Source organism: Dipodomys spectabilis, unplaced genomic scaffold (genome assembly GCF_019054845.1).
Source record: "Dipodomys spectabilis isolate Male_0828 unplaced genomic scaffold, ASM1905484v1 ptg000318l, whole genome shotgun sequence".
Classification (NCBI taxonomy): domain Eukaryota; kingdom Metazoa; phylum Chordata; class Mammalia; order Rodentia; family Heteromyidae; genus Dipodomys; species Dipodomys spectabilis.
In genome coordinates, this window is record NW_024870995.1 from 1429105 (window position 1) to 1499636 (window position 70532).

General features: G+C 52.7%; 2 protein-coding genes across 10 annotated transcripts in view; one reads left to right on the forward strand and one right to left on the reverse strand.

The window, feature by feature from the left end:
- Positions 1 to 3841: 3841 nt before the first annotated feature.
- Positions 3842 to 59625, reverse strand: LOC122127938 (BTG3 associated nuclear protein). 9 transcript variants are annotated; one of them, XM_042702247.1, is made up of 14 exons: positions 59551 to 59625; positions 42548 to 42691; positions 38700 to 38791; positions 37206 to 37405; positions 30715 to 30831; positions 29042 to 29217; positions 23661 to 23900; positions 18272 to 18445; positions 14187 to 14317; positions 12725 to 12796; positions 11993 to 12031; positions 6008 to 6151; positions 4753 to 4820; positions 4295 to 4385 (listed from the first exon to the last, which is right to left on the reverse strand). In XM_042702247.1, the coding sequence occupies exons 2-13, from the start codon at positions 42633 to 42635 to the stop codon at positions 4782 to 4784; spliced, it is 1512 nt and encodes a 503-aa protein (XP_042558181.1). In that variant the 5' UTR covers positions 42636 to 42691; positions 59551 to 59625; the 3' UTR covers positions 4295 to 4385; positions 4753 to 4781. The 9 variants fall into 9 exon arrangements, with proteins under 9 accessions (XP_042558180.1, XP_042558179.1, XP_042558178.1 ...); XM_042702246.1 differs by lacking the exon at positions 4753 to 4820 and having other exon boundaries at positions 3842 to 4385; positions 12725 to 12787; positions 42566 to 42691; XM_042702245.1 differs by lacking the exon at positions 4753 to 4820 and having other exon boundaries at positions 3842 to 4385; positions 42566 to 42691.
- A 5787-nt stretch (positions 59626 to 65412) lies between these two features.
- The window catches only part of Ca5a (carbonic anhydrase 5A), a 13275-nt gene continuing 8155 nt past the window's right edge, over positions 65413 to 70532 (forward strand). Inside the window, exons 1-2 of the mRNA XM_042702266.1 lie at positions 65413 to 65421; positions 65699 to 66101. Coding sequence (XP_042558200.1) covers positions 65413 to 65421; positions 65699 to 66101 — 412 coding nt within the window. The remainder of the gene's footprint in view (positions 65422 to 65698; positions 66102 to 70532) is intronic.

The window sequence follows — 70532 nt, forward strand, 5'->3', positions numbered from 1 at the left end:
AGATGACTTCTGAGCGCCCAGACGGGTAAGCCAAGGCGGATGTGGTAATGACGAGAGTGCACAGGGTCTGGATGGCTGTCGTAGTAAGCTGTTACATGAGGGGCAGCTCAGCCAGGGTGTGGTGAGAGGGTGTGTGCTCTGCCAGATGCGGTCGCTAGTATGTGGTCTTGAATGGTTACCTCCATCTATCCGAGCTGGGCCACGCTGCCATTTTCCTTCTCTGCTGAACCTGCTCGGGGTCTGAAACGGCACAAGTGGCGTGCCCCCTCCTGCCTTCTGCAGGCCCTGCGCCGGCGGGGAGCTCCCTCTGGGGCGGGGTGGCGGGGTAGGGTGTGCGTTATTCTGGTATTTTCCGCTACCTTGCCTCCTGGCTCACCAGCTACATTTCCAGCTGTGCAGTTTTTGGTGATGCTATTTTCTAGCTGTGGACTCATGCTGAGGCTCTCCACACAGCCTCGTCTCTAAGTGGCGCCCACACAGCTGCCTCGGGGCCAGCTTGGGTGCTCTTTCCATGGCCCTCTGTGGCTGGAGGGCTTCACTTGGGCTTGATTGCTCTGTCTGCTGGATGCTGTCTTTACAGTGATTTTATCTCTCTTGCTGCAACACCAGGCATCTGAGCCTCCGTCAACCTAGTGTCAAGAATAGAAACACTAGGAAGCTAAAGGGCGATCTAGAAACTCAGGGTGCAGCCCTGCCAGGACCCCGCCCAAAGTGAAGGGGTCCCTGAGGCCTGGGCCTTCAGAGCCCCATCCCAGTCACCACTGCCGGCCATGTACGCCAGGCTGGAGAAGCGGGGCGTGGACAGCCATCTCCTGCTGGCTGAGCAGTGACCAGTTGTCCGCCCCAGTTCCCTGTTACCCAGTTCTCACCCGGCTCTGACCAAGAGCCTGCTCTCCTGAGCCTCTGCAGGCCCAAGTTCTTCTCGTGCCTTTCCCTCAGCATTCCACCAGCCGTCTGCCCCACAGAGCTGCCCGCGCGGTGCCCCTTGCCCTGTGCTCACCAGCAGCGGCTTTTCTAATTGTAATCTCCGCTAGCTTGGAAGTCACACCGTGTCTAGCATTCACTGGATGAGGCCAGAGCTGGGCCACAGTCCCGTGCCCTGCTCACTGCTCTCCTCGCAAGGCCCACACTAATGACTGCACCTTGTTTTGACTTGTGACAACTTTAGGAGACATCATTTCCTTGTGCGCGCGCGCGCGCGCGTGCGTGCGTGCGTGTGTGTGCTCCCGCCTCCCAGGCCTCTGCCTACATACAGCTGGCTGGTGCAGCCCACCCAGCGTGTGGCAGTCATTTTTAGGTTGAAGAATGACAGAACAGCATGCCAATCACAGTCCAGTCCCACAAAGCGGCTGCACCATGCCGCCCCACTTCCCACCCCCGCCACCTCCGGCTCTGTGGGGTTCTGACACGAGCCGGGGTCGGGCTTGGCGCCCCCAGGCAGCGATGCAGGCACGGAGGCCGTATCGGCCGCTGCTGCTCCTGCAGTGCACACGGCCCCCGCCCCTTCACCGTGCGTTCTACCCCTTGGCGACTGGCGGGCTCACAGTGGTCGCTCCCTGGCCACGCAGAGGTCTTGTTGGGCCTCAGGCATGCAAGGCAAGCGCTCTACCACTGAGCCACCTTCCCAGCCCTTCTCTAAGCCTCTTGTAAGCACCTTTATTGTTCCATGCAGGCCACAAGCTTTGACATGTCAGTTTGTGAGGCACCAGTGGCTCATACCTATAAGCCTGGCAGCTTGAGAGGCTGACATTGGAAGGATCGCATTTCCAGACCAGCCCAGGCAGAACAGTCCCTGGGACTCCATCTAAAGGAAGAAACTGGGTGTGGTTATGTGGGCCTGTCCGCCTGGCTTTAACCAGAGGTCCACGCAAGCAAATCACAATGCAGGCATGTGTGCAGGCAGAAAGTGAGAGTCTACTAGAAAGTAAACAACCTAACCCAGGCACCAGTGGCTCACACCTGTAGTCTAGCTGCTCAGAAGATTGGGACCTGAGGATATTGATTTGGAGACTCTTCTCTCCAATTTATCAGCAAAAAGCCGGAAGTGGCGCTGTGGCTCAAGTGGTCAAACATCAGCCATGTATGAAAAAGCTAAGAAAGCAACAGTGGGCTGGGCAGGTGGCTCAGTGGTAGCGCGCTTGCTAGCATGCACGAAGCCCTGGGCTGGACTCCTCAGCACCACATATACAGGAAAAGCCGGAAGTGGCACTGTGGTTCAAGTGGTAGAGTGCTAGCTTTGAGCAAAAGAAGCTCAGGGACAGTACCCAGGCCCAGAGTTTAAGCCCCAGGACTGAATGGCAAAAAAAAAAAAAAAAAGTGTGAGGCCAAGTTTAAGCAAAAGATGTATGTGTGTGGTGTGTGTGCATGTGTGTGTGCATGTGTATGTGTGTAGAAGGAAGCATGCACACACACATACACACATCCTACAAAAGGGCTAGAGACGGCTTAGCAGTGGTGTGCACACCTAGCAAGCATCAGGCTATATCACTAAACTTAAAAATAAACCTTAAAAACACGCATACACCCACTTTTTTTCCCTTGGTAGGTCGTGGGGCTTGAACTCAGCCTGGGCACTGTCCCTGAGCTTTTCCTTTTTTTTTTTTTTTGGGTCCGGTCGTGGGGCCTGAACTCTGGGCCTGGGCGCTGTTCCTCAGCTCTTCAGCTCAAGGCTAGCACTCTACCACTTGAGCCACAGCGCCACTTCCGGCTTTTTTCTTTTTGCTTATGTGGTGCTGAGGAATCGAACCCAGGGCCACAGGCATGCAAGGCAAGCGCTCTACCACTGAGCCACCTTCCCAGCCCTCCCTGAGCTTTTCTGTTCAAGGCTAGTCTCTACTTTGAGCACAGCTCTACTTCCGGCTTTCTGGTGGCTAACTGAAGATAGAAATCTCACAGGCTGGCTTTGAACTGTGATCCTCAGATCTCAACCTCCTGAGTAAGCAGGGTTACAGGTGTGAGCACCAGCACACAGCCACATCCACTCTTTATTTGTCCTATAGGTTGTTTAAGAATGCATCACTAGCTGGGCACCGGTGGCTCACACCTGTAATCCTAGCTATTCAGGAGGCTGAGATCTGAGGATCTTGGTTCAAAGCCAGCCCTGGCAGGAAAGTCCGTGAGACTATCTCCAAAAAAACCACGAGAAAACCAGAAGTGGCACTGTGGCTCAAGCAGTAGAGCACTTGCCTTGAGCTGAAGAGCTGAGGGACAGCGCCCAGGCCCAGAGTTCAGGCCCCATGACCGACCAAATAAAAATAAAAGTGCCTCACTCCTTTTCCCACCTCCCACAGCCCTCCCACCTCTGCCGCCGGCCCCTCCTCTCATACCCACCCTCAGAGGTGGCCAGGCTCCCACCAGGATGACAGTGAACTCATTATGCCGGGCACTTTGGAGAGCTGCCCAGTGCTGGCCTCTACCCCTCGCTGTGCCAGGAGGCTGGACAGGGTGGAAGGGAGCAGAGCGCTCTGGACAGCAGCTTTGAAAAAGCACCAGGCACCATGCACTCAGTTAGTGAGCTCCTCTACTGGAGTCTCCCCACCCACTAACGAGACTGCCAGAAGAGGAGGCGGCAGCAGGCCAGACGCTGCCCGTCACCGGGCATTCAAACCACCTCCCACGCTGCTATTTGCAACTGTTTTCCTTGCCTTTCAAAACACTGAAGCTGTGAAGGCGTGATCTTGGATAGGACTTCCCCCAGGACTCTGGCCATACCTCTGGCCCCAACTCACACCGGGCTGGAACCAGCCCTGCTGCAGGAGCCCCACCTGCGCAGAGGCCTGGGCACCCCATCTCAGAACAGCTGCTTGTGAGGGGCTGTCTTCAAGGTGCAATGGCACTGAAGGACGTGGTCATAAATACAACTTTATTTCATTAAAAATGCATAATTACAGTGTATGGGAGCATCTCCCCTAGAAAAGTAGGCAAGTTTCCTCTCCTGCACAATCGCCCCACCCCCGCAAACGCCTGCTTCCTGCCACTGAACAGAGCACAGCAAAGGCTTCCGCATTTCCACTCGTTTGTTTTTTTTTTCCCCATTTTCTTTTTTGTTATAAACACCATAGCAAATTAAAAAAAAGCCATTAAACAAAATATTGTGGTTCTCGTTTCTCTGAGTGTACTCTACTCCGTGCCTCTCCTCCGGACGTGGGCAGCACGACTCAGAGCCGGGGCCCTGGGGCGGCCAGGACCCTGCCCCCAGGAGGAGGCAGCTCCCAGACGTGTCGCAGACCTCGCACAGACGCCGGCTGGCTCAGAGCGCGAGCACAGGGCGCGTGGGCCCAGGCAGCATGGTGCTGGTGGCTCGGCCACCTGTCTCATTGGATCTGGATTGCTCCGTGTTCAAGCTGCATTTCGGGCTGTAGGGTGGGCTGCAGGCCGTCGGCTGTCTGCAACAGGGAGATAAAGGAACTTTTCTAGAAAAATACCCATCTGCACACATCCAGAACACTCACCTGCCATAAAGCCACCAGTGACCTCCACGCACACAGCAGACTGGGGTCACAAGGCTACCCCGCCTTGGTATGAGACACCGGGACCCTGCACTCGGCAGCCGTGCTGGACTTGATCAAAGCCCAGCCCATCTCCACCCATCCCCTAGGCAAACTGGGGCCACCTTGGCCACCTCTGCTGTCAACGTTCCATCCTCACCTTAAGGGTGTCCTGGAATAAATGGGGTCAGTTAATACCATGTTCCTAAGCTGACACATTCACCTAGCATCTCAGGTTTCATGTCACCCTCCACCCAAAACTCACAGTGTTCCAAAAAGCATTTCATTGGGCAGCTACCATTCTTCCTTGAAGACCCAGTTGGAATCAATGACCTACGGACATTAGAAAGACTGCACATATATTCTCAGCCTTATTGCCGCCTACGACTAGATCACTCTTCCTCCATCTTGGCCGTCACTGGTGTGGCCCCAGTGGAGAAATCATCCGGGGCTTTCGCGTGGCCCAGGAGCAGGGATGGCAAGCTAGAGGCAGGGATCTGCTGGGGGAGGCGGGAGGAGCCCCAGAGGCTCCGCGGCAGAGGCTACGGCAGCTCTCCCGTGGCCTCAGGCCCTCAGCACCCGCTTCTCTAGAAGACAGACCATTCTGGCTTTGGAGGAAGGATGTGGTACAGATATCATCTGCACCATGAGGCCCTGGGCACAGCCAGGCAGGAATGAAAGAGGATGAACTTGTGTCAGAGCTGGCGGCTCCACGGTGGGTTCCAGTGTGGCCTGTGAGCCATGCCAGGGGGATCAGCACCGGGTGCGACCGGGCTGGCAGCAAGGTACCCTTGCAAGCTGGGATCCTTCCCCAGAATACCAGAGGCATTTCAAGGAGGAAGTCCACAGCGCCTGCTCCGCAGTGCCTGCCTGGGAAGCTCCAGGAGCACCAAGCCCTCGCGGCCTCACAGGCCCCTGGGAGGCATTGACCACACCGGCTGGGAGCGAAGCCCAGTCCTCGACACAGAAGGCCAGAGGCTGCTGCAGGAAGCCAGAGTTGTGTGCTCTCAGCCCCAGTGCCAAGCAGGCCAAGAAGACCCTGGGGAGCGCCTGGAAACCAGGGCAGCGCCGAGGGCTACGCAGCTGGGCCTTCGCCGTTTCCCCACCGGACAGAGGCAAGGTGCCTCGACCCCCAGGCCTCACGGGCGTCGCAGCCCTGCTGCAGGAGGCTGGCCCAGTGCCCTCTCTGCACAGGAAGGGCTGCACTCTGGGAAACCAGGGCCCAGCGGCCAGGAGCAACTCCAAATTGGAGGCCTGGGCAGAGCGTTTTGTCTCCAGGTTTACAAATAAACATTTCTATGAGACAGAAAGCTCACAGACAGGCTGGAAATCTGGATCTGGCCCAAATAACTTCTGCCCTTCCTGTGCAGAGTCCACAGAATCCCTCCCCCGCCCCGTCCTGCCCGGCTGTGTCTGCCCCACAGGCCTCTCCATGGTGGCTTTCCTGCCTGGAGGTCGAGGCCCCAAGCTCGGTGTGCAGACGGGAGCGCAGGCGTCCTCCTGGAGGCCCGAGGACTCACCTGTGCGGCAGCTGTGTGGTCGCTCACGGGCGCCAGCTGGACGTACTGCACCTGGATGTCACTTCCCTGGAGAGAGGAGCCGTCCACGCCTGCTGCGGTCGGGTCGGAAGAGGCCACGGCTATCAGCTGAGCGCCCTGCAGCACCTGGGGACAGAGCAGGCTGGTCAGCACTGCCAGGGCCGCCTGGTGGCCAACATGCCCTGTCAGGACCCACAGCAGCAAGGCCTTGGGTTCTGGCTTTTATGGCACACTGCCAAGGGACAGGTGGTTTGGTGACAGCCAACAAGAGTGTACAAGTGCATTCTGCTATGTCCCCCAGGAACCCCTCACACTGCCAGCACACAGAGATGTTGGCTTTCCAGAGGCAGGAAGGACCCTGCGAGAGGACAGAGGCAAGTCCTGGCTCCAACACACAGGTGAATTCAAACAAGCAGAGACACAGGTGTGTGCAAAGCGCATGTGGGGGAGCGTTCTGTTGGTAAAGGCCCAGGAGGGCCCAGGGGAGCTGGAGAAACACTCAACACCATGATGGCCCCCAGATCCCATACCCCAGGGAAGACAGGTCAGTCTAAACCTTCTTCATACGCTTGCGTGACAAACACCAAAATAAAATGATCTCTAAGCCTTTCACACTTGCAAACAGGCTGCCTCGACTTCCATCTCAGTGAGTTCATGGACCAATCACCATTAGCAGACAAAAGCAGGCACTGTCGCAGGCAAGTGACAGCAGCCGAAAACATGCTACACTGCCTGGCGCTGGCACTCACCCCTGTAACTCTAGCTACTCAGGAGGATGAGATCTTTCAAAGCCAGCCTGGGCAGGTAAGTCCATGAGACTCTTACTTGCAATTTATAAAACTATCCCCCAAAAAACCAGAAATGAAGCTCTGGCTCATGTAGTAAGTAGAGCATTATTAGCCTTGAACAAAAGAAACTCAAGGACAATGCCCAAGCCCTGAGTTCAAGCCCTAGGACTGGCACCAAAAACAAAGCAAGAAGAAAAGATGCTACACCTATACTGGGGCAGCCTGGAGCCATGTGCCCGGCACTGTTGGCAAAGCTGCAGACTCTCTGCAGGGCAGGGAGCTGCGGCAGGGGTCAGCCAGGAAGACAGTGGCATGCACGCCCTCCCGCTGGCTAAGGCCAGTGGTGTGGGCACGGATGGAGTCGGGAGTGCACCATCACACACATGCAGAGAACACCGCCCCCAGGCAGCTCCCAGGGGTGCTAAGACCAAAGCCAAGGATAATGGCTGGCAGCTTCAGGATTAGACAAGGACCTTCATATCACAGGAGACACTACAGCTCTTCACTCAGGCTGAACCTGAGCAGGAAATGAGAACAGGACAGGCTTATGTGGGCTGGCCAGCTAGGGGCCTCAGGGCATCTGACCAATAGCACCAGGAACACAGGTGGTCAGGGCCAGCCACAGGGATAGGAACTTGACATGGTTGTCATTTTGTTTGTTATTGTTAGTTCTACGGCTGCTAGTGAGGCTAAGTTACTTGCCCAAGATCACAGAGCCAACAAAATAAATGACACAGAAGTGGCCTTAAAGGCACTTTGCCCCCGCCTGCCAGTAGCTGTCCCTGCCTCGGCCCGCTGCCCCCAGTGGCCAAAGCCCTGCTCGCCTGTGACAGACTTGCTAGAAAACAGCAAACCCATCACCAAGAAACCTCAAGAACCTCATCTGACGTCAGAACAAGGAAAGTTACTTACACTGACTTCCTTCTGCTTCAGCTTTTGTTATGGATAGAAAACAGCTTCCAGGCTAAGACTGGCTTTCTTTTTGCTGGCTTCTGCTGGCTGAATGCATACTGATTTGCATGCGTGTGCCCCAATGCTGGGGGCAGAGCAGGCGCCCACGGGGCACTCTCGGAAACTCTCCAGTGGGTAGCGTCACTGAGACGCAGGCCTCCCCAGGCCCAGCGCGGGCCCACACAGGGCACCCTACAGGTAAGGTGCCCCCTGCTTTGCCAGTGCAGGGCCCCTGGCCACATCACCGGAACCCCAAAGGTCTCCAGGTTAAATCACTGTGCCATCGGGGCAGGACTCAGGTATGACTTTTCGGCATGTTCAGTCACTCCATTTTCCCCTTTGGACTGCCCATGCAGGCGGTGTGAGAAACAACGTCCCCCTGGTTAAAGCAGCTCCACCTCGGGCTGACAGACCCAGCTCCGCGGCGACACCCAGGGGTCAGGTGGATGGAGTATGTTTCACTACAGCGCGGTCTGATGCCTCAGGAACTAAGTCTGACTCCCGGCAAGCGGGAGGGATGCTGGAGGGCCGGGGGACGGGGACACAGCGGTCACCACACTGTGCTGCTGCCCGCTGGGGCAAGGGACGCAGGAGTGAGCGTGCGTAGACACAGGCTCCATCCCCAAACAGCTTTGAAAGTGGAAGCATGTTCCCAAGTGTCTTCAATTACCTCAATGCTAACCTTGAATCGCCGCTATCCTGTCTACTCACACAAGTGCCCCCAGGGACTGCACTGCGCTGGGTACTGGTACAACAGTGTTTGCCTCTAACAGGGTCTTACTTCATCTTTGAAAGTTATATTTAAAGATGATTTTCAGTGGACCAAATAGGGACCCTCCAACCCCGGGGACCACTGTCCCTGCCTTGGGTATCTGCATCACAAGAGAGGGGGCCCGGGCCACGAGACGGGGACCAGCGGTCAGTGAGGCCGGACCTCCAGCGGTGTCTTGGGTTGTTCTAAAGCTGCTGCAGCCTCAGCTAACAGCAAACGCCTTCCAACTAACTAAAATGCTGAAAATGTAAATGTAAGCAATCATTTCATCCAAGTTCTTGCTTTAAAAAAATAATATCTTTTGTAGCCAAAACCCATGTGCAGCTTTTCCTAGGCCCCTGCCTGACTTGAAAATTTCTTCTGTGTTAGAACCTGTAGAAGATGGTACCAAGAAAGTCAACAGGGACAGAAATGAGAGTCCTGCAAATGTACATACCACCCTGACCAGACATCACCACTCAAGCCTGAAGTGAACTTCTTCCTGCTCAAACAGCCAAGGAGCAGCCAAATAGCACGCCCTGGCAAACGGCACCACCCCTGTGTCACACAGCCTCTGGCAGAGGAAGCCCCAGGCCTTCCTTTGCCTGTTAGGGGCTTCTAGGCCCCTCAGACAGGTGCAAGACCAGAGACAGCTGTCCAGGGCCATCACCCGATCTCATTCAGCGAGGGGATGGGTTATACAGCTGGGTTTGTGCTTTTTAAGGATAATTTCTGGAACTACCCTAGCCAGGGCTTGCCACACTTGGCTGTGCCAGAAGGAAGCACAAGCTGTCAAGAGTGTGCCCAGGCCGGTGAGGAATAGGCCCTAAGGGACGGGAAGCCCTAGTCCTCCCTCTTCACAGATGGGCCCAGATGCAAGGTGGGAGAGAACTCTGCTCCGTTCCCAGAGGCAAACAGCAAACCCACAACCATGCCGTGAGGCCCCTGAGCCAGGTAGGCCACACAGGGAACCTGCACAGAGAACCAAGGACCTGGCACGCCAGCCCAGCCCAGCCGAGCCTTGCACAGGGCAGCTACCCGGTCCCCACACACCCCCAGCTTAGAGCAGACATGGAGCAGAACCTCTCTGCCTGCAGCCTAATAAATCAGCGCCATCAACAGCACCTCCCAAGTTCTCTCCAAGAGACCCGCCCCACTAGATTGGCCTGTCCAGGTCTGAGCAGCAAAGTGGGCGTGGCGCTCTTCCTCCTACCTCTGGGGGACCCTGCTCGGGGACCAGGGTGCCCAGCTGGTCACAGCCCACAGCGAGGAAGCCCAGGGCTGAGAGCAGATGGCACCAACCTCACTCGACCCACAGCTCCGTGCCTGCTGTGCAGAGCCATGCTGACCTTGTCCTGCAGAGGCCTTGGTGAAGTCTGCTCCCCAGGCTCCACCTCCCACCCACATCTGCAATCAAAGAGCAATGCATCTACGGGCTCACAAAGGCAATGGCATAAACATCATCAAGTGCTGTTGTAATTCCAGGAAGCATTCTTTAACTCAACCTCTTCCTGTAAATCTGGAACAAGTGTGTGTCATCAGTCTTCAGTAAACCAAACATCAACACTCACACTAGGACCAAGAAAATGGGAGCAAAATCAGGCTGGAAAGAGCCTCAGAGTCAAGAGCACCATCCTCTTGAGGGCGGGGGGAGGGCGAGGTGATGGGGGACACCCCCCAGCACAGGTCTGGGCTGTAAACGCTGAGGGAAGAAGGGTTTTTTAAAACCATTCTGTTTTCCAATTATCTTCTCAGTTTGGAAAGCAAAGCTATGATTATGAGCAGGGTAGGTTTAAAAACAGGCCAAGTGATAAAACTAGAATGTCTACAAACAGAAAACAAGAGAGGACTAGCTAACAGATTTACCAGAAAAAGGCAGCTTCTTGCAAATGCATACTGTTCACTTCAATCAGAAGGCAGAGCTTCCTTGAAGCAGCAGGTGCCCAGCCTGAAGTCCTGAGAGACGGGGCTGGCTGGTGTGTGCTCTCTGGTGTGAGGTCACACAGCAAGGATGGGAATCGGTGGTGGAAGAAAGTGATATTTGCAGGTAAAAGTGATCAGGTGGTAGATTGATTTGACACTTTGCAACGAGGAGGATCATAAATTAGTGGTTAATCATGGCCACCAGCTCCAGAGGCGGTGACATCAGCAAAGGCCTGCTTTGCTCTTCTGCGAGTCTGCAGCCACAGCCGCGGCTCCCGGGTTGCCAGCCCTGCGGGTGGGTGCTGGGGTCTCCAACCTCAGGCCAACTTTATGGGAAAAGGATCAGACCCAGGGTGCATGAGCTTCACACTAACGCAGCGTACAAGCCCGACTGGATTTTTTAAAATTCTAAGCAGAAGTCTGTTCAGGATATACAGAAAGAAAGTGACTCTCAGCGGTAAGGAGTCTTGCTTTCCGTATGCACTGAAGTCTAGGCTCCTCCTAACGATGATGAAATTCTACCACCAGTATAAATAGGAACCATCAAACCATCAAAAACAGAGCCAATCCGCTGTAAATACTTCCCACTCACCTTGTCACCAACAGCACACACTTGGCAGAAACAACTGTGGATCCTCTTTAGTTCTGTCTCTCTGGCTCTTTCCAAAGCAACTATCTTGTATTTACACACTAACAGGGCTGCATCCCACCTGACCTCCACATGTGTCCTACAATCTGTGAAATTCCCCTTCAACAGACTCTGTAGAGTCCGCAGCCCTCTGCTCAGGGCGCCTCCTGAGAGGGTCTGTCTGTCCCTTCACCCTGAACCCTGTGATTTTCTTGTCCCTTGGTGTCCTGGGTGTTCTCAGAGGCAGCAGCTGAGGGCCTTGGCTGGCAGCACACATGGGGACACACACAGGACTTGCAAAGGAGAATGCAGCAGGAAAAAGCACCATTTCTTGGGTGGTAATGACCAGTGATGAGAGGGCTCTGGGTGTGTGATCCTTACGCCGATTTCCTAAAGTACTTCCTACAAAACTGGAAAACTTCCAGACTCTCTTCACAGACCCAGATGAAAACAATTTCTCCAAGAGAAACTGTCCTCAAAAGACCAACACGGTACGATGCTCACAGATACTAGCACGCTCCCTCCTCCCGGCAATCCCTCCTGGGTGCTCACAGGTTGGGGACCTCACTGGGCTCAGAATTCCAATCAGGCTCAATGAAGGGCTGCTCATCTCTTCTCAGGTTAGGAAAACTAAAGGGGTTTGTGTTTGACATCAAGAAGCAGAAACAAAGCCCACCTAATCCTACGCACAGCTACCTATGAACCCTACCAGCAACATCACGCAAGTGTACAGAAGGTAATGACAGGCATGGAGAGGTTTCTCTAGGAGGTTAAAAACTGCCATGAGATCCCACAGCTGTAAACGGGACTCCAGAGCCCAGCAGGCACCTGTGTGCCCACAGCAAAGCCAGTCCATCGCACCCTCCCACTGGCTGGAGGGAAGGGGGCCACTGGGCAGGGGTGCAGTGAGGGTAGCTAGCACTTACCTGCCCGTCCTGACCAACATGATGAATCTGGAGGTTGCCCTGCAAAATGAATAGAAAGATGATCAAGGGGAGCTCCATGACATGTGTAGGCAGGGTGAAAACTTCCCCATGCCTTTCAGGAATAGCTAAGAAACCACTAATTCTATAAAATCTAAGCTTTGTAGCTATAAACCCACAAACTAAAACATCTTACGCTGAGTTTGTAGACATTTTTTTCTTGTATTAAAAACACACACATACCTACAACGTGAATCCATTTCATCTACTCTGACCCCAATGAGAGTATTTAACTTTTTATGAAACAATTTTAGATTAGTGAGAAGACAACACACACACCAAATCCCTGGCATGGATGCCCAGAGGGACCCCTCTGCAGAGGCACCGCAGGAATGCACGGCAGGAGTGCACATGCACATGCGCACGCGCACGCGCACGCGCACGCGCACGCGCATACACACACATGTCGTGAAGAGCCGGCCCCGGCATACAGGGAGGCAACAAGGAGAGCTGCTCCCGCTGTTACACAAGACAGCTGTTCTTTCTGCGTGTGGTACATGCTGCTGAATGTTGTGCTGAAACACGAGGAAGGCATCCCCTAAAGCAGCAGGAAGCCAGAAGGAGGGATGCTGGAGAAAGCTCGGGGCCCACCCCTCAAGCCCACTCCAACTGTGGCTGCCTTGCCCTGGGTGTGTGGTCCTGGCCACGCTGCACCGCCTCCCATCCCCAGCTCACCTCGCTGTCCTGCGTAATCTGCACCTGCTCCCCTTGAGGCACCTGGGCAATGTGGAGGTGGCCCTGTGGGATCCGCGACAAGAGAAGACACCAGGAAGCATCAGAAGAAAACACACCAGAGGAGCCAGAGGCACTTCCCGCACACTCCCCAGGAAGGGCGCTGCGCTCTGTGCCCTCCTCACGTGGCTTCCCACGTGTTGCTAAGTGGCATGCTGGTGGGGCATGCTGGAGGGGCGTCAAGTGTGTACTACACCAAAGCTGTTTTTTTTAATCAAGGAAGCACATGACTACTTACACAATAAATCAAAGAATCCAGCTAAAACACACATTTGTTTATGGATGTAGGCAAATAACTCCTATAAATCTTAAGTTGGCTAAATGAAATAATACTCCTCTTATTTCGAGTTCTCTCTTGGTCACAATGGATCTGGGAACAAACTCTGCTTTTGTCGAACGTGGCTGCGTATGTGTGCTGACCACACACATTCAGCAACCTGGTAAATCCACTGCTGACACGTGCGTCACCCCAAGCTCTATCTTAGATGCGCCCACCCTGTGCTTCCAGAAGCCCGGGATCCCCCGTGAGAGCAGTATTTCTTTCTTGCAATATAGGACCTGGCCCCATGAAATAGCCCTGGGTGTGCGTGTGATAGTGACTAATGTCTTCAAAGACACCAGTGGACGGGTGTGATAAAAACTGCCACAAAATTTCAGGGTATCCTTAAAACTCCTCATTCCCCCCACAGCTTCTAGAAGTCTCCCTTCTCTGTCACCAAAGCCCAGAGTATGTAAGGGGACATGGCTCCTCCCAGCTGGACTGACTGCAATAACGGCCATAGGACAGACACTCCAGCATAAAGGAACTCTGAGGCAGGACTGGCCACTCAGGGCCTGGACATTACACAACCCCAGCAGAAAGGAACTCTGAGGCAGGACTGGCCACTCAGGGCCTGGACATTACACAACCCCAGCAGAAAGGAACTCTGAGGCAGGACTGGCCACTCAGGGCCTGGACATTACACAACCCCAGCAGAAAGGAACTCTGAGGCAGGACTGGCCACTCAGGGCCTGGACATTATACAACCCCAGCAGAAAGGAACTCTGAGGCAGGACTGGCCACTCAGGGCCTGGACATTACACAACCCCAGGGAAAGCTGACGGAGAAACTAAGGCTGCTCATGCTTTCCCACTCCTGGAAAGAAATGGCTTCTTCTTTCCTCAGTGAAAGGACACCTGTGTTATAAACTGTCTCAGGACAGACAGAAGGGCCCCTCATGCGGCCTGTGCACCTGTGGTGCACACAGAAGGATGGGGGACCAGGGACTGGTGAGGTCCTGTAAGGGGTTTTCAATACAGGGTCATGCGGCAACTGGTGTCTGTCTGTGAAACGTAAGGGACTCATGCCCAGCCCCCGATGCGACCCCCTCCCGCGTCCCTGGCGCATCAGCAAGAAGGTACATACTACTTGGACTTGTCCGTCCTCTCCGATCTGGTGGATCTGCACCTGCTGTGCATTGGCCAGGGCGTAGTGCAGGGCCTGAGGCTGAGGCTGCTGGAGCTCGGTGGCAGGTGGTGGGGTGCCCATCATGGTCTCTGTGGGAACATGGCAGGCAGAGGTTCTGACTCAGGCGCTGCCCGGCAGGCAGAGCAACGCCAGGCCACCTCATCCCTCTCATCCTTGCCCTGCACTCCCACGCTGGCTTGGGTCAGCTGACCTACACTTTCCTGTAGGGCTGGTTAGTGCAAGCTCTGGGCAAGTGAGATCTCAGAGCCTGCCAGCTACAGGACTCAGCAACACTGTTCCAACAAACCTCTCCCATGCACACTGACCTGAGCAAATGCACACGAGACCTCAGCTAGCATTTGTGCAAACAAACAATAGGTGATGTTAGGATTAAATCCTCTTTAACACCAGCAGGACATAATATTTCACCAAGGAAAATCTAACTAGGAAATAGCCCCATCCACTCAAAACATATATCCAACAAATTTTGCTTTCTATGTTTAATCAAAACGAGATACATTTGTTTTGATGTTAATTTTAACTATAATGATATTTAAAATTGTTCTTAAATACGTAGAACATTACAGGCTCAGAAGTACTTAAAAATTAATGCATATACATACTTTTGTACGGAATTATGATCACTAGTCAATAAAAAATTATTAGGAATAAATAGATTGCAGTAGGATAAAACTGAGAAAAGCAGGACGTTAATGTGAATGGAAGGAGAAATATGTAAGATGCAAAAATTAAAAAAGAATTACTAAAGAAGGCTTTTTACATATTTTAATCACTAACTGTGGTGTCAGGCTGCCGTGACATACAGGCTCCACTGAGTATGTTTGAGAGCAGTAGCATCCTGCAGGCAAGGGTCTCAAGAACCAGCCCTCTGTACTGTAAGCCCCAACCACAGCACACATGCTCTCCAGAAAGCTCACACACTGTGCACGGATGCGTGGTGTTCGTGTGAGTGAGCGTGAGCATGTACACGCAGGTATCCTGGTGCTTAAACTCAGATCCTAGAAGCTATCCTTGAGCTTCTCTGCTCAAGGTTAGCACTTAAGCACAGCTCTACTGGCTTTTTCGGTGGTTAACTGGAGATAAGAGTCTCACAGACTTTCCTGCCTGGCTGGCTTCAAACAGAGATCCTTAAACCTCAGCCTCCAGAGCATTACGGTCATGAGTCACTAGCGCCACCCAACTTACAGTGCTTGTTGTAAAACCCAGCTGCCTCCAACTGAAGGACAAGAAAAAGTTTACAGTGCTGGCAACTGCCGAATACAATACAGATGCTATAGTAAACTAACTTTCAAGAATCCTCTTGAAACTAGTGATTTTGTGGTTTGTGTTCAATTGGATGGTAACTAATTCATCTTTAAATAGACTAGCCTCACAGGGTAGAGTGGGACATCCTTGCAATCCCAGGCCTGAAAAGACAATGGAAGGAGGGTCAAAAGTTCAAGGTCAATCTGGGCTAAATAAACACTGTCAGTCAATAAGTAAATAAACTTGCCTTGATACTAAATCTTAAGAGTACCGAGGAAGTTCCCAGTCTGTTGATAATTCAAAAGTAAACATAAGAACCCAGCAGGAATCACAACTAATTCCAAATTAACATAATTCTGGCTTAATTACATGTTCCTGGGTTATTTCTGTCAGCAAACTAGCCTCAAATGCCAGAACAGCTTTAATGAGCCAAGAGCAGATGCACAAAGGACAATGACAAAAATCCCTGGAGTCCCTAACTAACCACCTGCTTTGCTCCAGCTGACTTTAGCCAAGAACACTGTGTATTAAGACAGAGTTTACAAAGCGGAGTCCTTGGAGAGAGTGCGTGGGGGCTGGAGAGAATATGGCAGGCTGGCAGCCCGTCACAGGCTGGACCCACTGCAGGGCAGGGGCAGGGTCATAGCCCAGACAAATAAACGCCTCCGAGTGCCTAACCATGCTCACCTTCAACTCCTGTCCAACATGTGGTGCACAGAAGCGGGCGGTGGCAGCCGCACCGTCCCCATGCTCAGACCCTGCCACCAAGGCACAGCAGGGCACACTTCTGAGAAATGTCCATCAGTCAAGCCACAGAGGTGATGCGGTGCCTGTCCTGCATCAAAGCCACCCTGTCAACCAGCCACGGGGGCTCCTCAGACAGCGCGCGCCCAGGGCCTGCCCGGGACTGGGCCACTGGAGGCGTGTCACACAGCCACAAGGGGCTGATTGAGACTCCCAAGCAGCTAGCAACACAGGAGCCACCGTATCTCAGAGAAAGCACTAACACATTTATAAAAACCGAGAAACAAAGTGTGCAACCTCTGTCAGAGTCACTCACTTAAAGAAGATGCTAGTAAGTGGAAGAGAAGCAAACACTAGTAAGTGTAAAACTGAACCAGACCGTGCGCTGTGTGAACAGGCACAGCAACCTGAGCTGGAGGAGTAGCGCGTGTAACTCCACAGACGTGCAGGTCACCTAGGCCATGACCCTGCATGTCTAGAGCTCTCTAGGAGAGCTGGGCCAGCAGTACAGGCGCCGCCCGGTGTACCAGGCCACTGGCTCCCCAGTACTAGAACTGGAATCTGAACCGAGCATGGTCTGCAGTGGCCCGGCCTCCCGCTGCACAGCTCCACGCTGACCACCCGCTGACCGCTGTCAGGGCTGATGCCCTGCCCCAGAGCAACCCGACCGTGGACCTGCGCTGGAGCCCCGTGCGGCTTGCCAGGTCACCTCACGTGGCGCTCAGCCTCACCTCACCTCCTTCACAGCCTGCAGTTCAGCAAGGGCCAAGCTGCCTCACCTCCTAAGACAGCTGTGCTCTGCGAGGAGCCCCTCACTCCGTGCCCTAATCTGTGCCTCCAGAGGAGTCCCAAGTAACTGCAGCCCCTGCTTCGTCTAACAGCTGCATAGCCAGTTCCTAAGGCAGCTGTGCTATGACAGAGAGCTCTCCTGAACTGGAAACAGAAATTGAAAACTATAAAACCGGAGTGGGGGTGGGGGTAGGGCAGTGTGAGGCCTTAAGTTCAAGTCCCAATACCAGGGGAAAAATAACTATAATACTAGTGCAGTGTTTTCAAATAATGTGAAAGCCACAGTAACGCTTGGGGATAAAGAAAAATTTCTACATATAACTCTACTACTTAGAGAGCCACCATTAAGATGTTCACATTTGAATTTTCAACCACCTTCCACACACAGCCATGTAACTGTCATGGAAACGGGGCTTGGCCTGGGTGTCAGCTGCCCAGCCGACAGCGCTCAGCACACGTCTCAAGTCCCAGGTCACGTCGCCACGACAAGGCTCGCTCCCCGCACTCCAGCCCCAAAGCACCACCCCAGGAGCACAACCTGTGTGGGCCTTGCCTCGGGGAACCTCGACTAGAGCTCGGCCGCGTATCCGATAACTACCAAAACACCGGGAGGAAAACTTGCTCCTCAAAAAGTTGGAGGGAGCTCCAGGTGATCTGATTTGTAGCTTCCAGAACAAAGTCCGTGGACAAAGACTGCACTGAGAAGAGAGCATGCCCAGCCCACGCTGCCCCGGGACCTGAGCCGACCCCACGCCAGGCTCAAGTTCCAGGAGCTGCTGCCAAGGAGCTCCTGTGGGAGCTTAAAGATGATTCTAATCCACATTTTTTGTCAATGCCTTCCACAGTGCTGCATCGGAGGCCGTGTGCAGTCACCTGTCAATCCCAGTGAGTTCTCCAGGAGAACAGCATCTCTAGGCCAGGCCTGCAGAGTCTGCCCCGCTAACTTCAGATTGCGAGTCCATGAACTCAGAACACAGAGCACAGCGACTGGTGCTCCCCCAGCCTTACCTGCAGTCACTGCCAAAAATATTGGTACCATTATTGTGGCTGTTAAGCCAGCGGGACTCTCAGGCGTGAAATAACTAGGCAGAGGAAGGAAGGTCCTGCACAAACTCGGCCCCCACTGGACTCAGAATGCAAGGCCCGGTCCACTGCCCCTATCTACTGAACCCCCAGGGAGTCACAGAGCACCAGCCAGGTGGGGACAAGTGCACACTCAGGCAGCCGCTCACCCCAGAGCCCACCTGTGGCGCTGTATGAGGATGAGGAAGAGGATGGCGTTCTGCGTGAGAAGCTCTTGACTGCCAGGCTCTGGCCTCGCTGTTTCCGACGCCATGCTGTCCGGCATTTGGAGTCGATGCTCTGTTTGATCCGATACCAGTCAGACTCTGTGATTCCAAATTTATAGAAAAGGTGACCTGGAGGAACATATTCCAGATAAATGCTGTGAGCACAGGGCGTCTTCCTAGGCCTGGGCCTGGGCCGGCCGGGGGTAACCTAGACACAAATAAGACGCGCTCTCGTTCTACCCATGGCCTGTCTAGCTGTCTCACACAACTTCATCAACAGCAAAATAAATGGAAGAAATTCAAAATGCAATAATCAGAAGACTAAGCTGAAAAACTTCCTGTTTTGACTAGCAAGAACACTGAGTTTGGACCAGCTACTGAGGGTTAAGTCACCGCTTAAGCCCTAAATATCTTTCCTACTGAGAGCCAAGTACTAGTAATAATCCAAAGAAGAGCTTATTTTTTTAAGTGCTATATTAAGTATCACGAGTTTCTTTTGTTTTAGAAAGCCACTTCTTGACTTTTTCTGCGCATATGCTCAGGACACGTTTGGCCGACCAGGGTGATAATGTGATCTAAGTGGACGGAGCGCAGTGGAGAGAGGCTGAGGGCAGCTCGGGAGAGAGAGCGCTCTGCAGTAGCAGCAGCAGCATCCATCCACCCTAGGACATAAAGGCAGCAGCAGCTCTGGACTCAGACTTTCAGGTCACTTCTAAACAATCACAGTCATCGCTCAGTACTGTACACGTGCTGCGGATGCCATTAGGTGTCACGAAGTTCCAGGGCCGTCAGCAGTGTTTGTGACAGAACGGTCAGATTGCCAGCCTTGGAGCACAGACAGCCAGCGTTGAGCTCCACCTTATATTTTGATGCAAGTTTTTTTTTTTGTTTTTTTTTTTTAAAAAAACCTCATGGAATAAGAACGTCACTACCTTCACATTCATTTTCAGGCAAAAGCCAGAGAAATGAGACATCATCTGTCTAAGTCAAATTATGGGTCAGGCATAAGAACCAGCTCAACAATTCCCACCTTCTATTGACCACCCAGGCCAGGAGACCAGGCAAGAAAAGACACATTGCTTCCTCTGCAGACCTCTGCTCACAGGGCTGCCCCAGCTTGACCCTACAATGGGTACCTGCAGTCCTCAAGGCACAAGACCAGACACCACCAGCTACTCTTCCTTGAACACCTAAGGAACTCAGCACTAGCTCAGGCCTGCTGCAGCCCCGACTCTTGGCCAAGCGCTCCCTGTGCCCTCTGGGCTGGGGGAAGCTGCCCTGCTTCCTCTCCGTCCGGGGCAGGCTGCAGGGCAGTGCCTGCTAGTGGAGGGTGTCCCACAGGACAGCTGCCTGCCTTCCCTCTTCCAGAACTCCACCACTGACCCTGAGGGCTCCAACCATGCAAGGGTTCCCAAGCTTGCTCAGAGCCCCGAGGGCCGCTGTGGGAAGGGGACAGATAAAAGGGAATAGATAGAATGTCTACTCTCACGCCTCGTGGGTGGCATATTTGATTTATCAGTCACAAAGGAATGGAGACACTATCACTCCCAATGTAATCTCAAGTTTAAGGAGAAAGTAAAGCGGGAAACTAAGTGCCAACAACTTCTTTCTTGAAATTACAGACTTAATGATAGTGGCTGGCTCAGAGGAACAACAGGAATCCAAACCCCTCTGATGGGAAAGTGAGCCAATGTGCTCTCTTGGCTGGTGCTCCAGAGGCCGACATCAAAGCCGTCCTGTTCCCTGTTCTGTTCTCCCCACTCCTGCAGCTGCTCTCTGCCACCTCCAAGGCTGCGTCTAGATCCCTGTCCAGGTCCCTGCTCAGGAGAACCAAACCCTCCCCCAGCTCTCTGGTCAAAGCCGGGACCATGACCGATAAATGCCAGTCGCTCAGCACGGCCATTTGACTGCAGAGGACTGAGCTGAGAGCTGACATCTGACTACGCAAGGTCAGAACAAGCCGCATCCTGTGCTCTGAACAGCCACCCTCAAAAACCATGTCCTTCCCAGGGCCTCAGAAGGTGACCTCACTGCAAAGCAAGGTCTTTGCAGATGTGATTAATTAAGCTTAGATGAGGTCATTCTAGCAGGCTCTCCCTCCAGTGACCGGTGTCCTTATAAGGAGGAGAAAGAGACAGTGATTTCCAAGGAGAAGATGGCCATGTGACGATGGGGACAGAAGGGGAACAGTGCTCTATGAGACAGGAAATGCCAAGAAGCACCCATCCTCACAGAGCCCGTCAGGGCCTTCGCACCCGGAACTCCTTTTAGTTGTACAAATTAATCAAATGTTCTCCCAAATGCCTAGAGACTCAGATAAAACCTCTGCTACCTCAAGGAAGCCAAGTACAGGGAGGCCAGAAGGACCCACAGCCCCAGATGAGCAGTCCTGAGAGCCTGTGCCTGCCCACAAGGTGATGCCTCCAGCAAGAGCAGCCACATGGCTGCAAAGTCTGGTGTGCACAGCCAGTGGAGGGCGGGTAGAACAGCGTGTGTGCACCAGAGCCCAGAGACATCTCCTAGCCGGCCCACCAGCCTGCTCCAGAGCTCGGCCTCTGTGTAACTGCAGGGCACACACGGTAGCCAGCCACTGAAGGCCCAAGGGCAATGCTTTCTAGATGGAGGTGCAGGATTTCTTCCTACTCTTAGTACTCCTACTTCCTACTGTAAAGTCCCATCCCCTGTGCAATGACAGAGAAGCTACAGGCGCAGCACCTGTCCCCACTGCCACCTTTCCACGGCCCCTGCCAGGACTGCAGCCCAGGAACCCACTTGCATGTTGCAAGCTCAGAGCCATGGTGTAGTCCCAGCAGGTGTCTCTCTCTAGCGCCTCACCCACTCCTCTCTACACCGGCACAGACGACAGCCATGTGGACAACACTTCTCCCAGCTCTCTGTAGCTGGGTTTTAGGTGTCCATGTGATCCGTCCTCCTTCCTGAGGGGCTCAGTATGTCGTAAACCTAAGTGTGCCGCGTCAGAGGTCCTTCCACTCCTGTGCACCGGCGCCCATCCGCCTGGAAAGCAAGGAGGAAGTTGGCCGCTGGCTGGGAGCAGCTGCAGCAAGGTGCTCAGCTCATACACCACATGCACAGCAAGGCTGCCTCTCACGGAGCAGCCACGAGAAGACCCAGGGGACGACCACAGGTTCCCAGTAAGATCTCAGGCCTCCCATTGGGCCTTCTGTGCGACTCATGAGTTTGTACAGTGAACTAGTCATTGCTACGTAGAAAACAAATGACCTGCCATAGGCAATGAACAGGAGAGCTATCAAGTTTCCGCTTTGCCAAGCCTTGCTCGTGCCTCAAGAATCCCCGTACTTCATCCTCTCCTGTGTCCACAGCAACAGCCCTGGTCTGCACTAACGGTGTCCAGTCCCTCCACCTGGCCCTGTTACCAGCCCACCATTTCTAGAAGGGCAATCCTGCTCTCACCTCACCCACGGGGTGCTGTGGGGAAGCCTCACTGGGCACTGGCCCGGGGTCTGAGTTCAGTGTGGGTGTAGATACAGCAGGACCGCACCACTGAAGAGCACACACTTCGAGGGACTTGCTCTAACAGACAATCTCTCTGGAAGACGGTGCTCTGGGACATCCCCGAGGCTCAGGGAGGCAGGTCCAGTTGGCACTGAGCTGCTGTGTCAGCAGCCTAGGGAGCTCAGCCTGTAGGCCAGAAGAAAGCACAGGAGCCAGGCGCATAGTGCATCCCACATCTTCTGACACCTTCTAAATGCACAGAGGAAGACAGGCAGGCAGGCTGTCTGATGGAGCCAGGGAAAACAGGGACTGCCCTATTGTGTCTGACCAGTGCCCTCTACCAACTGGCACAGACCCCCTGAGCACCAGAACCCAGGCTGCACCACTGACATAGACCCCTGAGCACCAGCACTCAGCCTGCACCACTGACGTAGACCCCTGAGCACCAGCACTCAGCCTGCACCACTGACACAGACCCCTGAGCACCAGCACTCAGCCTGCACTGACATAGACCCCTGAGCACCAGCACTCAGCCTGCACCACTGACACAGACCCCTGAGCACCAGCACCCAGCCTGCACCACTGACATAGACCCCTGAGCACCAGCACTCAGCCTGCACCACTGACACAGACCCCTGAGCACCAGAACCCAGCCTGCACCATTGACATAGACCCCTGAGCACCAGCACTCAGCCTGCACCATTGACATAGACCCCTGAGCACCAGCACTCAGCCTGCACCACTGACATAGACCGCCTGAGCACCAGCGCGCCCTGTCCCTATATGCTTCTACTCTGAAGGTCATTCTCCATGACCTCCAAAAGCCTTAAGTCCTACCTGTGCCCAGGAAGCCACAGTCCTAGCACTGATGTTCCAAGGTGCCTGCCTCTCCAAATCAGGGTCCACTACCACACTCCAGCTTCACATCAGGTCCTCATCATGTCCCTGGAAGGGCAGGACAGCTTCCCTGGACTTCAGCTCCCACACAGCACTGCATACTGGAGCTAGGCTAGCCACATACCGCTCTCCCTGGCACACTGCACAGGACAGTAGCGCTGGGCAGGTGGGCTGCATGCCTCTGAAGGCAGCACTTTACTGGAATACAGCTGTGTCTATTTGCTTACATTTGGACTATAGCTGTACAAGGGGGCCTCGTGTTGCTTACAGAGGTCACAGCCAGCCTCAGGAGCTACCGCCTCTCGGAGAGAGCTCGAGCTGTCACCGTATTTGTTTAAGGAGATTGCACGATCCTCAGAGGCCTCTAAAGGCCTTCCCTTGCCTGCTTTATGTCGTGTTTATCAGAAGCCACACTGCATGGCTTCTGAAGGTGGAAGGCTCTGGACACTAGGGGGCCGTCACCAGGCCGTAAGTGCTAACAAGGAGTTTGAGTAGTCTGCATCCTTTGCAAATGCCATCAGTGAAATGATGTAGCCACAGCCAGCTTGGGAAAGCGTGACTCTTCAGGGCCTCTGCGGATACTATGATCAGGTTCCACTGGCCTCCAGCTCAACCAGGTCAGACATGAGCATGGCGCGGGCAAGACAGATGCTGCTCTCAGAAGGGAGGAGGAGCAAGTAACACTCCAATCATGCCGCTGGACAGCTCACGCGTGCTGTGGCCAGCAGGAGGTACGAGACCCGGCACGTCTCTCTTCCTCAAGAGCAGCCCAAGGACAAGTGAGGCTGGAATTTTAAAGTCCGCGTGAAGCACCTTCCCAAGTGTCCTCATTGGGGGCAGCAGACAATGCCGCCCAGAGGAAACGCTCAGCCCAGGCCACCGCCCCACCCCATCCGTGCCCCGCACCGTGCTCAGTTCAGCTCTGAGCGCCCTGCAGCAGCCCAGCCCGGTGGCAAGCCACATGTGCACTTACACCGGATCCCGTAGATGGTGAGCGGGTCGAGCTGCTTCTTCCCGTGCTTGCCCTGGCCCGACAGGTTGGACACAGCCTGCACCTCGCGGTGGAAGAGGTAGTCCAGCAGTGTTAGCGCCATCTTCTCGGCCGTGCGGCAGTTGGTGCTGATGTGCAGCATGTCGGAGGGGATGATGGCGCAGCGCACGCGCATCTCGGGGTTGTTCTCGTCGCCCAGCCACGTGCCGTTGGGGTAGTCCTCTAAAACAGAGAAGGCTCCCTGGGTCAGAGGGGGCAGAGGCACGTTCCAAAAGACAGCGTGGGTGGCTCAAATACTTGCAGCAAAAGCGCAGGAGGGGCTTCAATATCAGCTCCCAGAGTCCACACGGAGGCCAGGAGCCCAGAGAAACCCTCTGCTGTGGGAAGTGGGAGCACTGAGCTCCGAAGAGCAGAAACAGTGAATCACTCCCAAAAGGCAGCCTACATTCCTGCGAACCCATCTTAGATACTGCAGGTGGCAGCTGACCTCACCCACACTGTTCTCCTACCTCTGGACCGCCTTCAACTCTGCCTCAGCAAACAACACCGCAGGCAAGCCTTGCACACATCTCAAAGCTCCCCAGCTCAGGAACGGTCACCAGCATCCAGCTGTGGCAAAAGCCTTGAGGGACCCTGAAGGGCTGCCCAGAACATACAGGCTCAAGCCAGCCCCGTCTGGAAGGAAGACATCAAGCAAGCTCTGGGCCGGACACCAGAGTCTCTCTGCAGTCCCAAGGTCAAGAGCTCAGAGCAAAATTCACAGCTTCTAGTCACTGTCAGCTCTGCCCCTCACTTAGACAGGAGTGAGCAAGGCCAAGACTTTCTGTGCAGCCTTCTCTCGGGTCTGATGGCCACACCAAGCACGCCTGTCTCTGGGACAGCTGAGTGTCCATCCACTGGCCCCCTCTGTGTAGAGAAGGCAGGCACAGGGAGCTCGACTCTGCCCGTGCGCTGCCGTCTACCGCGTCCCCGGGGATGCGCTAACTCTACAGCACTGCCTAGCCCTCAGCACAAGTGTGCCTTTCCCACGAGATCTCGCTCCCTCCAATCCACCTCAGACCACCCAGCAGTGAACTCAGAGCTGATCTGTGGGAAACAACTCTGCCCCCTGCTCACAGCATGGCGACTCCATTCCTCTTCATTGCCACACCATTTCTCTAACACTGCAAATCACACTACTTTGACTCACTGCCTCATAGGTTGCCAGTAACAGAATAAGAGCCCTAAGCCTGGTCATCAGGACAGGACAGGCCTGGAATGCCCCCAGGTCTCTGGGACCCGAGGGGCTTTCCCTGCAGGCCCTTGACCATATGTGTATGCTATGCCTCCGGCAGACAAGCCTCCCCTAGTTCCCGGAGCCGTAACACATCTGGGTGAGTCCACAAGCCCTGTCCACACAGACACGATCTCTGCAGGAGGTAGGAGCCAGAACCAAGCAGCCAGCTATAGCTAACAGCTCTGATTTCTAGAATTTAGAATGAGTGATGAGTTAGAATATCATTGCTAAGGAACATCAATGGTTCACAGTGAAGAAGGCTCTCTGGACACATGCTCAGACACTGCCTTGAAAGTCAGTCAGCCACCATTACAATTATGTATTACCCAGCCCTTGGAGGCTGACACAAAAAGATCTCAAGTGTGAGACCTGTGTGAGCCCACAGTCAGACCCTGCCTCAACATAATAACAACACAACAGACTCCAGCAAGTCTAAGACGGGCTCACCCCAGAAAAGTCCAAGGGCATCTACAAATATTTCTGAAGCCAGGTGCCAGTGGATTACGCCTACAATCCTAGCTACTCAGGAGGCTGAGATCTGAAGATCGCAGTTCAAAGTCAGACTCTTACCTCCATGCCAGAAATGGCATGGTGGCTCCAAGTGGTAGAGAACTAGCCTTGAGAGAAAAAGCTCAGGGAGGAGCTGGGAAGGTGGCTCAGTGGTAGAGTGCTTGCCTTGCATGCATGAGGCCCTGGGTTCGATTTCTCAGCACCACATAAGCAGAAAAAGCCGGAAGTGGCTCTATGGCTCAAATGGTAGAGCGATCACCTTGAGCTGAAGAGCTGAGGGACAGCACCCAGGCCCAGAGTTCAGTCCCCACAACCGGCAAAAAAAAAAAAGAAAGAAAAAAGAAAAAGCTCAGGGAGAGCACCCAGGCCTTGAGTTCAGGCCCCACGGCTGACAAATAAAAATACACTTATACCACACACACACACACACACACACACACACACACTTATTCTGGAAAGTATGCACCTGGTATGGATGTACACTCAGAATCCAAAGCTGGTCAGGTGTAGATCTTAATGACACAGCTGCCTGTGGTGTCCAGTAAAGAAGCTGAAGGCCAGGGCTGCCCCAGGCTGGAGCAGCATAGTCTAGTGGAACTCAACAGAACCTCTAGTCAAACAGAAGGTGGTATTTGGTGACACCAAGTATTGCTGAGCCTTTTATTAAACACTGGGGTACAAGGACCCAGTGTGGCCCACTGATCCCACAGACATTGGGTGCTGTGCCACCCCCCACCAGGACACTGGAAGGTGCAAAGAATAGTGGGCAGGACCTCTCAGCTTTGCTCTCAAAACAGCCAAAGGTCCCTGTAGCCTTTCCCAGGAAGAAGACTGCTAATTCAGCCCAGCCACGCTCTCCATGTTTACTCTAAAGTAAACTCAGGACAAGAGCTTAGTGCTGCTGAGCACTCAACTTTCCATGTGTTTAAAATTCCCTATTAAGAGAAAAGGAAAAAGAAGGAAGTAAAGAGAACTAAGATTCCTGGCCTGCAGTTGGCACTGCCAGACCAGAGAGGAGCCTTTTCAGCACCAACCACAAGTTCACATACAAGCTTTCAAGAGTTGCTTTCCTTTGGGCACTGTGAATGTGGCCAGTCCTCATGGTGAGTTCCTGCTTTAGGTAGCAGCCTATGAATACTGGGTGTGAGGTCCTCTGTCAATCAAGAAGGCTGAGGAGGGGGAGCACCAGCCACAGCAAGTCTAACCCACAGAGGTGAGAGTCACTGCCACCTGGAGAAGGAAATCCCTGCTGGACATAGAGAGGCTCAGGGCCTGCTGCCATCCTCGGAGTGGGGCAGGGAGGACCCCATGTGATTGGGGACACCCTGGGAACTCTCAGCGTGGTATCCTCCTCAATGCTCAGACACAATGCCTTCTGACCCTGGGGAGACAGACTCGTGTCACTTACTGGTGACACTGAATTGTGTCTCCCCACAGAAAACAAGACAGAAAATCTACTTACACAGATGTCTGAGAAATGCAATGTACCTCTTGATAATTCAGAAAGATCTATTTGTTTTACTAAAATGTCTTGGTCCAATTTTGCCATTTGAAACAATAGATTCTAGGAATTTATTTTTAGAGTACCAAAAAAAATAAACCTGCTTTCTATTCCAGTCATTTAAGTCTTCAAAAAAAAATTGTCTGGAAGACCTATTAAAATGAAAACTTATCCGAGTGCCAGAGCTCATGCCTGTAGTCCTAGCTACTCAGGAGGCTAAGATCTGATGATCGCGGTTCACAGCCAGTCCAAGCAAACAAACCCAAGAGACTCAGCTTCCTAGCTGGATACTGAGTCACGTCCTTAAGTATAAATCTCAATGAAGTGGAAATTTCTGCCTTGATTTTTATGGTGGTGTGGACTTGACATTCCAGCTCAGCTTGAGAGGGATGTTGTGTTATCAGGAATGGAATGGGACTGTCCAGAAATTTTCCAGCCCCACCACATGGATCAATCACAACTATAAATAACTCATGTCTTCCACCAAAGTGGACAAGATGAATTCCCTGTGCGACCCACTGAACCCTTTCTTGTGCTTATTCACAACTACTGCCCCATAAAAAATATCATGGTCAGGGTACTACTCCAGGACCAGGCCATGCTTGGCTCAACATGTGCACTGGACCCTGCAGCTAGACTATAGATGCTCTGAGGAGATTTCATCTCCATGGCAGGTACCAATCGGCTCTGGTCACAAGAATACAAACTGAGCAAAGGCATAATTCAGCTCCTGTCCCGGGGCAAGGGCCACGGGGGCCTCTGTCTTTTATTGGAGGCCATCAGTGAATCCAGGGACACGAGCTCAATTGCGATTAGGGCAAGTATTACAAACTAGCTGCCTCGTCCTGCAATGGAAAAGAGCATGAGCTGCTGAGCAGACACAGTGCCCAGGGTGCCCATCCTGGGTAGCAATGCCCACTTCAGGCACAGTAAGACCTGAGACCTGCTGACAGCCTCATGCTGCTTTGTGTCCAATTCTACTCTTAGCATCCAATTTACAAGCACCACAAAAGTGTGCTTACGTACAAGCATCTACGTGGAACAATTCAGCAAGACAAGTTACGTGAACAAATGTCCAGTGAATATTTTTGGAAACTTCCTTTACTTGTATATGGTTAACAGTGAACACAGCAACTGTCATTCATCGATTTCATGGCTTTCTGTTCCATCAACACCCTGCAGCTTCCACTGGTTTTCTAGAATGAGGTGGCTGATCTTTGCTCCAGCCCTCCTCTGCTCAGCACACGTGCGCCGCTGAGCTCAAGAGCATTCTAGATCAACCCTTGTCTGCAGTACAATCCTTCCCCATTACAAGTAAGTATGCAACATTTTATATGTAGTCAAGTTTTGTAGCAATTAGCAAATGCCCAAACAACTAGAATTTAAACTTTTAATTGTTACTCTAAATCCCTGTTAAGAGATACCACTCCTGCCACATTTTAGTTAATTTGTATCTTTAACTCAGTCAACTTAACTACTGACTGATTAGATCACCCACACTCTTGGTGCTCCACAAAGACAGGAACACATCAGGATCTAGTCACCAGCAAAGGACACCAGGACCACTACCACCAAATCTCCAGGACCTAGCCACCAAAAAAAAACCAAAAAACAAAAAACACCAGGACCCAGCTGCCAATTAAAGATACCAGAACTCACCACCTACAAAATACCAGGACCCAACAACAACAAGATGCCAGGACCCAGCCACTAACAAAAGGCAAGCACAAGAACCAGGCTTACAGTTCCCTGCCCAGCAACTGACTGTCATTTCTTTCTTACCCAAACTGAGTTTCATCACCAACAAATTTCCTAAGTAAAACACTTCGGTACCTTTGTAATGTCATCGCTGGCCCCTAACTTGACACAAAGGGGATTGGTAATGCTCATAGGACACGTGTGCTCCTCTATGGCATCAGGCACACAAATACTCACACAAGGAGACAGGAACAGCTCCTGGAATTCAAGCTATTCTAACTTCCTTCAGCATTTTTATATTGTACCACATTGCTTAAAAGTACAAAGTTGTCCCTGTTGCTGGGCTGGCCAAGCGGAGAAGGTGCCGTGGGAACACACCTTCTGAGTTCAAGGTGATGAGCGTGACGTTGCTCCCGATGTTCTGGCTCCCCGGCTGGCCACAGTTGGACACAGAGTCGCTGGCCTCTGACCCGCTCTCCCCGTCTTCGTTGTGGCTGTCATCTTGACCTGGCACCTTCACCACGATGGTGTTCTGCCGACGCCCAGGAACAGCACTGGTGGGAACAAGCACATCAACCCGTGTGAGAGTGAGCCAAGGCAGCCACCGTCAGTCCTGACTTCCTGGACAGCACTGGGCTGGTCTTCTCCCAACACCTAACTGAGCAGGGACCAGTGCACCCGGGGGTCTCCCCACACAGCTCTATGACAATGAAAGCAACTTAACATGGAAACACTCAGAGGCTGAGATGGGATAAAAAAATGTTTACAAAAAATTTACATCACCAAAGAAGTGAAAGCATAAGTCACGGGGACTCGGGCCTGCTTTCAGATCAACGTTATCCCTCAAAATGCTGACTTGCACCAAAGAGGTTTTAGAGCCATGCCAAAGAAAGACTACATGAAGAGGACGGGGGCACAGAGCCCCAGGAGCAACCCACCCCCGTCAGACCCCAGAGGGTGGCTCAGCCTCCAGAAAGCCCTCACACTCCCGTCACTCCCAGGGCAAGCCCAGGAACAGGCTGCTGCGGCCCTCGGGCAGAGCGTCCCAGGACCCCTCCAGCAGCTCTTCTCACCACAGCCCTGATGTGCAGCAATGAGAGCAAGGTGCAGCGGAAGAGCCCTACCCACTAGGCAGGGCGGCCAGCTGCACTGAAACGCTCCAAAAAGACCACTTAAGAGACTGTGCCTGCTTTCTGAATAATCCTGTCAACAGCCCAGACCATGACCGACTAAGCACTGGAGAGAGAAAGCACTAGTTCCCTGTTCACAAAGTCAAAAAGGGTGTTTTTGACTTGTTCCCACCCCAGAGGTGGAAGCTGTAAGCCGCACTTCCGAACTGGGTCCTGAAGAGATCTGTCTAAGCTGACCTGGTTCCCGGTAATCAACCTGAGCAGCCGACCTCTAAGAGCTAACCCGAGGGAGCCTGGCTCACCTCAGGGTACCCCCCCGACTTTCACCCCACGTGTCAGGCCCAAGATCACAGCTGCTTCTTAGAACACTAGGCTGAGAAAATGGGGCTAAGCCGAAGAAGCAACACCTGCAGAAGAGTGGAGTGCAAAAGCAAAAACAGGATGTGGTGGAGACACAGATGGGAAACGAGAGTGACAAAGCCCCTGGGGTGAGTGGAGCCCAGACACTGGGCTAAAGGCTCCCCACTGGACAGAGGCTGGGACAGGGCCTGTGTCCTTCCCACTTCTGGCCAAGACACTACAAAAGATACAGGGTACGAAAAAAGCCACAATGCAACATGCTCACATCCTTCAGCAGACTCTGAGGTGAGTCTGTGTATCTGACACAGCGGCATGACAGATGGTGATGATCAGCTGACCACTGTGAAACGCCGCCGTGCCCTCCACCACGCGCCAGCTCTGCCAGTCCCCGGGCCACTCGCCCTGTGTGTGTGGCCTTGCCCTGCCCACCCTGAGCACCTACACAACTGGGTGAAGCCTGCTGGAACCATCCCAGGGACAGGGATGGCCACGTGTTTTCTGTGCCCTGGCTTGGGGACATCACAGTGGCAGGGGGAGGGAGGATGGTGCATGGCTACTGACTTGCTAATGATATTTTCCAGGGAATCCGGTGCCCTGCTGCTCAAGGGGTCTTCCATCTTGGCTACAATGGCGTTCTGCCGATCATTGTTGAGTATTACTGTAGTCTGGGGGACGACGCTATGGAACAAAAGAATCACAAGAAAAAGAAGACCTTAAAACAACAACATTCATTGTCAGAGCACATCAGTCATTGAACATAGTCACTCCCAGTGGCCTGCACTGGGGAGGAGGGATCAGGCAGCAGTGGTTTTGTTTAGATGTGAGAACACACTGTCATGGGGACTCTAGAAGGGCTCAACTTCCTGCTGGCTGGGAGACTCTGCTGACACAAATCACAGGAAGAGGGAAAGCCAGCTGAGGTATCAAGAGCTGTGCTGCGCCTCACACGCACCCACAGCAGCAGGTGTGCGTGACCTGAAAGCCACCTGTCCTTCCCATCTTCCCATCTCAGTCCAGACAGAGGCCTCCAGCCCACTGAAGGCTCACGGCCGCCCGTCCACACGCAAGAGGGGCAACCAGCACACTGGATGGTCGAGGCACATGGCCCAACTGCGGACCTCCTGGAAAGTGCATGGACCAGGGGAAAAAGAACCAGCCATGACCCAGGAACAACCAGGCTCAGGTGAAGACTGAGAGGCAGCACTGGTCGGCGTGCACACGGTGAGTCCACCCAGCAGACTCTCAAGGCACATGCTCATTCCACTTTTCAATTTACAGTCACAAAAAAATCTCTAAAGTATGCTTTGTAGTGAAAGGTTGGGGAAAATAAAGAACTAGCCCTTGAAATGTAGTCCTTATTATTTTAGAATAAAGTATCACCCTTTCCTGGGGGCAGGGGCTGTTTTTCAGTGATGTGAACACATGAAAATCAAGCCTCCCATCACATGACTGTAACTGCTCCCGCACAGGTGTAAGAGATGGCTCCACGCTACCCATTGTCAGACCCACAGCTGATTGCTGCCCCAATGTCTCGTCACTTCTCTGCCATTCTACTTGTCCTTTGCTGACACCTATGATGCCCACCAAACCATGAGAAGCTATTTACTACAATCGGTGGAAACCCAGCAGCTACACAGCTATACAGCTTCCTATATGCAAAACAGGAGTCAAAAACAGCTTAGGTAGGTTTGGCATATACATGATCATATATATCAACCTCAAATGAAATCAAGCATAGTTTTTCAAAAAGTATGAAGCTTCAACATCACAATCAAGAATGAAGTTAGTTGTGCAGGGGCTCAGCTTGGTGGTAGAGCACTTGTCTGGCATGTGCCAGCCAATGGGCTCCAGTGTGCAAGCAAATGTTTCTGGAAGCATCTTAAGAAGTGAGATGGGAAATGACAAAGATGCTTTCACTTCCTGTAGGATTTGGACTTTCTGAACACGCTATTTCTTTCTTTCCATGTCACAAGTGTGCACATACAGGCTGAGTGCTACAGCATTTCGCTTGTGACTTTCCAGGGTGCCTGGGCTGAGCTACAGTACCAGTGACTCGGCCACACACACAAAACCAAGTACTACAGGAAGATGTTTTACAGATGCTCTTACAAATCGTCACCTAAGTCTATCAAGAGGTAGTGATCCTGGGTGGGCCTGACCTCTGTGGGGCCCTTCAGAGGTGGTTAAGACTCCCTCCAGATCTCCTGCCTGTGGTCCAGTCTACTAGAGCTCCCTCCCGCCCCTGCCAACAAATGTGACACTTGCTCATCAGCCCCACACTGTTAGCCAGTCCCTGGAAGTAAATCTCTTGAAGACTGCCTGTTTCTCTGTTTCTGTTTCTGTTCTCTCTCTCTCTCTCTCTCTCTCTCTCTCTCTCTCTGTTTTTCTATGTATTTCCTTCTCTCTTTCTGTGTGTGTGTTTCTCTATGTATTTCCTTCTTTCTCTTTGCCTCTTTCTCTCCCTCTGATACACAAATACATGCACACACATACACACACATATGTATGTGCAGACATATACAGCCCCTCCAACTCTGCCCTGCTAAATCCAAACTCAGATTTTGAAATAATCACAGAGTCACAGGTAGCTCTGGAACAAATGGTACATGGAGTCTGGTGAGTCCTTCCCCTGGGCCCTCCCCAGTGACGGCACCGACAAGCCCTCACTCCACAGCCACAGCAGCGCCCTGAACCAATGTGCAGGGCTGGGTGTCCTTTCTACCCGTGTCCTTCTGGGGAGCTGGATCTTGCACCAGACCCCTGTGCCCATCACCACTGTGCAGGCCCTATGAAGGGAACCTGGGACTTTTTTAAAAAAACTTTTACAAGTCCCGTAGGTAATTCTCCAGTGTACCTCTGGCTTCTAACACTAAATAACAACCACCAAGTTACATCTTTGCATGCAGGACCCTGTACAGAGATACACCTCTGCTCTCATGCTTCCTGAATGGCTGCTTCTCTGTAAGACTCATCACTCTTGGCCACCTGTTTCCCACACAGGCGGGGATATCCCAAGTCCCTGAGTATACCTATCAGAAGCGCTTGTGAACCGTGTGAGCTTGCACCAAGTTGGATGCCTCTGAATGCCAGGGTCCTGGTGCTGCTGATCCGTGTATCAGAAGAGAAACATCTGGAAACAGTGAACAGGACAGAGTGCGGAACACGAGGCCCAGAGGACAGCCTGAGACGCTCATCTATTGAGCAGAGAGAGATTCCGGTCCTGCAGACACTGTGCGGGGTGAGGCCTGCATTGCTACGGGCTTATGAGGTGAGCGGCACCTCTCAGTACATGGAAGTACATGGAACACAAAGCATCGGCTCCGCACCATCCCATTTGCTGCAGCTTCTAGTTCACATGTGCCGATCAACACAAATACAGCAGAAACCCTGAATTCAACTTGCTGACTCGACAGATGCCACCGGAGGTGCAGTGCCCCCTCACATTCCCGAGCACTGCACGCAGACACTGGCCTGCCAGTTCTGCACGGCACCAGACCCAAGCTTAGCCCGTGCTCGGTTCACAATGAACTGCCTTCAACTGTCCATGCCTAGCTTCTAGGTGCAGCATCTGGCTTTCACATTATCTGCATAAATGTGCCCATGTACTCACTCGATGCCTTTAGCCCAGGTAATTAAACACTGACCCTCTCTGATCCCTCCAAAGAGTGGAGAACATCTATCCCACAGGTGATTCAAGGCTCACAAAATCATCTGGTACATGGACAGTCACATAAGCATCTGGTCGGCTGCCGGCAGCCATCTACCTGCATTGATAATTTCCTATGGCCCACAAATGGTGTTATAATACTCAAACAGCCCGTGGCAGAAAACGGTCCCCCACACATATCTACAGCTCCCAATACTTCTTCCAAACATCTCCCAAGTCAAACCTCGTGCCAGTCCCCATAATGGCAACTACACAAGATCCAAATCCATCGCACACCTGGGGCGGGGGGAGGGGACACCATTTTCCTGGCCCTGAAGTAGAGCACTATTGTGAACAAAACCCCATCTGAGCAATCTCACGAGCATTTTTGTGACAGAGATTAAGCTTTGGCCTCAAAGAAAATAGATCTGCCTTTCTTTTCTGTCCATGAAATTATTTAAAGCATCTCATTCAGGTGCAGAATCTAAAAATCTCGATCCACAATGCCAGCTGGGGCTGGCCTGAGTCCAGTCCTCTGTGTTCCAAGGAGCTCAGTCAGCACGGACAGCATGGTTCACTAAAACACTCCAGGCCAAATGTCAGTGGTCCTTCAGACCGCAGGTGGTGGCCCTCAGGGAACAGCTTTACAATCCAAAGAACAGCAGCGTCTCCTTCATCCTGCCAGATGACACTACACTTCTCACCATCACCAAGAGGCAGATTCAACCCATCTACAGTGGGGTTTTGTTTTGTTTTTTGTTTTTTGCAGTACTGAGGTTTGAACTCGGGGCCTTGGGTTTCTAAGTAGGTAATTTACCAATTAAGCCACACGCTCATCACTGAAGTGATTTTTAGGAGCACATGATTTGGATACAAAGCGGCCTCTGGCTCACATATCCCTTTTCTTTTATGTAATTAAGTACCGAATCACTCAGAACCATTCAGAATGTTACTACAGATTTTCTCACGACAAGACGCACACTTCCCCCTCTCCGTGTGTTTACACAGCAAAGATTCTGTGCTCTTACATCACACTGCTCTCTCTGCAGTCCTGGAATGAGGCCGAAGCCTCTACTTTCCGAAGGCGCCTGTGCACAGCTCCCCACGCACCTAACCACCGGAGAGTCACACACCCAGTCATCCTCTTCACCTTTCATCCTCCTCTTCACCTTCCGTGTATTCCTGAAATGACACAAGGCTTGGCCTCAGATCCAGCCTGGATGCCAGAGATGCTGGAGACCTGTGCTCCCACACAGAAGGAACCTAGACACGGTCACCTCTACCTCACCAGACCCCGCAGACCCAGCACTGGATCACCAGAGGCCCAAGTGAGAAGAGCTGTCCACGAGGCCCGCTCCTCCAAACAGCCTGTCCCAAACACAGCAGAGATGCAACAAAGGGTGAGGCAGCTGCTCGCAGAACAAAGACCATCATCCTCAGTGGGAGGGCCTGGAGAACTAACTTGGAAAAACCTGGCTGAGTGCTAAGAGTCTGCAGACCCAGGAGCTCAAGGCCATGGTCAAAGCTGAGAATCACAGCTAACACAGCCTTCCTCACAGATGTCCAAAGTACCAGCATCCACTGGAGTGAAAAGAATGCTTCCAAGTCCTGAACTCCGAACCTTACTCCATATGACATTAATATATAAAACATTCTTGTAGTTTAAACTTGCAGTTTGAATTTTCCAGGAACGTCTAGGAAAAAATTGCACTTTTCTTCCCTTGAAACTACACAAAGACCTGCTCACCATTCAACACTCCACCAACCAGCAGAAACCTGCAGCCCAAGCCATGCCTGGTCAGCCTGCACCAGGAAATAACACGTGACCTCAGTCTCTGCTGACCTCTGCAAGTTTTGCACGAGTTTTGCTTGTTGTTTTGGTCTTGGTTTTTTCAGTTTTATGGGAAGTATTGGAATTTGAATGCAGGGCTTTGCACTTGGCTTGCTAACAGAGCTGGCACGACTACTTGAGCCATGCTTCCAGCACGGCCTCTGGCTGGCTGTTTTGGAGATGAAATCTAGCAGACTTCTCTGCCCAAGCTGGCTTTGAGCGAGCGCCCTCAATGTCCTGGGTAGACAGGGCCCCAGCGGTGAGCCACTGGCACGCGGCTCCCTTGCACGCTGAGGCACAGCATGGTATCGCACACTACTATCCCTTTACCTCGCCTCTCCATCACGGTTAGACCACCCTCTAAATGTTACATTTTAGGATAGGGAGTATTTAAAAGCAATTGTCCTAATGAAAGCAATTGGTGGGTATGTCTGCAAGCTTAATAGAAAGCCTGACCTGAACACATATTGACAAGTGTCTGGCCCAGGGGTGGGAGTGGGAGGTGCACAGCACAGAACAGATACAGAGCACGGGACCGGTGCCCACCTCCTCCACCCAGATGATCCCCTCCCTGCGCCTCCCCTCTGAAGGTGACAGTAGGACCAGGCAGTCACCAACATCCCAGTGTGCTTATAAGTCCTAAGGGAGGTTCTGTGAGCTGCACCAGCACAGCAGACATTGCAGGAAGCTGTCCCAGACACAGCAGGACAGATGGCCCCCTCGGCATCCACAAGATCCCCTAGGGACCCCTACTCCCCTTTCCCATAATGCCCTGAAAGTCTACTAAACACCCAGTGCTGCTCTGGCCACCAGCACACATGGCAGGGTGGCCCCCAGTGGCCACTGCTGGCAGTAAGGTCACTGCTGTCCCTTTGGCCTGAGGTGGCACTCACTGCTCGCACACCATGCCGCTCCTCCAGTCGCACAGGGCCGTTGACCAGGGCTTGCAGGGAACTCAAGAGACTAGCCCTTGGCAGAAGGGCTTCAAGCTCTCCTCAGATGCACAGACTTGCCCCCTGCCACAGAGATGACCTCTTGACAGACCTGCGGTCACCGCCCAAGCCTGAGCCTGAGCACGCCCACAGCAGGCTGCCGTGGCCTGTAGAATGAACACTCAGGCCAAGGCCTTCAGAGGCCCTGCTCCACTCCAACAGTTCACAAAGCTTCCACTCAGTGTGGAAACTACAAGACCTCTCCACGTTTCAAGTAGGCACAGTAGAAGCTACAGACTTGAATGGAAAGTCTGATATACTCAAGTACATTTTAAGGAAAAAAATATCTGAAGACCAGCCAAAGAGAGGTGGAAAAAGAAAAGGAGCAAGTGCAATCTGCCAAGACTTGGTCAGGTGCATGGGAAAGATGCCTCGGTCTGGCTCATGTCAAATAGAAAGTGGAAACAACTCAAGTCCTTCCAGCAGGGAGCCTGTGTCTGGTTTCAGTCTAACTGGAGCCTGCCATGGAACCACAGGGGCAGAAAGCGGATGTCCATGGCCGATCCATCACAGCAGGGCCTGAGCCAGCCTGGGGCGCTTTTTCTAAAGGCTCCTCTGAGAACTGGGGCTCCTCTGTCCTTACCATCGCACTTTGTTGCAGGTCTGAGTGGCGCCAAGTGGTGAACCTGCCACCATGGGGACCTGGATGGGGCTGTGCTGTTTGTTGGTCACTAGGTCCAGCTTCTCCTCCAAGGACTTGCAAGTTGCCTCCAGAGCTTGCAGCTTGGCCTCAATGCCATCCAACCGCAGACATATCGTCTGGTTAATGGAGTAGAGGAAAGACTGCAAGAAAAGAGAAAAGTATCACCAAGTGTCTTCCACTGCAGGGAGACAATTCTGAGGAGGGCGAGCAGCTGGTCCTTAGCTTCAACAACTCCTCTCATGCAGAGAGGTCCCTACTCTGTGCCGGCTCATCAGTGACAACCAGAAGCCTCCCTCCAGGCCCCATCCACACGCAGGGCGAGCCTCAGTTATGCTTATCCACATCAGCTTCTATTATCTATTAATATGTTATGGTGTCAATCAGCAAATTTACACAAAGCTACAAAATACTTCCAATGATGAAAACAGATTACACGTAACAGCTAAACAGCCTAAAAATCAAAGGTTCTGCATATTCTCACCATGCCCAGCTGCCCTGAAAAGAAGCCTTGACTTTGAAATCTGTAATGACCTTCCAGTGGAACTTCTGAATCGCCACCATGCCACCTAGTGGCTGTCAGGAGGAATGTCTTCCTGTTTGATCATCATTGCCTAGTCCAGCCCAATGGCCAACTTGGAGTCAACAGCCACGTGCACAACTCAAACCCAAGAAAAGACCCTGGCCCATTCCCTCGGTCGCATTCGTGCCAGGAGCCACTGGGAACACATGGGGAGACCCATGAATCAGCAAGGAATTCTGCTGTGTAAGACACCCATAAAGAGGGTTGACCATGAGGCATATACGTAAGATTTTTATTAGCACATACAAGTATGCTGGTGCATAGCGTTTAGAGCCACTCGCGTGAGCTCACACTGCAGTGGCCCAGACGGCACTAGCAGACACACTGTGTGAGCAGAGCACGCCCAGGAGGGGGCGAGCTCCATTTGTGCCGCTCCTATCAGCCCCCCTGTGCTGGTGTTTATCTCTGACTCTACAGAACTGGAACCAAACACACAAATAAAAGGTCTGAAAATAACCCACTGACTGACTGAGTCTGAGAACCCCAGCTAGCAAACTTCAGGATTACCCCGAAACAGTTCACAGAAGTGGGCAACAGGTGACCACTCGCCTTCTTCCCCACTATGGAGGGCCGTGCGACCATAGGAAGACAACCCATTTGCAGCACCTCACCCTAACACTACCTAGAGAAACTCTTTTGCAGATGTACTTGGTCAGGTCGCCCAGGCCTGGACACAGACTGCAGTGTTGGGGGCGGGGGGGGGGGGGGGGGTTTGAAGGCCTACAGCACAGTCACGCCTGGACTTTGGAGTTCCAACCTCTAGAACAGCTGGTGAGTAACTTTCTATTGCCCTCAGAGCCCCCCAGTCCATGGGAGAAAACTCAGCTACAGAACACATGCCTTCATCGTATTACCTTTATAGAGGGGTCCTGACAATTGATTTCTAGGCGCTGACGTTTCAAAGCAGGTTCGTCTTCATCTGTCACTACATGATTCTCTAAAACAACTGAAAACCAATAGTAGAGACAGAAAATTAGAGTTTAACCTGAAAACTTTCTCTGAATTCTTCTACCATTAAGGCAGCAAATAAACACATTCAGGATTGTGTGCAATATACAAATGAATTAACCAAAATATGGTATTTGCAGGGGAGAATTCAAATGGTATAATTCCTTAGAAAAACTCACAGTCCAACAAAATGAATACCAGGAAGCTGGTACTTGAAAGGTGTGGGTCAAGCGGAGGGGAATAGAGAATAAAGACAGGAAGGGGAAGGGAATGAAGTCACAATATTCAATGCATATCCTATGAAACTAAGAAAACTGAGGAGAGGGGTTGGATTGGGAGGGATGGGGGAGAATGATTAATGGAATGACATTAATCACAAGGCAATATACTTATAAACTGATCTCTTGACTAGTAACTCCTTTGAAAGCTACTTAAATAATATTTTTAAGACAGCAAGTAAGACAATGAGTACTGAATGAGAGAGGTGCAATCTATCTCTTATTTCATCTCGTTAACACTCAAACGTGTGTCCCCATGCCAACGCATGTTTTAATGAGCACGTTGCACATCACGGCAGAGCCTCACCCCCCAACTTGAAATCAAAGCTGCCCTGTAGCTTGGGAAGTAGCCAAGTGGTAGAACCCTTGCATAGGGCCAGATCCAGTGTTCACCCCCAGCACAGTGGGAAGATAGCACCCTCTGCATGCCACATGTGTTCAGGTGTGGGTAATCCAAAGGGCTCAGCCCCAACATGCGGAGTGAGTTCTGCAGAAGCTGCCTCACGGCTCAGCTGCGGTCAGCAGCTTCCCGCAGGAAGATTCCACAGACCTTCATGGCCTGCCCCAGAGAAGCAAAGCAACCCGTATTCCAGGCCTGCCATGATCCCATCCCAACTTCCTTCTCTCATCTACAATCGACTCCAAACCAGGATCCAAAGATCACAGGGGGGTTGAACGCTTGGCTCACGTCAGAGAGCACCAGCCAATGAGTGAGAGCCAGCACCAGACACCGAGTTCAAGGCCCAGTCTTTGACAGAAAAAAGGATAAAAAAGAGCCAGAGGTTACCGTTGCCCGCGGCCATCTCACGGCTGCAAAGCCCAGTTCTGAGTGTGCCAGTCCCACCCTTCCCATCCCTCCTTTGTCTTTACAAACTTACAGCCTTGCAACTGCAGAGGGGTGGCACTGCTGAGTCGCTGACACTTCACTCCAACTCCTTGCCTGGATCCCTGACTCTCTCTACTGGTGCTCTTCTCCTCCCTTGTTCTACATCTTCTACCTAACGTGTTACAGGCTTGCCAGGAGAGGTACAACAGGCCACCTAACCCTCGGGCAAGTCTGTCTGCACCATTCCTCCTCCCTCAGCTATTCATAGGTTAATGGCTTTAACTCACTTTCAATACTAGCACATGGCAGTATGCAGGAACACGTTCCACAGGCACATATAGGCAGCAAGTGTATTAAGTATGTCTGTAGGAACACAAGTATGTTTACTCTAGTATTCTGGGTAGGACAAGACCAGCAACCTACAGAGCCATGCACTTTGCATTCCTCCACATGCTCTCAAATGCACCCCTATTGCAGTCAGAGAGATGAGCCAATGGTGTGCCCCGCCTCCAGCACGCTAATTGGCCATGATCCCCCCTCTTTCCACCAATCACCTCCACTGGGGACACAGATGTCCCATCCAGAGGCCATCTTGGTTAAGAAGCCATTCCTCCAAAGAGCAGGAACTCACACGTGCTTGCCCTGTGCCACCAGCAATCCCCGCACCACCCCAGAGCAGACTGCTCCTCCACACACAGCCGCACGGGGAAGCTGAGTGCACAGTCTCCATGACCTCTGGCCCCACCTCAGTCAGAGCAGCTGACTGAGCCACAACCCAAACAAGATCTCAGAGGGGAAAGAAAGGCACAGCATGTGAGATGATTCATTTCCTCACTCTAAACTGCAACATAAGCAGCTGGATGCGACACTGAGCAGCTGCAGCGAGTCTGACAGGGAGAGGTACGCAGCCTCTTGGCACTCTGCTGCAGCTCCAGGGAGCAGCGGCCCCCCATCAGCCCACCTCAGCCTGCTCACCCACACTCCCTGAACCCAAGCCCAAGCCCAAGCCTGCAGTGCCGGCCTATTGCAGGTTCCCCAGCCCTTGTGGGGCCTCCTTAATGCCACTTGCAAAGTGATGACCATCCTGGAACTGGGGAAGCAGAGGCCCTGGTGACTGCTATTTAGCCTTTCAACTTGCAGAATGGACACCCATCCAGAGAGGCTTGGTGGCTTGTCCAGAGCCACACAACCACTTCCTTCATAACTATGGAAAGGAACAATGTGTGTCCTTGGCACCTAAACCACAGCTCTCCTTCTCTGTCTGAACCTTAGTATCTAAAATGTCTAATATCTAAAACTTAGGGTGTTGGAACATTTTTCTTTTACAGCATTGCAATATGTTTTCTAAAAAAAATTGTCAATTACTCACTAAAATATGAACAGACCATTCTTACATTGTTATGCACATGGCAGAACTTCTTATAAACAACTTGGAAGCAACATAAAATGACTGAAGGACAGTGGTCCTGTGTATTTTTTATGGCTGTCCTTCCAAAATTACTTCAGCCGCTCTCCTTTTCTATACCATAGCTAAGTTCTAAACGTGGCATTTGCAGCTAACGTACTAAGATATCACACAAATGAGAATTAGCTTCTTATGAGACTTCTGTTTTCAATTTTACCATTCCTGAAAAAATAACCAAATTCTCTGAGACTTGTGTGCACTTCCCATTCACACAGAACCAAACAATATATCAGACACTCCAGCAAAACAAAGAGACCTTGTTAAGAAATCGTTAGAAAATAATAAATGTAGACAAAGTTGTTTCACAGATGAATTTCCTGAAATTTTGAGACTCAGAAGTTTACTTCCAAAGAGTCTCCTTGAAATAAATATTTAGTTTCAAAGTATATCTTGTGTGTTTAACATAAAGAAAAGTGCCAGCCTTAACAGAGGTGAAGGGGAAAGTTGTTTCCAAGCACAGCAGACAAATGAGTTAATGAAACGTTTCTGGCACATTCGCCAACATCTTATCAACTTGTTAAACATCCATAAAATGTTACACGTGCTTCTCGGAATTTACCCTACAAAAATCTTTACCAAGTCAGGCGTGGTGACCCACACCTACAACCCCAACAGTCAGAGGTGGAGGCGGAACTCGGCCTGGACTAGAGACCCTGTTTCCAAAAAAACAACAAACAAGCCAACCTGTATGTGCAAAGATCCTTATCACCTCACTGTATGTGGGAGAGTGTGCAAAACATGGCCATGGCTACCACGTGAGAGAGGGCCATAAATTAGAGAAGGTCTATAAATAGAATGCCACATAGTTACTAAATATAATTAGGTTTGCCCATATGAACACGGGACAATTAGCATGGTCCACCATAATATTTAGTGTTATACAGGGGAGGTTGTAAACTAGCAAGGTATAACATTTAAGAAATGCAGGACCATGAGAGAGGATATGTTCCTGACCACAGAGAGCATGACTGACAGGTGCCAGGGCACCCAGGAAGGGAGCTGCCGAACGGCTGCACAGCTGTGCAGAGATCTGAGGGCCTAGCCAGAAGGATGAAGAAAAGAAACCAATCTATGATTCACATTTCATACAGAACAGGCATCATCTGCGTCTGCAAAAAGGAAAGAAAACAATTGTAGTAGCTTTTAGGTTTTAAGGTACAAAGAGAATAATAATAGTTCACCTACTGTCCCACAGCTCTGTACCTGGATGGTCAGGACTCAGGTCTTCCACGGCAATCTGAACCACATCCGCCAGGTCCTGCTCGGACATCATCCAGACAACGAAAAGAGGGGCAGGCCTACTAAGCAAGAATCCAGTTCACAGGGAGGCTACAAAACAAGAGGGAGGGAAGAGGGAGGTCAGCCATCATACGCGTGGCGTGTGGCCCTGAGAACAAGAGCTGTGCGCTCGGTAGTCCTGCACGCCCAGAAAGAGCCAAGTGTCTGCAGGCTCTTAACACAGAGCTCTTTGTGCCATAAACGGTTAGTGCCTATGATAATGAAGAAGCCACTCAGAGGTATTACTAGTGGCCATTTCCTTAATGTCTAGACCAGCCCACACCTGACAGCTTCTAGTTTTCCCACATCTTTTTAATAATATTAGGCCTTTTTTTTTTCTTTTTGACATTCCTGGGGCTTGAACTCAGGGCCTGGGCACTGTGCCTGAGCTTCTTTTGCTCAAGGCTAGCATTCTACCACTTGAGCCACAGCGCCACTTCCGGCTTTTTCTGTGTATGTGATACTGAGGAATCGAACCCAGGGCTTCATGCATGCTAAGCAAGCTCTCTTCCACTAAGCCACCTTCCTAGCTTTTGTGTACTTTTATCATCTGCATTTATCACCATTTCAGAATGTTCAACAAGAACACGTCAGGGCAGGGGTGATGGAAGATGTCTCCATTCCAGCTTTGACCTATGCAGAGACTGTCCTCAACCACTGGTCTGGGGAAGTACGCCAGGCCTAGGGTCACAGAAAAGCCTCTGGGCCTGACATGCCCCTGCCAACCTGTGTCCTCTGACCAGGACCTCTGAGGACAAGCTGACCGGTGATCCTTTGAAAGACAAGGCTACATATGCACCAAGTCCAGGCAAACCAAGAAGCAAAGCAAAAGAACTTTAACAAAAGGCTCAAGTTCTTAATAAACGCAGTAGTCTTTGATGTGAAGATGCTGCCCCTCTGAACTCTTCATTGGTGGTTTTAAGACATTAAATCTGGTCACAGGATGTTTTCGGACCTAATAATTCAAACAAGTGGAAAAGCATTCTAGACGTTTTCTAGGAAAAAGCGAAACAGGCAAAACTTGGTAGTTTTTGAGGTTGCATACCACTAGACATCACTGGCTACCTGGTAGAATCTATTTACCCTCTGCTCAGCACAGAGCCCTGTGTAGGGAAGATGACACCAGACAGACTTGCCTTCCCAGCCTTCCTTGCAAAAAGCTGAGGCTAAGGTCTAGCCAAGGAGCCCCCAGCTTAGAACCTTGGGAAACCTCAAGAGAAGTGACCTGTGCTTTGGCCTTTTGTCCTTCATACCCTGCATCTGCCGGTGCCAGGCCTGGGGTGAGAGAGGGTGAGACCAGGACCCAGAGTCAGGAGCCAAGGGCTCAAGCTCCTCAGACTAATGAACTATTGTCTCTAAAGCTGCCCACCCTGGACTTCCTCATAGGAAAGAACAATAGCCAACCACCTGGTTTAAAACCACTTTATTTTGGCACTGAAGCCCATTCCCAGAGGACCCCCAAAGCCACAGCTTCCCCGTTAAATGTCTACCTCATAGAGACCAGTGGAAACAGGGATGGCTTTGAAATGCCAAATTGAAATTTTTTCCTGGTTTCTAAAAGCCGTGGAGTGGCTTAGGAAAATACCCTGAATTCATCATAAAACCCTGAATCCTAACATCTTCCAAATGAGGGCACCGCCATTCGCTATCCAAGTTGTTTACTCAAATGCTTCTGTCGCCAGGATAAAGAGCCCTTTAAAACTCTGCTAACAGTGAAGCTTTCGATAGAAAAAACTAGGGCAACAAGCCCAAGAAAACTGGAACAGAGCAAAGCATGCGGTTGCCATTTTGGCAAATTAAGTTTGCTGTTTCTCAGAAGTCCTGGGGATAGTCCAGTCCTAATATAATAAAACAGCTGGACTAACATTAATGTTCAATAAAGACTTGTTCTGCATTACCATCTAGAACTCTGTGTCTCCCAGGGTGCACATGGAGCAAGGAGCACCCAACCAGCCCAGGGAGAAGACTTGATGCTTGCCAGAACAGCCATGTGGTGAAACACCAGTCTTCACCATGAAATGAGAGCGGTTTAATCACACGAACCACGATGGGAAGATGTCCAGAATACACCAACAGCAAGGAGCACATGTGGAAAGTTCCAGAGAAGTATACATAACTGATGCCAATTCTTTCCCTAGTAACTGCATGCATGCATCTTGGTAGGTCTGTGTAAACGCACGGTCTGGAATGGCACATTCCAAACTTAAGGAAGAAGGCAGAGAGCAAGAAGGGACACCCTCCTGCCCCACCCTCTCGGACTGTTTCCTTTTCCATGAGCAGCCTTGGTTTATTCGATTTGCCTGTGAGGCTGCTTCTCTGGAGCAGACTGGTGAGGAGTGAGCAGGTGCGGGCCAGGCCAAGGGAGTCAAATCACAGTGAGTGTGCCAGCACTGCCCCCACCCCCGCCGCCTGGCCAGGCCCACCTGGCTGTAGGGCTGCAGACAGGAGCACTGGAGCCTCCCCGGGCCGCACTCCTCTCCACCCCGAGTCCCCCTTCTCTACCTCACCCTCCCTGGTTCCACTGGCCATGGTGCTTTCTCTGCCTCCCAGGTCCCTCCTCTGCTGCAGTCTATCTGGAGTGGTGAGGTGCGGCCTCCCTACCTCTGCCTCCGCTCCAGCCCCCATTCTGCTCCTCTTCAGGTCACCCCTGCTCCGCTCTCCTCACACGTCCCAGAGCCCATACTTCCCATTCACTGTCTTTCTTCCTTCCCCTGCCCCAGCAAGACAGCTCCAGCCCCAGTGCTCTCGTGTCCCTTCTCTGGGCTTCCTGCGGACTTGGCTCTTCCAACCAGCTATCCCAGGCCACTGTCCCCATCTCTGCTGGGGGGTCCCAGGGCTTGGTGCTGGGCCTCTGGTGGCTTCCCTGCGGGCAGCTGCTGCTGGGTGTGGAGCAGCTTGGACCTCTTCCCTGCTCACCCACTGGGCCTATCCATTGCCCTCCCCCGCACCCCCTCAACCCCTCGGGCCCAGCCCAGCTTGGGCTCTGACAGCCAGACATCAGGAGGCCCCTTACCCAGCTCCTGCTCTGCACCAATCCATCACACAGCGCCACCAAGTCACACCTTACAGCACCCCCTGCCCACTTCCTGGCTTGCTTCACTGCTCAGCACTCTTCCAGCAACTTCCTAGATATTTTAAATATTTGGTTTGCTTGAGCACCCATCTCTCCTTCTGGAAGCTGAACCCCCAGGGCAGCTTTCACCTGTGGGTACTGCCAGTCTGTCAATCAAGACATTCGCCCACCACAGACCCTCCAAAAACCACACAAGGGGGCAGGTATGAATGATGTCAGCGTTTCTACTGGAAAAACTATGGACAGAGAGGAACCCTAATTACCCTGACATGATCAACAGAGGTGGTACCTATGTGTGAAAACATCACACTGTACCCCATCCATATTTATATTCATTCCAACGCAAGAAATTATGTTAATAACAAAATAAAATTTAAAAGCCAGGCACTGTGGTTTGTGCCTTTAATCCCAGACACTCGGGAGATGGAGATAAAGAGGTTCACAGAAAGGATCAGCAGTGGGGGAAAAGGGAGAGGTGGCTTAGATCCCTACCAACCAACAAAATGCTGGGCATAGTGGTGTGTGCCAGTCACCCAAGTTAGCCAAGATAAACAGGAAGATCAAAGTTTGATGTAGATGGGGCATAAACTCAGGACCCTAATCAATACATAGCAAAAGCAAAAAGGGCTGGAGACCTAGTTCAAGTGGTGGTACGTCTACCTAACAAGTACAGGTCTAAGTTCAAACCCTAGTGCTGGGGGAGGCGGGGGAAGGTTTTGAAATAAGCCAGGTGCTGGTGGCTCACGCCTGTCATCCTAGCTACTCAAGAGGCTGAGATCTGAGGATCTCAGTTCAAAGCCAGCCCGGGCAGGAATGTCAGTGAAACTCTTATCTCTAAAAAAAAAAAAAAAAAAAAATCACACAGAAAACCAGAAGTGGCGCTGTGGCTCAAGTGGTAAAATGCTACCTTAAGCTGAGGGACAGCGCCCAGGCCCAGAGTTCAAGCCCCAGGACTGACATTAAAAAAAAAAAAAAAAATTTAAACTATGGACTCCACAGTTTGTTGTGTCTGTGTTTTGCTGTCTACATTTGCTATGTAATTAACTATGACTAAGTCTAACTGCTCACTTTACACATTGTTAATGGTGAGGACAGACTTGGCTGCTTATTGGCTGTCAGCAATGGACAACAGTAGCTATTTCTCAGCTGAAATAGTTAACTGCAAAGATGTGTGTGTGTGTGTGTGTGTGCGTGTGTGCGTGCGTGCGTGTGTGTATGTGTCTGGGAAGGTGGCTTAGTGGTAGAATGTCTGCCTAGCATGCATGAATCCATTCCTCAATACCACATATACAGAAAAAGCTGGAAGAGGTGCTGTGGCTCAAGTGGTAGAGCTAGCCTTAAGCAAAAGGAAGTGCAGGGATAGTGTCCAGACCCTGAGTTCAAGCCCCAGGACTGGCAAAAAAAAAAAAAAAAAAAAGTTATATATCTATTACTGTAAAGGTGATGTAACTGCAAATATATTTTTAATTTTAATTTTGCTATGTCTTAAATAAATGGGGCACCCATGAAGTAAAACTAAAGGCATAAAAACAGGAATAAAGACTAGCTATTTTATGGGGAGGATAAAGGAAGTTGAATATCTTTGAAACAGATTATTCGTAACTATGAAAGCCTAACAAGAAAACCTGTTGGGGTGCTGTTTGGTGGGAAAGAGGGATGGAGGGTGATGGAGGGGTGAGACTGTATGGAGATGTAACAGTGACCCCCCCGCAACTGAAGTCAACATAAAACAGTTAAAAGGATAACCAGCTATGTTAATTGCACAGAAGGCTTCATTTTCGTGGTGGAGGCTAATGTAATGATGGCAGCACTACACAAAGGCTCGCTGCGCTTCATGCTGAAGTTTTCCCTTGAGATTCCTCTTGGTCACTACGTCGTCTACACCGTTCATTCTGCTAGGGATGTTCCCACACAATGGATTCTTTTCCCATCAATTTCTTGAGGACAGGCATTCCCTACAGAGCTGTCTGCTGAGTCTACCCTCACAGAAAGCCCTCGTGCCACGTGTGATTTGGGGCCGAGGTGATTTCCACAGGAAACAGGACAATGCAGTCCAGACACACAGCCTCCTGGGGTGGGGACTCACTCACTGGAACCACCTTGCCATGGCCAGCTCCCCGCAGGGCAGCTAGTCTGGAGGCACACTGCACACCCACCCCGCCCCACCCCACATGCTCCCCACACGTGCGGAGGCCACCCCCTGCTAGTCCCACCTCATCCTGGGGAAGGCGAAAACTGAATTCCCTGTTGGTTGGGAACAGCACTTCATAACCACAAACCTGATACAATCCTAAATACAAGCCTGGGTGTGTAGATGTGGCTCACAGAAAAAGCCCCGGAAAACAGCAAGTGTGGCGAGGACCCCATCCACATGTCCACACCTCTCCCCATCACACAACGTATCTCAAACTGAGCTGGAATGGCAAGTCCACCGCACCATAAAAAATCAAGCAGAAACTTCCACTTCATCTAGACTTGTATTTAGGGACGTGGCTCAGTATCCAGCTGAAGCTGAGTCTCCAGACACGTCTGGGTGATGACCAGTCACCCCATTTAATCCAGTCTACCAGGGGTACAGCCGCACCGACGAAATACATAAAAAGCCAGATGCACTCAGCAAAGAAATTAATGTTTATTGAATTAAGATATGTGGAAAAAACCAATCTTATGTTTCCCCTCCAAACCGGTTTGGGGTGAAATGGGGAAGAAATAGAAGGGCATAAGCAGCTAGTCAGGTATAAAGTAACCAAGGAAAACTTCCCCGGGGCCCCTGCTTACCTTTGGAGAACACAAGCCACAAAAGACAAAAGAAACTCTAAATTTAAATTAGGAAAAGGGCAGACCAGCCTTTGTTCAGCTCCCCTATCTTATTTGGTAACACCTTTAGCTAAATGGGCCTTTTTTCTCCCTCCATTACCAGAGTTTGAACTCATGACCTCTTGGCTTGCTTGGCTTGCTTTTACACTCTTCTACTTTTTGCTGGTTGTTTTGGAGGACTTTTGCCCAGATGGACTTTGAACTGTGACCTTCTAGGTCTCAACCTCCTCAGTGCTAGGATTATACAACAGCTCTACATGTGTCACTTTTATTCATACCTCTCAGCACAGAGGTCCAGAAGAGAAGGGCTGGACACAGACTGAAGCGTAGCACGGGGTGTCAGCCGCAAACACGTAGCCAGCCAGCCTCTGCCTCAGGGGGACTCACCAGAGATGGAGGCTGGGGTACCAGTGGGCAGCAAGGCAGACACATCTGGACACCAAACACTGCTCCAAGGATTCAAGTGAATAAATTTACAGCAGTCTAAGAAATCCAAACACTGGCAAGTGTCAGGTGCATATTTTCAAGAATGTACCTAAAACAGAGCCCTGAGCATTCACAAGTCAGGTGAGACAAATGAATAGCTTGCCTGCTTCTAGGGACTCTTTTTGGTGTTAGGATCTTCTTTATCATCTTAAGATTTGTGGGCTGGGAATGTGGCTCAGTGGTAGAGTGCTTGCCTTGCATGCATGAAGCCATGGGTTCGATTCCTCAACACCATACACAGAAAAAGCTCGAAGTGGTACTGTGGCCCAAGTGGTAGAGTGCTAGCTAGCCTTGAGCAAAAGAAGCTCAGAGACAGCGCCCAGGCCCTGAACTCAAGCCCCAGGACTAAAAAAACAAAAAAACAACCAAAAAAAAAAAAAGATTTGTGAGTACCCCAGGAAATTTGTGCTCACTTAACTATACCTATCAACACTTATTTGAAATTAGAACAGAAAATGTTCAAATGTTTATTACACATTATTTATTGCATACTACTTATTAACTAATTACAAAGGTGAACGTATATAGCGGGGCTCTGGGGGCTCATGCCGTAACCCTAGCTACATAGGAGGATAAGCTCTGAAGACTGGGGTTCACAGACAGCCTGGGCAGGCAAGTCCATGAGACGCTGATCTCCAATTAATCACAGAAAAAGCCAAAAGTGGAACTATGTACGGTTCAAGTGACAGACTTGAGCAAAAGGAGCTCAGAGACAGCACTCAGGCCCAGAGCTCAAACCCCATGACTGGCCAAAAAAAAAAAAAAAGTGAATGTATTACACGTTAACATACAAAACATTTTTAAAGAAAAATAATTATAGAGTCCAAAGTAACAACAGAAGCTTAGGGGAAGAGGGATGATATTCTGCACTTTTACAACTTTAACAAAAGCTTAGGGGAAGAGGGACGTTATTCTGCACTTTTACAACTTGAACACCAGACTAAAGCCGCAGCTGGGCTCTCCTGCTGCTCCTGCCTCTGTCCATGCAGATGGGCAGCGTTGGCCGACAACTGTGACCAAAACCCAGGCTCACAGGGCAACAGCGGCAAGGCCAGAGTATGGCCTTGTCATGTGATCAGGGATACTCTCCTCTAATGAAAAACCAAGGCACATGGGCACTTCAGTTTTCCTCAAAGGCTAACTGCAACGTGGAGCCTGAAACTGATGAACTTGGTTTTAAAGCCCACAGGTCCATCTCACACTTTAAGTGGATCCTTGACCCATGCATGACCTTGACCCATCACCTAAGGACTTGCTGTCTGAAATACGCAGGCCTGCGCATACCCTATGTTGTACAGCCTCAGCATCTCGTGTCTAACCCTGCCAGGGCGCATCCCTGAGGGAACTGGCCAGCCCCTGGAGGTGGACTCCAGAGCTGAGACTGAATGCACTGCTACATCAAAAACATTTCTGGGTGAAAATGGCATCTGTTTTTCCATTGCCTGGCGGCAGAAAACACAGCACAGAGTTTGCGGCCGTGGCCTTGAGAGGTGCTGAAGCTCCCGCAACTTTAGCCACCACCAGTCCTGGACCATTAAATATACAAATGGTGACACAGAAAGAGGCTGCTGAGCTCTGTCTCAACCTCACGGGCCTCCTGGAAAGGGCTCCGGCCGCCTCTGGGTTCGGTGGGCCACAATTAGATAACGCACACGGGCCCCACGGCAGGCACGCGCTTTCATCCGGGAGCGCTGTCCCTGCCACTGCTGACCGCCATCTGCAGCCTTCGCCTTTCACCTGGGCCGTCTTTAGACCAGCGCCGCGGGCTGCGGCCATGCCACGGCGTCCCACACAACACTGCCGAGCCGGCTCTCCTTCGGTCACAACTGGTGCCACCCATCTCCCAGCTGCATGGGGAAGAAGCCCTGTCTGCCCCTCCTGTTCTGCTCCCCTTCAGTACGGACCATCACCAAGTGTCCACTGGATCCTCTCTGAGTTCCCGTCCCTGCTCACACCTGCTGTCCCACGACGCCCTCTTGCTGAGGCCTGTGGCTCCAGCGCCTCTGGGGCACAAGCGTCGCCTCTGTGTGGCACACCCACGGACGGTGTGGTGACACCATGTGTCTTGCCAGCCCTCCCAGCGTAGCACGTGGCTGAACAGGAGCCCAAGTCTCCGGATACAGCCTGTCAGTGACTTCCAATGAGCTCCTCCCCCAGAGCCCCGCTCCAGCAACATGAAGGGCCTCCTCTACTGCCAGCCCCAGACCTCCACCCCTCTGTCAGAGCTCTAGCCCTTCAGCCAGCACCAGGGCCTGCCATGGGGGACAAACAGGCCTGCAACCCATACAGCTTACCCCATTCCTGAGGCTTTATGCCTTAAAATAGCTGAGGAAGAAATTTAAAAGAAGAAGAATGTTTCAGGAAGGGAAGATTATAGGCAACTTTCAATGTTCCCAAGTAAGGTGTGACTGGAACACAGCCAGGCCCAGCTTTGTGGCACTGCCCCTGCTTCTTTAGTGATACAACACAGGGCCAGTGAGCTACACAGTTGCAACATTTACACTCTGAGAAATGAACTAAGCCCTAAATGGCAGGCTGTGGGGGGTTGGGCCCTGAGCTCCCTGGCAGATTACCTGTTGCAAGGCTGTTAGATCTCCACAGATTATAAACTATTTGGATGAGAAACTAAGTCTTAACCTATGGCAAACACGATAACCTCTAAAACAGGTTTTTTAAATGTGATTTTTGGGTTGTTTTTACAGATAAACTGTATATATTACTTCCAAAGTATCTGAGACCCGTCAGATGCTATTTGCAATGATCGGCAAACAGCACACACCTCCTCCTGGACCTGAAGGTAGCAGTCATGTTCATCTGTATACTGAAGAAAAGTCCTGGGAATCAACATCTGTCCCTTAACCGCGCCAATACACCCTCCTTTTTTTTTTATTATATGCACTTCCTAATTCCAGCCATGGTACCCTTAGCAGATTTAGACCCAAGGGTAGAAACTAGTGCATCTGAATAAAGTCAATATCAATTTTCTAGAGATCACAAGTTCAAGAACACCAGAGCTCTTTTCAAGGGCAGTGGAAGCCATGTGTGGAGACCGCATGAGCCTCAGCCGCCTCTCCTCCACTTCTGCCACTGCTCTTCCTGATTTGAACAGAAATATCTGGAGACGGGAGGGGGAGCTGAAGGAAGACAGGCCACAACCTGCACCTTGAAAGAAGAAAGCTGTTTCCAAATGCTGTGTTGGCTTCTGATGACACATTAAGTCCAACTACACTTCATTTCCCACTAAGATAAAGAATTTAAGATAAACTAAAACTTTAAAGTCAGGCTCAGAATGTAGCTTAGTGGTACAGTGTTTGCCTTGCATGCATGAAGCCCTGGGTTCGATTCCTCAGTACCACCTAAACAGAAAAAGCTGAAAGTGGCTCTGTGGCTCAAGTGGTAAAGTGCTAGACTCTGTGCAAAAGCCGCTCAGGGACAGCGCCCAGACCCTGAGTTCAAGCCCCAGGACTGGCAACAACAAACAAAAACTTTGAAGTCATTTTTCACTGAAACGTATTCCTGTACAAAACAATGGACACAGTATAGTAGTATACACATGAAGTCCCAGCACCAAGGAGACAGGATTGTGAGTTTGAGGCCAGTATGAGCTCCACAGCTACACCTTGTCTTAAAAGAAACAAAGAAAATAGCCAGGCGCCGGTGGCTCATGCCTGTAATCCTAGCTACTTATCAGAAGGCTGAGATCTGGGGATCACAATTCAAAGCCAGCCCGGGTAGGAAAGTCCGTGAGACTCTCATCTCCAATGCACCACCAGAAAATCGAAAGTGGCGCTATGGCTCAAGGGGTAGAACGCTAGCCTCAAGCTGAAGAGCTGAGGGACAGCGCCCAGGCCCAGAGTTCAAGCTCCACGACCGACAAAAAATAAAATAAAAATAAAATAAAGAAAATAAACAATACACCAAAATTACAACACTGTGCAGGAACAGAACCTATCACAATTTACAAATGTTCTCTTTTGCAGAATGGAGGTGGAACGCAGGTCCTGGCACGTGTTAGGCAAGTGCTCTAGCACTTGAGCCACTCCCTAGCCTTACAACAAATGTACCAAATAGAAGTCACTTGCCACAGGCAAACACACAGCTCTTCTAAGACCGGGGACTCGAGGGAGCTGCCACCTGAAATTCCACACAATCGGGAGGCATGTGCCAAAACCTTAAGGAAATCTGTACCCTTAGCCAGGCCACATAAAAACAAAACACAAACAATCACTAGACATGACAGTAGGAGCCGATGCAGACTCCAGGCCGCGGCCAGCTCACAACGACCTCCCAGCTGCCTGGGACCCACATGAAACCAGGCAGCGCACCAAGGAGAACCAAAACAGGGAAATGCAGCGAGGCAGACCACCTGGCCCACTGAGTCCAGACTCAGAAGATGTGCAGGTGTTGGTGGAGCCCCACATAGCTCCTGCCTGCTCAGTGACAGTGAACACATCCCCTTCCAGTGGCCACCTCAAAACCAAGAAGCCAAGTACTGAGTTCAGAGTACTGAATTCAGCAGGTCTTGTCAGGACTCAATGGGTGATCCACGCTTACTCCTGGGGAAGACAGGCAAAAGACAGAACTGCACTGCAGCCCCAAAATGACTGATGGGTTCAGACTAAGATTGAGGAAAAGTTCAAGGATCACAAGGCCTACAAAGTATGCAGTGTCTTTATGAAGCCAACATACATATTAAAATGTCTTAAAATGGCAGGACATCTCATATCTGTTTGAAATGCAATGAAGACTGTTACAAATTTAGATGGTATCACACTCAGGTAAGGTACCATGTAAAGCTTCCTTTAAAGCTAAAGACCAGGCTGCATACTTCTCGCTCCAAGCTAAGGCAGGAGGAGTGTAAGCCTGAGCTATGTAGGGAGACCCCATGTTCATTTTGTTTCAAACAAAACAATTTGACTTAAGACTCATGATTCATTCATTAATCCTCTGCCTTTCAGGAATGTTCTTCTCACCTTACTATAGGATGAACACACTTTTAACTGGATAAGCCAAAATATTTAAATTACTGTGATAAACAAACCAACTCTGAATCAGTCCTTGACAATCAATCATTACCCAGCCCAACACGAACATGCTAAGAGAGCCCGGGTCAGTCAATGGGCGCGCACTTGTGTGCATGCACACATGCGTTGTGGTACTGAGGTCTGAACTCAGGGTCTCCAGCTTGCTGGACAGGTATCTACCACGGGAGCCAAGCCCCAAGGTACACACCTTCCTTGGAACCTAGCAGATGACCTGTGTCAGTGTTCTCTCTGGCCCTGGCTCTGGCTGCTGCCCACTTGCCACTCAGCCTGGGCAGACTCCATCCCTGAGGCCTCTGCCCCCAACCGCTCTGGCTCAGGGTTTCCCAATGCAATGGCCGGAGGAAACAGCTATCCAAATGATTTGTCAGAAAGAAACCTAGCCATTTGATTGTACTGAACTTGTCTTTTATAAACACTTTGGTGCCTAATTTAGAATTACGTGTGACACACAAATAGTCAAAGGGAGAATTTTATGGAGTCTTTTTCTTTTGCAAATCTGAATAAGATTCAGAGTTTAGATAAGAGGGATGTGGTAATGCTAAGCTCCTGACTGTGGTAAATGTACCACAGTTATAGAGAATGCCCTTATTTCTAAACTGATCAAGAAACACCGCATCTTACAATGTTCAGCAAATACGCATACAGTGGCTGAGAGGGACAGAGGCTGTAGAAAGAGGGTAAACAAGGAGAAACTGCTGACATTTGAAATACAGGAGAAAACTATAATTCTTTGCATTTTTTTGCAATTTCTCAGCCTGAATTATTTAAAACAAACAAGCTCAATTCACACTCAAAGATGTTGGGGCTTTTTCTGAAAAAAAGCAGTGGCAGAAAAACAATAGACATGTTCTCCAAGTTTAATGGTGACTAATTAACCATACTTCTGAGAGGCTGTTCAATTATGACATCTCCCAAATAAACTAAAAGCCCCTAAAATACTTTCAGTGCCTTCACCAGTGAAATGGGCTGTCAGCACTCCACGCCCACATGTCAGTAGTGGACAGCCAGATACCAGAGGGTCCCAAACGCTGAACCCACCCAGCCTTCACCCCTCAACTCCCCTCTGGTCTGTGTCCAGCTCACATCAGTACAGCCAAGGGAGGGTCTGGCCCACAAAGCACTGCTGCAGCCAAAGGCAGCCACTTTGTGCCTTGGCTACTTTCAAGATAGTCTTGCTTTATGCCCAGGTTGGCCTGGGCTGCATTCCCACTTGTGCTTCGCCATGTCACTAGGGACGGCAGACAGGTGCCACCGTGCCCAGCCACGTGCTTCCCCAGGAGCTGGGATAAAGGCAAAGGCGTGCACCACGGGAGGGAGTCTTTCAGACTCTGACGGCTGGGCTGGCCTTCAACTACGAAGAAGCCAGGACTCCAGGCTTGAGCCACTCCCCGTGGCAAGCCTGTCTTTATTACTCGGTACAGGACCTGGCCTCAAGCTTGCACCAGCCCGCCCTTCTACACCACTCACCTTCTACACATTATCTCTATTCTGAACGGAACTCCTGAGAGAAGGGCCGGGGCAATTTTCGCACACACATTCCATTCCACCTACCATCTTTCCCAATGATGTAAAACCAGATCCCTTTCCACTTCAGTACTCAACTTTATTCTTTCCTAACTCATCATGGGGAGCAGTCCCACGCTCTTCCCTGTCCCAGCCTGAGGCTGGTCTATGCAAGGGAGCCTAGCAAAGGCAAGGCCCACGGAGGGACGGCAGAGCAGCTGTCCCATGCACAGCCCCTCTGCCCTGAGGGGCTCCCACAGACAGGAACTCCAGGTGAGATCCAAAGCAAACTGTAGCTCTGGGACTCCCAACATTGCTATTTCCCAAACTCCACCCCATAAGCCAAAGGAACACTCCAGAATACTTTAGAACACTTCTGTTGAACAATTCTTTAGGACTTTTTGACCATAAAAAATCTTTATTTACCACAGGTATGAGAACTTTAAAGTTTTCAATCTGAGACATTGTTGTTAAGATCTTTAATATGTGATCTCCTGCAGTTATCTTTTCTTCTGAAACTAAATGTTTTGGGTTTTTTTTTCCAGATTTAAGTGGCTGAAGTAGTACTTTTAAGTAAGATGGGTATTTTGAAGTCTGCTTTGAATTGCCTGAATGGTCGCGTAATTTACGAGTCATATGCCTAAAGCTTACAGGATTTAGATCCTAGGGGTGACACTTCTGACTCTGTGAGAGGGTTGTCACTAAGCTGACTGCAAATGCACCTGGCACAGAGCCTCCTCTTCATCACCTGATCACCACACTCCACAGGAAGTGGCTGGCAGCTCATTTCTTTCTTTATTTTGGGTCCGGTCATGGGGCCTGAACTCTGGGCCTGGGCGCTGTCCCTCAGCTCTTCAGCTCAAGGCTAGCGCTCTACCACTTAAGCCACAGCGCCACTTCCAGCTTTTTTCTTTTTGCTTATGTGGTGCTGAGGAATCGAACCCAGGGCCTCAGGCATGGAAGGCAAGCGCTCTACTACTGAGCTACCTTCATCATTTCTGCAGCATTAGAAGTCGCTACATCCATGCCTGTCACCTGGCCTGCAGACATGTTCAGGCAACACCTGCACCAGAGTGGACCTCCCTCAGCTGTGATTAAACAGCATTACTGCAGCACCAGAAGACCTGATGTGGCTCTGATACCATTTCTGCTCATGTTAGCCTACAGAGAGCTCCCAATGGGTTTTCCCACTGAGAACTATGATTCTTTGGGATTCATAAATATTCTGGGGAAGATATTTTGGAATTATGTAAATATCAGAGATTAAAGGATATGACTTAAATGCAATGTGAGATTCTCAAACATATAAAGGACATTAGTGCCAGGCACTGGTGGCTCACACCTAAAATCCTACTCAGGAGGCTGAGATCTGAGGATCAAGATTTGAAGCAGGTCAAGCAGAAAAGTCCGTGAGACTTCTCTCTCCAATTAACTAGCATATAGCCAAAGTGGAGCTATGGCTCAAATGGTAGAATGCTAGCTTTGAACCAAAAATGCTTGGGAAAAACACCCAGGACCTGAATTCAAGCCCCAGGACCAGTACCCCCACCCACACCCCCAAAAGGAATGAAATACTGATTTGAATAGGATCTATAATTTAGTTGGCAGGGCTGTGCTGTGATTAGGTGAAGATTTTATTACCTATGAACACTAGAGAGGCCAGGGAAGGAAATAGGGAAACTCATTAAATATTTCTGCAACTTTTCTGGAAAGATCAAATTTACTTGTGAACTAAGTTTACTAAGTGGCAGGGTGATTTTTATAAACCGAGCAGACTTGATAGCAAGGGTCAGGGCAGGGGACTGCTGGAGAGGAGTCAGCTAGCACGCCTCTAGCATGCTCACTGAGCACAACTTGCGAGTGACTGTCTGCTTGAGAACATCATCTGTCTGCAGGCACACAGTGGTGTGGTAGTGGGCTGGTAGTGTAGCGCATACAGCAAGAAGCCACTTGAAGTCTGAAATCAAGTGTCTGCTGCAACATGTGGCTGACCAGCCTTCCCTTGTAAGCCTAGTGCCCTGCCAAGGCTGCAGAGCAGACGCAAGCAGCCAGCTCAAGGTGGACACGGCCTGGTGACCTGGCACCCAGCCTGTCCCTCAGCAGACACAAGACCACAGGGAGAAAGACTGGTGGCAGGAAGAGAACAGCTCTGGAATTCCTGCTCAAGGTGAGTGGCCATAAAGTGATGCCCACTTGTCCCACTAAAATGAATTCTCGTGGAGTGAGGCAAACCCACAATAAAGAGAACACAGACACAGACAAGAGTCTTCACGAATAGATGATGGAAAGGATCCAATCCAGGCAAAGGAAAAGCAGCCTGGGTAGAGCACACAAAGTAGGACACTGAGTCTGAGAACCCTAACCCTCTGCAGACTAGGACCCTCAGCAGCAGACCAATCTCCATAGCCCAACAAAGCAGAACAGCTCCCAGACCAAAAGGCCTCCTTAAAGAGGAACAGCCCAGAGAATGTCTCTGCTGCTCCAGGTGCAAAGCACACACTCCCAATCATCAGAGGGAAAGCCATTTCCAGGACCAGTCCAGATTCCCAAGCTACCAGCTTTCACTTGCTCTAAGGATAATAATTACCAGTACTGGAGGCAGTCCTAATATGCAAAGCAAGAAGCCAACATTTACCAAAGAAAAGTACTATGTACTAGAGTAAAGAAGAAATCAGAAGAGGATTGAAAAGAACCCTTACTTCCACAGCCTGGAGGTGATAATGCACTATGACAAAGGCAGAAATTGGGAGCTTCAGGGCCAGGGCTGACAGTAAAAGCTGTAATCCCAACCAAATACTCAGAAGCATGTAGGTGGGAGAATGGGCAGTCAGGTAGGAGATGGCAGTCAAGAAGAGGGGGCGGGGGGGGGGGGGACGGGGAGGAGGGGAGAGAGGGAGGCGTCCCCACAGCACCCCATCCAAGAAATAACTAAAGCAAAAGGTCTGGTGTAGTGGCTCAAGTAGTAGAGCAACTTCCTAGCAAGCACAAAACTCTGACTTCAAACCTCAGTAAAGAAGAATTAGAAGTGTGACTGGAAATTAAAAAATAAGGCTGAACCCCTTTCCCAGAACAGGGAGTCTGAAAGGGGACAAGAAGGATAAAGACAAGAGACCCGAGGGGTGGATCCACGCGTGTCCTGGGAGACAAAGCCAGAGCAATCGGTTCTCCAGTGCTCCAAGGAAAGCCCAGCCTCGGCCCCGGCCGGGCTCCCATCGGGAGCGAGACCCCGGGGACGGCCGGCGGCCGGGCCCGCAGGGGAGCGGGCGGAGCGGGCACGGACGCCGCCCCGGCCCGCAGCACCGGGGGAAGCGCGCAGCAGCGGGAAAAGAAGAGGCCTTGGCCAACTGCGGGGAAAACAAAAGCTGCCGGGCGGGGGGCGCCGCGGGCGGGGAGGGCGCTCCCCGCAGCCCGAACGCCGACGGGAGCGGCCGCGGGGCGCGGAGCCGGGGGCGCGGAGCCGGGGGCGGGCGCGGAGCCGGGGGCGCGGAGCCGGGGGCGGGCGCGGAGCCGGGGGGCGCGGAGCCGGGGGCGGGCGCGGAGCCGGGGGCGGGCGCGCAGGCCCGGGGAGGCCGGGCCGCGGAGGCCGGGCCGGGGAGCCCGGGAGGGCTGCGGGCTGCGGGCGCGCACGCGGGGCCGCAGTGACACCGGCCACCGCACACCGTCCTCGTTGCTCCCGCAGGTCCGGGCTGCCGCGCCCGGGGCGGCCGAGGCCGCGCGGCGGGCAGGGCGCGGGTCCGGCGCCCCCTCCGGGCGGGCGGGAGCGGGGGGCGGCGGCCCCGGCCCGGCCCGGCCCGGCCCCGCGGCGCGCTCGGCCCCCGCCCCGCCCCGGCCCGGCCCAGCGCGCCCCGGCCGGCGTGAGGGCCGAAGCCGTTGGCGGCGGTTGGCGGGCGGCGGGGCGGGGCGGGGGCCGACGGAGATCTCGCTCTCGCTCTCGCCCCGCGGGAAGGGGGAGTGGAGGCGCGACCGGCTGCGGGAGCTGCAATTACCGTGTGGGCTGCGGAATTCTCGTGGTGTTTGTCGGGGAGATGCGATAATGGCGTCCGTCCTCGCGAGAGAAGCCGCCGCTCTGCGCAGGCGCCGCCGGCGCCTCCCCGCGGCCCGCGGCCCGCCCACTGCGCAGCCTCGCTGGGCTCCGGCCGCGGGGCGGGGCCAAGGGGAGGAGGCGGGGCTTGTGCACCGCCCCCCCCACCACGCGCGCACCTCCTCCGGCCGGTTCAGGCGAGCATGCGCAAGCGTCGTGCCCTCCGGCCGAGGGTTGTCTCCCCGGGGTGCCCTTTCCTGGGCCGTGCGCTCACGCCGCCTGCCGACATAGAGAAAGTCTTCTCTACGGGCCATCTGAGGCTCGTACACCCTCTCTGAGGGGTCGGCGTTCAAGCGACGACTACACTTCCCAGGGTGCCCTGGGCGCTCAGCGCGGTGCCTTCTGGGAGCCGTAGTCCCGGGGGAGGTGTCTGTGGTGTGCCTGCCGGGATTTGTAGTCGGTTCAGACTCGGGCTTTCGCGCCCCGTCCCCGCCCCGAGGGCTGCTGGGACTTGTAGTGCCGCAGACGCTGGTGGGCTGCGCGTCCCCCGGCCAGTCCCACGCGCCTGGCCTGCCGTCGGGCTTGGGGCTCCGGAGCCTCGGGGTGGCGCGAACCTTAAAGGGACTCGTAACGGCCCGGGACGCTTATCTGCCCCGGGCGGATGTCGGCCACCAGCGTGTGCCGGAGGAAGGCCTCGTGGAGGTGGGACGCGCCGCCGTGCAGCCGCCCCGCGCCGCCCGCCCCGGGGCTGCGCGACCCCGGCCGGCCTCCCCGCGGGGGCCCGGCGGGCCCGGGGGAGCGGGGGAGCGGCGCGGCGCCCGCCGGGCCTTCCCGGACCGAGCCCCCGCCGAGCCCCGCGCGCCGGAGGCCCGCCCCGCCCCGAGACAGGGAAGCCTCTCGGCGGGGCTCGAGGCTGGGAAGAGGGAAGCCAGGGTTTGGGTCCCGGGTGAATGCTTGCAATCGCACATTGCCTTGCGCACCAACTGGATGCTTTCTATACCAGAATAGTCACCGAGGGCAACGTCCAGCCCCGTTCCTCCTCCCAGCGCCTCGCTGTGGCCCATCCACATACGCCCTCCTACTCAAGCTTGTCCTGCCGACCGCTGGCCCTGGGGCTGCTGGGTGCAGCCTGCCCGTCCGCCCGGAGGGGTGGTGGGGAGCAGGGCACACTGGGCTGTGCAGGTACGCCTCAGCCACCCGCTGTCAGTCACAGCTGGAACTGGACTGCGGATGGCCACCCATCAACACAGCAGCCCCTGGAGCTCACAGAAGATAACAGCTCTAGCCCGACCCCAGCAGCCCCACCGCTCCCCAGGCCGTGGGAGGTGTTGATGACACACAGCCCAGGCTCTTAGAGTTAGTGACACACGACCTGGTGTGTCTGCACACTGCAGACCCAGCAAAAGCTTCCGGTACCAGGACCTGCAATGAGTTGTTCCATCTTGTTCCATCGGTCTGTCCAGTCTCCCGCTGGCAAATAGGCCTTCCTTTGCTTTGCTAAACCTCCCGGGCCCTCACACAGCAGCACTCATGCTGGGCTGCCACTGGCTCTCTTGGCAGTGCCTAAACTAATAACCCCACTTCTTCTACTTGCTCCTCTTGGTAAACCTTGCAACCAACCCATGCACCAAAATTCCTGACATGTTGGGCCCCCTAAGTAATGAAATCTTGATGTGTACTCTTCTTCTCATTATGAGTTATGAGCCCCAACATCATGATCCTAATTATAATAAAATCCAAACCATTTGAATCTAAACAGAGCTGGGCACAGGGAAAGATTCACCGTGTCTGGGGTTGGAGCAGATGCATGGTCCAGCCACGGTTCTCACACCCCAGCTTCCTCAGATTTCAGGCATGGGTCACTAGGACCCGGCTTGGCTTGTAGGTTTCTGTGATTGTGAGTGGTGAGGTGAGCAGTCTCTGTGTGTACCCATGTCTCCACTCTGGGGAAGTTGGTAGGGACCCCAGCTGACTTGTGCTCTGTCCCCATCCCTCTGAGAGAGTTGGTGAGGAGGGCTGGAGTTGCAGATCTAAGATTCTACAATCTAATAGTCAGCCTGGCCCTCTGGGCAAGAGACAGAAAGCTTAAACTAAGAACCACCGCAAGGATAACGCTGCCCTGTCTTCATGGGGTCTGTCACCCAAGAAAAGACACTGGGATGAGCCGCTGCCCAGGCCAGAGAGGGCTTCCTGTGACCTGATGTCCACAAGGACAAAGATCTCAGGTGGGACCGCCAGAATGACCACATAGCACATTGTCTAAACAACACAGACCCTTGTGCAGGAAAGGGACATGATTAATGTTTATGCAGAGGCCGTGGTGTAATCCGGGAATGTCACAATGACCCAAGAGGCCTGTACCCAGTGAAGGCCACAGGTCCCACATGCTTCCCTGCTGCCAAACCAAACGGTGTCTCACACCTGGGACAGGCCAGGGTTGAAATTTAACTACCAGGTTCAGGGGTTTCAGAAAGATGGGTATACCCCAGACCACAGCTATCCTGGGCACAACCAGACAGCGGAACAGTAGCCCTCTTGGTGACCAAGATGCTCAGGGCCATGGTGCTGGGGAGGGTCGCCTGCCGGCCCCCCAGGACCCTCTCCCTGGTCAGGAAGATGTGGGAGTCTCCCCGAAGTCCTGCCACAGGGCAGGGGCAATGGAGTCCCCAGCACTACTGCACACTGGGAGACAGAAGTAGTACTTGTAAGTAGGCCCCCAAATTCCTCCCGATGTGATTCCAGGCTTGGACGGTTCTCAGGACCTTTTGGGATGAGAGACGGTTGCCGGTCAGCTGCTTGGGTTCTGAATTTTGGCCCATCTCTGGTGGCCCTGAGCAAGTCATTTAACACCGCTCACAGTCACCATGGTTAGGTTTTCAGGGGCAGCGAGCAGTACGCACACCGCCACCTTGGGCCAGGCCTTCCTCTTCCTGACCTCAGCGCTTCCCCTGTAGATGAGGGTGGGCGTTGCATGCATGGCTGCTGGGTTCTGTTCTAACTGGGCACCCTAATTACTTCCTGGGCTTTCGCGGTTGGAAAGGCCCAGACAGACACCCACTGTCTATGGACACTAATAACACTGGAGAGAGAGAAGAGTTGGGCCAAACTGCCCTTCTGCCCAGCCTGTCCTGGTCTTGGTGCTCTGTGTCTTGTTTTCTTTCCTGAGGTATCAACACCTTTCTCCCCCTGTGCTCATTGACCCTTAGGATGGTCAAGGCCACAAGACTTCAGTTGGAATCTTGACCTCCTCACTTTGTAACTGTGTGTCCATTAGAAGGTGTCTTAACTTCTTTGACCCTGGTTCCATCATCTGTGCAAGGTGATTCATAGCAGTACTTACCATGTAGCATTTATTGGAGAATGACATGAGGTGATTGCTTTACCAGCAGCTGTCTGGGAACTTTCACTCTATCCAGATAGGAACTGTGGGTAGATGAGAAGTTAGCAGTCCTGGGCCCTTGAGTTCCCAAGGCCTGGGGGCCAGCAGCTCTGGGCTGCAGCCACCAGCAGCTCTAGAAAGGCTCTTGTGACCTTCCAGAGGTGCCTGCTGGGTTACAGCTTCTGAATGGCCCTGGGTTAGGGCAGCTTTGATAGTCCCCAGAGGCACGGCTTTTGCCCCTAGAGCATTGGGGTCCTCAGGCTGGGACAGTGGCTGGGGTCACCACCCTCAGGACCCTTCGGCTGGGCAGCACCAACACTCTGCCCGTGACCGGGACCTGTCCCCGTTGCTAGACGGTCCCTAGCAAGCACCAGCTGTTACTTGACCCTGGGCGGCCACACTGAGGGTCCAGCCTTTCCTTACGCATCACCCGGCTGGTGACATCCGGTGGCAGCCAGTCTTTAGCTAGCATACTCCACACTGGGACCGGACTGGCACCGTGGCCAGGCATTTCCAGTCTCACCATGAGCCTAGTGCATTCTGCCAAGCAGGAAAGACTTTATCCAAGTTATTCATTGCTGTCTTCTGGTGTTTTATTCATTGTCATTCTGCACACTTTCATTTAGAGGAAAGAAGTTTGCTACTAACAATGGAAAGCACGGGGGTGTGGCTTTGGGAGGAAGGAATGCTCGGATTGGTTTGATCAATGGAAAGCGCTGGGGGTGTGGCTTTGGGAGGATGGAATGCTCTGATTGGGGGAGGATGGAATGCTCAGATTGGTTTGATCAATTGAAAGCGCTGGGGGTGTGGCTTTGGGAGGATAGAATGCTCGGATTGGTTTGATCAATGGAAAGCGCTGGGGTGTGGCTTTGGGAGGATGGAATGCTCGGATTGGTTTGATCAATGGAAAGCACGGGGGTGTGGCTTTGGGATTGGTTGATGACCGTCTCTGTAGGAGCACAGTGAGTGGGAGAGCCCTTTAACCCACGCACTCCCCAGTCCCACCTGTGGTGGGTGAGCCCCATCCCAGAGGGAACACCTACACCATGGGAATGGAGACACAATAAACCCTTCCATTGCCTGGGAGAGCCGATTATTAAATCCTGGCTGGACCCCAGCTGCACATTCCTGACCATTGTTGTAACAGGTACTTGATGCTCAGTCCTGTGTGGACCTTCTGAGTCTGGCTCTGCCCAGGCTGGGCGTGGCTGGACCAGGCTCTGGGCTGTGGGTGGGTCCAGATCTCCTCCTTGACCAGCAGCCCTCTGCACTGCAGTCTCCTCACCAAGCAAACACATTCCAAGCCCCTGTTATCAGGATCAAGCCTCTGATCAGCAGGAAGCAGCTGGAAGCCAGAGGCCCAGGGACAGTGGGGTGGGGATTGCTTCCCCAGGGGTGAAGGGAGGGAGTGGATCAGTATTCTTGATCCTGGAGTCCCCAGAGGGGGAACAACGTGTGTAAGGAGAGGGGTTCTCCCTCATCTCAGCAGGCACCGGTGGCTCGCGCCTGTCATCCTAACTACTCAGGAGGCTGAGATCTGAGGATCGCTGTTCAGAGCCAGCCTGGGCAGAAAAAGCCAGAAGTGGCACTGTGGTTCAAGTGGCATTGCGCTAGCCTTGAGCACAGAGGCCGGGGACAGAGCCCAGGCCCTGAGCTCAAGCTCCAGAACAGGCAAAAAAAATAAATAATACCAGGGTCAGGGATGCCTGCAGCTCCTGGCCACTGCCCCTTAGCAAGCGCTCTGCAGCACGTGTTAAATAATGGTGAGAGAGGATCCTGTTTTATTTTCAGGACTTCCTCCTGGAACTCGCTTTGTTGGCACAGCCTACAATAGTAGCTGTTTGCGGTGGGTACAGTAGTCAGGTGGCGTCTCCTCCCCTGCCCAGAGCAGTGGGCAGCAGCCTCTCTCAGGGTGGCATACACCAGCTCCGCACAGATGTCTCCCTGTTGGTGGTCTCATTTATTATCATCACAGCAGACAGAATCCTAAAATACCCACATTTCTGAGTCTGGGAGACTTGTGCTTCCACGTTGAACAGGGGCCTCTTAGGGGGTCTGGTGCCTCACCCCTCTACCCCCCAGGTTTGGTCTAAATTAAGGTTGGTACAGCTGTGTTAAATTCTCCCCGTGCGCCTGGCTGCTGTCATCTGGATGTGTGCCGCCCCACGGCGCAGAGCACAGGACGGGGAGGAGCAGCACCGCGTGGCTGGGGGGACAGACAGAGCGACTGAGCCTTCCAGGGCTCCGGGCAGCTCCCCAAGCCTTGTCACCCTTCCGGAGAGGGAACAGGCCTGGGCAGGCAGGGCGGGATGTAAACCCTTCAGAGCCAGCCGCCTCCCAGCACAAACTCAGCCCTCAGCTCCTCCTCACCCTGCAGCACCTCTGCAGGGCCAGGCACCCTGCCCAGCGCCGAGGAGTCCGCAGGCCGGGTCCTAGTGCTCTGTCTCGATGGAGATTGTGAGTAGGTGAAGAGAAGCTCTTCCAGGGCTGGCAGCCCTGGCTGTGACTTCCCCAGGCCTGGGGCTGGACTCACAAGCCTTGCGAGCTAGGGGTCTGTGCTGCAAGAGTCAGAAGCCAGAGCCCTGGCCCCAGGCCCTCGGGGTGGAGACTCACTGTGCTGGGGTTTAGTTGCCTCTCCCCCACACACCCATGGGAGTCTTGCAATGCCTGCTCTCCAGCAGGAGCAGCAACCGTACATACTAACATCACAGCTGTCAAGTCAAGGGCCCAGTAGAAGGAGCACCCATGGTCCAGAACATTCAGTACGGGGCATGCACCAAGGGGAGGCATAGCGCACAGGGATGAAGCAGCAGGGGGGGGGGCAGGGCTCCCCACTGGGCCTACTTCCCCCAAGCCCAGTGCTTCAGGGCCTCTGTCCCGCCCCAGCCACCTCCGGCCAGTGCCTCAGCCCCAGTCTCCCCTGTTCCCAGGGCACCCTTTCTGGACAGGACCAGCCCCTGTGCCTGGAGGCACCCGGCAGTCTCCTGTCAACATCCAGTCGAGAGACGCGTTGTACGACCCACAGCTGGAGCCGCTCAGCATCTCCTACCACCCTGCATCCTGCCGCTATGTCTGGAACACCGGCTACTTCTTCCAGGTGGAGTTCGACGATGCTGCCGCCGCCGCAGGAAGGTCAGGTGAGCAGAGCCGGCCTTTGAGGTCCTCTACTTCACCTCGGCACAGCCCTCCCCAAGCCACCTGCCGGCCGGGAGCAGGTGAGGCACACGCGTGGGCACGGTCACACGGGAAGCCACAAGGATAAAGGCCCTTCCCTCCTCTGCTTCCATCCCAGGGAAGGATGAAGATGAGTTGATAAAAGCTGTGAGTGAGTAAGGCCAGGTGCCAGTGGCTCATACCTGTCATCCTTGCTAGTCAGGAGGCTGAGGTCTGAGGATCCCGGTTCAAAGGCAACCTGGGCAGGAAAGTCCATGAGACTCATCTCCAGCCAATTACCAAAAAGCCTAAGTGTAGCTGTGGCTCAAGTAGTAGAGCGCTAGCCTTGAGCACAAAAGCTTAGGGACTGTGCTCAGGTTGCCAGGATCTGTATGTACACGCGCGCGTGTACACCTGTGCACGTGCGCACACACACACACACACACACTCAGCTGTGAGTGTTGAAATGAGGCCAGTGTCTGGGTCTGGGCAGAGGGACAGCAGTCCTGACTTCAGTGTGTGCGGGCACAGTGCGCTCCAGCAGGAGAGAGGACTCGTGCGGTCACCCTGGGCCGGTGCAGGCCGCTCTGGCACCGCCCGCCGGTCCTCTCTGATCTCATCTTTACCCCACCAGTGAACAATCCCTGTCCACTCAGGTCCTGCAAAGGGCAGGGCGCCACTGGCTGGGGCGCCAGAAGATGCCAGGGGGAACTGAGGGCCCTCTCCTCCGACTTGCTCCACTTTTTCCCGGTGGAGTCTTGCTCAGCTGGAGGTTCCCTAGTAGAGGCCAGGAATCAGCTTAGCCTCTCAGCAGGTGGACCAAGAAAGAGCCCCTTGCTGGCTGATGTGTGTCCCCACAGTGACCACCGGTCTGGGTGGAGCAGTCCCTGGCCAGCTGGAGGCTGAGCTGCCCTGAAGAGAGAGAAGGGAGTAAATGGACTCCACAGGACCACAGGCCGCTGCTCCCAGGGGCGAGGCAGGGGCTGAGAGCCAGCCGGGGTGCTCTCCTGTGGACACCAGCCTTGTCCGTTGCCCTGGGCCCACCCTGGCCCACCCTAGATTGGTGCTTCAAGGCTTTGCGCTGCTTCCAGGCAGCAGGCGCACCGCTGACCTCATCCTCACCCGACGTGGCTCCCCCGTCCCCATCTGGGTCAAAGGGCGCACCCTACCTCGCCACAGACTGAAAGAGTTAGCGAGTGTCTCTCTTGCCATGTGAATTAGTTGGCTAATCCCCGGTGGCTCACGTCCGTGCAGATCAATCTGGTTTTACTTTCTTCTCTGTTTTCCCAGAAAGCCAGTTCCCCTTTTCCATCTGTCCTACTGGCTTTCACGGCTGCTGCGCCCCTCCCGGCTTGGCCACCCTCCACCCCCGGCTCCTGTTGCCCCTTTCCAGGTTTTCTGTTCTCTTCATTCTCTTCCATTGGAAACTGGGAGCAAAAATCAATTGGAAGACACAGCTGGAAGATGGGGAGGGCCGCACAGGGTTTCAGCCAGAAAATAAGACTAAGGAGACTCTCCCAAATGTTTAAGGAAAAAAAAAAACTGGATAAAGGAAAGGAAGTTAAAGAAGAAAAGGAGGAGGAGGAGAGGGCTCATAAGCAAGTCAGGAAGTGAGCAGAGAAGGTAGGTACGTGGCACGGAAACAATTTTGCATAAAATATGATGCTTTGGGGCTCGGCTACACCAGCAGAGGGGTGCCAGACACTATGAGCAAAGTTGGAGCAAGAGGCCGAGGAGGTTTCCACCGGTCAGCACGAGCGTCCCGGGCTTTTCCAGGAGGGGAGAGCGGCAGGGGAGAGGAATAGTTCCAGGAATGTGAGCCACTGGAGGCCGGGGGAAGAAGGACTGGCCTAGGAGGCGGAGCAGGACAGAGGGAGGAAGAGAGGCAGAGGCCAGCGTGTGGAGAGAAGAGGAAACCGCAACGCAGAGCGGCAGTGACACCCACACGGACGGCGCGCGGGGCCTCCTTCACAGACCTGTCCACGGCGGAGGGCTCCACAGGCTGCAGAGCCCGGGACCGCTGTGTGTCCTGGGTGCTCTGCCCGCTGCCAGTGGCATGAAAAGCCGGCTGACCTCTCTGACCCCTTGTGTCCTCTGCCGTCTTCTGGGCCAGTACTGACCGTGCAGGGTGCTGGAGGAATTGAAGAGGGGCCTGCGTGGGGTGACAGGTGCCCTGCTGGAGGGCGTGTGGTGGGCCTGGGACACCTCTCCTGAGGGGCGCAGGCTGCGTGCTCTTTGTGACGTTTTCCCACCACAGGAGCACAGAGAAGCACAGAAACCGCAGCCGGCCAGGCCCAGCTCCGGCTTTCTCTGACTGGGGGAACGTGGCGCATTTGTGGCGCGTGCTGACCTGCAGGAAACTCGGGGCCCAGTGCAGCACAGTGGCTCACGGGCCTCCAAAGGCCGCTCTGAAGGCCAGCAGTGGGCATGGAGGCCTCATTGGTGCCTACTGCCAGGCTTCCAACGTTAACGCCAGCTTGAAGTAGGGCTCACTAGGGCCTCTGAGCCACCTGCAATGGATCAAGAGGCTCTGTGTCAAGAGGCCCAGCACCCCGGCAGCGGAAGGCCATTTCCCCATCAGCCCCTGCGCAGATACAGGAGTTCAATGAACCTTTGTTCCTAGTGGAGGAGGCACGGCCGGCAGACAGGAGTTTAAAGTTTACAGATTGCTGTCAGGGATCTTTGGTGACAGATCAGAGAAACAGTAAGAACAACATAAAATAGGCACCCAAGAAAAATGTGGGGCCCTCACCTGGACAGATGGCCCGGAGACAGGGCAGGCACACAATAGCAGGGCCTGTTTCTCCAGCCTCCAACCTATGTGCCACCGAGGGAGATTGGAGCCTGGAAGGAAGGAGCCTTCCCAGGGCCCCGCCAGGCGATGGGGTGCCAGGGGAGACGATGATGAGGCTCCAGGAGGTGCGGCCACTCTACAGCGGGACTGAGGGCTAGGCACCCTGAGATTCAACGTGGTGGCACTGCCAGGAGCTCAGGAGCTCAGTCCAGAGCCACCCACTCGTCCTCCCCCCCCCCCCCCCCCCCCCCAGTGAGATGGAGGAGCGCAGCCTGGACTCTTCTATCCACAAAGACACACGGGAGCAATCCTGCACCAAATCCTCACTTCGTGAAGAGTGTGTCAGCAGGTGGCTACACCACGGTGTGAGCACCAAAGTGTTTTCCATCCCAACCAAGGTGCTACCAGGTGGTTTTCTCTTCCAGCCAGGACCATCTCTAGAGTTGACCAGAATTCAGCCCTCCCTCTGGCCTCTCAAGCCGGAGTCCCTTTCCAAGCCCCGCCCCTGACAGGTGCAGAGCCTGCGTAGTCAGTCCCCACGCGGGAACGGGGGTACATGTGTCACCAGCCCTCTGGCGAGGGTCCTTTGGGTCTAATTGGGCAGAAATCACCAGTAGCTAAGGAGTAGCTCCTCCAGTGTTGGCAAACCTGGGGCCTTGAGTGTCAAATACTTAGGGGCTGGGCACACAGGAGCCCGCTGCTCCCTGTCCTGAAAGCTAGAACCACAGTGCCAGGCTTTTGAGGCCAGAGAATTATAGCTGTAAGTGCTCAGGTTACAGGCTGGCCACTCGAGTCTCACTGCTAGTGGCCAGGCATTTGTTAGCAGTGTAGTCCTTTATTAGCGGTGATCCATGCCAGCTAGAGTTTGGAATCAGAGCCAGGGGGGTTGAAGAGTCAAATGGGTGATGGCCTTGCATGATCTTGTATCTGTGGTCTTTTGTGTTGTGTCCTAGGGCTTGAACTCAGGGCCTGTGCCCTGTCCCTAAACATTTTTGCTCAAGGATAGCACTCTAGCTCTTAAGCCACAGCTCCGCTTACAGCTTTTTGGTGGCTAACTGAAGATAAGAGTCTCTTGGACTTTCCTGCCCAACCTGGCTTCAATCCACAATCCTCTGATCTCGGCCTCCTGAGTAGCTAGGATTACAGGAATGAGCCACCAGAGCTTGGTGGGTCCTGTCTTGGAGGAATGGCAGATGTGTCAGACAGCAGCGGATCTCCGCGTTGATGGTCACCGTGACTCAGTAGTCAGTCACAGCGGGCAGGTCCAGGGACTGGCTCAGGAAGCACTTGGTAAATATCGCCATGTTTGATTGGTGCCTTGTTCCCATGAAATATGCATCATTATCCTTGAACAGATGTCAGGTCTGAGACTCAGAGAGAGAAATAACCACTCAAGGCCTCTCTGTGTGAAATCAAGGCTTGCGTTCAGGCGCACCCGCCCTTCAAACCAGAGCCACTATGTGATAGGCACACCGTCTCCTGCAGGAAGCAGAGGGTGCTCCATGGCCCCGAGTTCTGGGCTGGGCTCAAGGGGCCCCAACAGCACAGACGCACACCTTGCTGGACTCTAGCTGTGTCTCCTACTTGCCCGGACAGAGTTACAAAGACCTTCTGGGAAGGG

What these genes read in the sequence shown, in the direction of transcription:
- LOC122127938 (XM_042702243.1), bottom strand. Translation starts at nt 42,635, where the DNA reads ATGATGTCCGAGCAGGACCTGGCGGATGTGGTTCAGATTGCCGTGGAA. An exon ending in CTGGAAAATATCATTAGCAA is followed by an intron (nt 29,218 to 30,714) that starts GTCAGTAGCCAT and finishes TGTTCCCACCAG; the next exon opens with TGCTGTTCCTGGGCGTCGGC. An exon ending in CATCACCTTGAACTCAGAAG is followed by an intron (nt 23,901 to 29,041) that starts GTGTGTTCCCAC and finishes TCTCTGTTTTAG; the next exon opens with AGGACTACCCCAACGGCACG.